Raw genomic sequence first — 72089 nt, forward strand, 5'->3', positions numbered from 1 at the left:
TCCATGTTAGCATGTCTACTGTTGTTGCCCTTGTTCAGATCATTGATGGGAATGTCTTTCTGTATGCTGTGAATATGTGACTCTGATTGGCTGATAAATAAACACTGATTGGCCAGTAGCCAGGCAGGAAGTATAGGCAGGATAAGCAGACAAGGAGAATTCTAGGAAGAGGAAGGTTGAGTCAGGAAACACCAGCCCACCGTCCAGGGAGCAGCATGTAATGGCACACAGGTAAAGCCACGGAACATGTGGCGACATATAGATTAACAGAAATTGGCTGAATTTAAGTGTAAGAGCTAGTCAGTAGTTAGCCTGAGATAATGGCTGAGCAGTTTTAATTAATATAAAGCCTGTGTGGTTACTTGGGTCTGAGTGGCTGCAGACCGAGTGGAACACAGAAAAACTTCTGGCTACAGACAGCCATGTCAGTTGGACTTCTTGGGTATACGTTTTAACATTTCTAGGAGACATGATCTCACCACCAATATCATGCTTCTCTGGCTCTAATAGCTTTCCAGCCCCTCTTTCACAATGACCCCTGAGGTGCTGGAATTGTGCTGTAGACATATTTGAGTGACTGGACTCCATACTCCACATTTTGATCTTTTGTGGCTCTCTATAATGGTTTCTGCCTCTTGGAAAGAGAAGTTTTCTTGATGAGGGCTTTTCTTAACAGGGAGAATTTGACCTTTTTTGTATTTTTTTTTTAAAGAATGAGGGCATTAATCAGGGCATTGGGAGAAAAATATAAATACTGTTTGATTATAAAGAATAACCAACATTTTTGACACTCTTCAGAACAAAATATCCTAGTAAAGCTTCAATAATAACATTAGACAGTGTTCTACATGGAGGAAGAAATTTTCTATGTTCAGCACAGTACTTGAGTCATAGAATATGACAGAGAACCCAGTCCTAGATGGGTGAGAAATAAGTACATGATGAATATCTGCCCTGATCATTTACATTTACATTTTAACTCTAGATAAGTTGATTCGTTTTTTTTTTTTTTTTTAGAAAGAGTAAGAGCAGCTTGATAAGTGCATGATACATATTAAAATTCCCATGTGTCCAGTCCTGTTTACTAATACAACAGAAAGTTTTTGTGGGTATTTGTAGAAATTTTAGTGGCATCATATTATAGATAAAGTTTGCTAAAGCAGAACAATGTGAATCTAATTCAATTTTTAACTTCAGGTTTCAGTAAACAACATTATACAGTAGTGCAGCAATATCATTCTCAGCACAGTGTGACTTCTTAAGGCTCTACAGACGACCAAATTTGGGAGGTTAAGCAGGTTTATTTTTATTTTAAGTTTTATATGAAATTACTTCACTCAATATACTTAATGTCAACATTGGTCCTCTTAACTGCCAGCTATTCTCCTTAGTGCCGATCTTATACATGTGGCTCCCAACATACTTAATCAGTTTATGTTATTTTTTATAATGATTGATTGCACAGAGACATTCTTTGAAATATGAAAATAAAAGATAATGGTGATGGATTTAAATGTGATGAACATACTTGAATTACTTTTGGATACAGCTATAGTTTCTCTAAAATTGAATGTTTAGAAAACAGAATATTCACTTATACCCATGAGCTAACATAAAAACTTTGAGTAGAAAAAAGAGACATTATACTCTATACTGTGTCACTCTCTCTACCTTTATAGGAAGAAATTTGCCAGAACAATTAGAACACAATATAACTTTTAAAATGTAAGTTATGTTACTACTTAAGACATAAGATGTGTTCTAGAATTTTTAACTTCACTTTTAGAATTGTTCATTATAAAATACATTAACATAATCAGCCAACAGGAAATAAAAAGAAACACATATTCTATTTCTTCATGGAAAAACTATGGGGAACTACCTTACAAAGCATGGAAATTTATTTAACTCTTTATTAAACTCTTTAAATTGAGATAAAAGAATAATTCTTTTATCTACATCTTCACAAAGACCCATTCTGTCTTTTTCAAGACATAATAAACTAGTATTATAGTGCTTTCATGAATAGATGTATTAATAATAATATGCCATTTATATTCTGAGTCCAGCAAACCTCACCTTGAGGGACCCTTTGTCTCATTTACTTGAATCATTATTAGTCTAACTAACAGGATTTCAGTTTCCCTGTATCAGTGTCCTATTTCATTCTAATTTGTAACATCATAACCTTTGCTTAACCTCTCTTTCAGGGAAGTCTTGCAGTTCTTCTTCTACACCGAGAAACTGCATAAATATTTAAATGTTAATTCAGAGTATGTAAGAATGATGTCAAAGTGTCCCTTAGAGCCAAATTTTCATGGATTTCCAATAGTAGCAATATGACATGACCTAAAAACCAAGAAGGTGTCAATTCCTCCTCTCAGACTAAAATGCTGTTTGTTCATGAAAGAACTTGAAAATATCTCAAAGGTCTAAAGTTGCTCTCCTTATAGCCCTTTCATTTTAAAGACAAATGGGAACTTGTCAAATAGCTCACAAAACTGTGCAAATAATTATGGAGATGCCAGTCAAGAGAGCTGCACTTCTTTACTTCTCAAACTGTGGCTTTGATAAGTCAAAAACTTTTCAACCTGCTTATCTGGTACATTAACGCCCACAAAATCCCTGAACTAATCATAGCATATGAAGCCATGTTGTCAAAATAAAAAAAAATTATAAAGGTATATATACTTGATATTAAATTAATTTTGGCAGTCATTCAAAGTAGTAATTTAAATGCTGAAGTGGAGATAAATGCTCCCATTATTAGGCAGATATTTTATTTTAAAAGACTAGTAGAATTCTTGACATGCCAAGAGATGAAATTTAAAAGCACCCTATAGGAGGATTTTAGATTTGACAAGATCACATATTCAATAATAAGATGACATTCTAAATGAAAGACTGTATAATAAAAATAATGTTGAGCTTATCAATTTTCATCTTTTGTGAGATAATTTATAAGTAATAGCCTTTGGGTTAGAAAAACATGAAAATAAATATTGTTCCCTCTTCAGTTTTATGGGGTTGCTCCTCTTAGATCTCCTTCAGAGTTCTAGATTCTATTTAACTAAAGATTTGCAAGTTTGAGTACTTGTGATTTCTGTAGTGTGCTATAGATGATTGATTGATAAATAAAGTACTGATTGGCCAGTAGCCAGGCAGGAAGTGTAGCTAGAGTTTTCCTGCCTTGCCCACAGTCAGGACAAATTTTTGTCACCCGCCAGTACCATAGCCGCTCAGACCCAACCAAGTAAACACAGAGACTTACTTTGGTTACAAACTGTATGGCTGTGGCAGGCTTCTTGCTAACTGTTCTTAGAGCTTAAATTAATCCATTTCCATAAATCTATACCTTGCCACATGGCTCGTAGCTTACCAGCATCTTCACATGCTGTTTGTCATGGCGGCGGCTGGCAGTGACTCCTTCCACCTTCCTGTTCTTTCTTTTCTCCTCTCTGTTAGTCCCGCCTATACTTCCTGCCTAGCCACTGGCCAACCAGTGTTTCATTTATTGACCAATCAGAGTAATTTGACATACAGACCATCCCACAGCAAGGAAGTATAGCTGGGACAAGGAGAGAGGAGAATTTTGGGAAGTAGAAGACTGAGGCAGAGAGATGCTGCCAGCCACCATGATGAGAAGCAGATGTTAAGATACCAGTAAGCCAGAAGCCACATGGCAACTTGTACATTAATAGAAATGGGTTGATTTAAGATACAAGAACAGTTAGCAAGAAACCTGCCATAGCCACACAGTTTATAAGAAATATAAGTCTCTGTGTGTTTACTTGGTTGTGTCTGAGTGGCAATGGGACTGGCGGGTGAGAGAGATTTGTCCTGACCGTGGGCCAGGCAGGACCAGGAAAACTCCAGCTACAGTAGTGTATGTCCACACTCTAATCCATGTTAGCTGATATTCAGTGAAGCACACTGTCACTCAAATAACTGAAAGGTAGAGTTTAGATACACAATAAAGTGATAAAAATAACATGACACAATACAGTATTGTTGGAGAATGATAGAGACAAAGGCCTGTATTTTTGATAAGAGTATTGATGAAGCTGCCTGATTTAAAAGGAAATTAGCCCTGAATGGTTCAGATGACTTTGAGTAAAGTGAAACTAAAAGTATAACAGTTAAAGAATTCAATCATGTGAAAAATGTTATTGTAGTTACAGAAATAAGTCCTAGATAAAGCAAGAAGATACAGCACATATATAAGAAACTCAAATGTTTTGCCATTAATGCTCTATTGTCTATGCACTTTCTACTAGACATGTTTCACAAATGAAGGAATTGAGGCTAAACATACTCAAAAATGTTTCACTACTGATTAGCATACTGGAATCAATTCTAATCCTTAGAGATTAAGTCTACTCTTAATCTTACCAAACCACTTACACCAGGTGAATTCCATAGATTCAAACAATTCCCATAGGCAGGTCATCATGGAATTACTGGCACTTTATTTTGCCAACCACAGTAAAACATAATCAAAATTCGACTTGCAGTAATTAACAGTTCATAAAATAAAGAAAGCTTTATTTTATGTTGTATAAATTTATTATGAATATTTTATCATTTCCCTAGCTTTCTTTGTTGTATTAGTTTGTCTTTCTCTTTACATGATAAAAATACCATGACCAAATTCAACTTAGGAAGAAAGGGGGTTATTTGGCTTAATCTCTCTGGCCATAGTCCATCACTGACAGAATTCGGGGCCGAAGCTCAAGCAGGAACTGACATAGAAACCATAGGAGAACAGGGCTCACTAGCTCACTCCTTCTGGCTTGTGCTGGGCCAGCTTTCTTATGCAACCCAGGACCGCCTGCCCAGAGATGATAACACCCACAGTGGGCAAGACCCTCCCACATCACTCAACAATCAAAACAATTCCCCATAGATAAAGTCACAGGCCAATCTGACCTGGGCAATCCCTTCATGGAGACTCTTCCCAAGACTCTGGGTTGTATCATGTTGATAATGAAAATTAACCAGGACAGTCAATTCAGATGGAGTGTCTGCCTGAAAGTGGAATGCAAACTAAACAGGAACTTAGGAATCCTATTTTCTACCACAGCTACCTCCCGGGGGATATTATGATGACTAAATCACTTTCAGGTAACTTTTTGAGAATACTTTGTAATATACTGTATGTATATTTAATAATACAAATGTATGATAAAAGATGTGCTCTTAAGACTTATTTAGCAGTATAATGTTCTTTGATCCTACCAACATACATATTTAAAATAAATATTTATTTTTCTCCATGAAAACCATATTCAATTCAGTCAACATATTACTTGATCAATAAAACTATATTCGTTTAATCATTATAAGTCATTTAATATATTCATCTTACAATTACTGATGAAGCCTTGTACAATTATATTTCAAATGAACTGGTAGAAATTTGGACAAAAAAAAATTAACCAGTCCCCAATGTCTGGTAGTAGGAAATGGGTACATGATAATTGTCTATAACTTGAAAGTAAAAAAGAGATAGATTTCTGTGCCTTCAAAATACATTTTCAGGTCTCTGATTTAGTATCTAATCCTCCAAGAAATTAAGGGGAACACAAAGCAGCTTGGAGTCAAGGCTTAATTTGTTTACTTTTGCCTATAAATAACTCCGTTATCTAGGGTATCGGGAAATGATGTGTTCTGCTTAATCAAATATTCTGGCTAATAGATTATTAGTCTACTTAATTCCACGTATAAATCACTGATTATGAAAAATTAAACTGCAATCAAATATACTTAGCACAGAAACCAGACTCAGGGTAAATCATCATCTCTTCCTTGGTGATTCAAAATGCAACTTCCACACCTCACATTTCCCCTTACAGAAAACCTAATGCCCTGCTATATGGTAGTTCTGTTTTTCTTTTTAATAAGAATCCTCAGATTTGCCAGGGATAATAGTGCATGCCTTTAATTACTAGCACTGAGGAGGCAGAGTCAGGCAGATCTCTGGGAGTTTGGAAGCCAGCCTGGTTGACATAGTGAGTTACAGGACAGGCAGGGCTACATAACAGAGAGACTCTGTCACACAAACAAAAACAAACAACAACAAGTTTCCAAATTCAATTTAGAAATGTTTAAGAATGACTAGGAATTTTTTTATACAATATACTTTCATTATGTTTTCCCCTCCCCAAATTCCTACCAGATCCTCCCCACCTCTCTACCCACTCATCTATCTATCTATCTATCTATCTATCTATCTATCTATCTATCTATCATCTATCTATCTATCTATCTATCTATCTCTATATCAATCTATGTATATATCTATCTCTACCATTTGATCCCTAAAAGAACAAAAGAACTCACAACCCCCAACACACACACACACACACACACACACACACATACACACACACACACACACAAATGAAAATCAAATCAAACAAGCAAAAGACCAAAAGACAAATCATACCAAAACACAGAAAAATAAAGCAAAACCCACAGAAACACCAATGAATTCTTTTTGTGTTTGCCAACTATTCCTGGGTATGGGGCAGGTCCTGGAGTACAATTTATAGACTCAGTGAGACACCACTGGAGAAAACTGACTTTCAGTTTGCCAACAAGTATCAACTTCAGGCTAAGATTAGAGACTCATGTCTGCTTCTCCCTCACAGTTCCAGGACCATAGCTGACTTAACTCTGTGCACATCTTGGGCATGGCAAGGTACCATAGTCTCTGTGAGTACACATGGGCATCAGTCATGCTCTGTCTGAAAGACACTGTTTTCTTGAAGTCATCCATCACTTCACTTCTGATGCTTACAACATTTCTGCCTCCTCTTCTTCATACATCTCTGAGTTTTGAGGGGAGGGGCTTGATGAGAACATCCTATTTAAGACCAAGTGCACCCAAGTGTTTCATTTTCTGCACATTGTCCTATTGTGTGTCTCTGGGTTCATTCCATTTACTTCAAGAAGAAGTTTCAATGATACGGGTTGAGCAGATCAAATCTGTGGGTTAAGCATTATGTCATTAGGAGTCATTTTATTTTTCTCTTTCTTTAGCAGAATAACAATAGTAGGTTTTGTCTGAGCCCATGACCTGTCTACTCTGAGATTAGTGGTAACATTAGCAGTGTCATTTGTGGGCTCCATATTGTGGAATTGATCTTAAACCCACTCCAAATGTAGTTGGGTACTACCATAGCATTTCTACCACTATGGTATCAGAATATCTTGCAGACAGGTCACTGTTGTAGGATACAGGATTTGTAAATGGATAATTTTGATAATTACCTTTCTCTGCTGGTATGTGAAACTACCTTACATTACCTTCAATAGGGCTTAAGTTCTAGTTAGTCATCAGCACATTTTCTCTATTTTGGTTGACAAAAATATTTTTAATTTCAGTAAAAAGGCCTTACCATCATGTTGTGGTACATAGCTAATAGCCTAGGCAATTGCCACCTGTGATAGTTGAAGTTTTTCATGGTAGACAAAGACTCAGTAAGAGGTAATACATTTCAGGTAATAGAAGTTTTACTTGGTGGCATAAAATGTCTAGTTCAGCAATGTCTACCCTAATATTTTGTGACTCAATTTAGATTTATTTCATATATATGTGAGCGTGTGTGTGTGTGTGTGTGTGTGCACATATATATACATGTAAATAAATTTTTATATATAAATGCTTTTACATGTATATGTATGATTTTACAATAGTAGGTTTCTGTGTTGTTTTTCCATGTTTCCATAATATATATGTATGTATATAATATATATGTATATGCTTTTACAGTTGTAGGTTTCCATGGTTTATCAAAAAGCCTTTAGTGTCTTAGTGTTAGATGTATATCCCTATATACTCTCCTGTATCCTTCTTCCCCATTCCCTCCTGACTTAATCCTCCTATTCTAGTTTCCCCTTGTGTCTCCATAATAATATAGTCTATATCCACTTCCTTGGGTGATTCTCCTCCTTCCTCGAACCTCACTAGGTACCATAGCTCTGAACTTATGCAGATTGTAACACACATATTCAAGCTTAAAAAAGCTAACATCCACATAAAAGAAAAAATATACAATGTTTGTCTTTGGGGGTCTGGGTTACTCCTCTCACTGTGATTTTTTTTTAGCTTCATTTATCTGTGAATTTCATAATTTAATTTTTCTAAACAACTAAAAAATATTCCATTGTGTAAATGTGTCATATTGTTGTTATCTATTCATTACTTGATTGATACCTAGGTGATTTCCAGTTTCTGACTATTATGGATAGAGTAGCAAAGAGCATGGATGAACAAGTTTCTCTGCAGTAGGGTATAGAGCACTTTGTGTATATAACCAAGAGTGGTGTAGCTGGATCTTGAGGTAGATTCATTCCAAGCTTCCTGAGCAACGACCATACTGATTTCCATAGTGTCTGCTACAAGTTTTCAGTCCAATCAGCAATAGATGAGTGTCTCCCTTACTCCTCATGCTCACTGGCATGAGCTGTCATTTGTTTTATTGATCTTGGCCATTCTGACTGGGATAGGAAGAAATCTCAAAGTAGTTTTAATTTGCTTTTTCCTGGTGACTAAGGATGTCAAACATTTCTTTTAAGTCCTTCTAAGCCATTTGTTTCACATTTTGAAACTCTCTGCTTTGTTTTGTACCCCATTTTTACTGGGTTATTTTTTCTTGATGTCTTTTTGTTGTTGCTGTTGGTTGGTTGGTTGGTTGGTTGGATTTGTTGTTGTTTTTGTTGTTCTTAATATGTTCTAGGTATTAACCCTCTATCAGATATATAATTGGTAAATATCTTTTCTATTCTGTAGGCTGCAGCTTTGTCCAAATGATAAAGTCCATTCCTGTGCCTCACTAATTCATCTCATATTGAGGTCCTTGATTCATTTGAAGTTGAGTTTTGTACCGGGTGATAGATATAGATCTGTTTCCATTTTACTATTTACTTTTTTCCTGAAGAGGTGTTAGATTCGGTCAAAGGCCTTTTCTGCAGCTACTGAGATGATCATGTGATTTTTGCCTTTCAATCTATTTAAGTGATCATTTGAGCTCATTGAGTAACATATTAAACCATCTCTACATCTTTAAAATGGAGCCAATTTGATAGTGGTGGATAATCATTTTGATGTATTCTTGGATTCAGTTTGCAAGTATTTTATTGAGAATTTTTGCATCAATGTTCACAAGGGTTATATATTAATGATAGTTTTTGTTAAGCCTTTGTGTGGTTTAGGGTAACAGGGTAATAGGTAATCAGGGTAACAGGAGTCTCATAAAAATAATTAGGAAATGTTGGCTCCGTTTCTATTTTGAGGGATAATTTGAAGAGTATTGGTGATAATTCTTCTTTCAAGGTCTGATAGAACACTGAGCTGAAATCATCTGGCCCTTGGCTGATTTTGTTTGAGATACTGTTAATACACTGGTTCTATTTCACTAGGGGTTATGGATCTATTTAAATTGATTATTTGATCTTGGTTAAGCTTTTGTAAATATATGTCAAGAAATTCATACATCTTTACTTAATAATCTCTCTTTTATGAATTTTCCCAGGTGTTTTACTAGGTGCTCATTATGGACTACAAAGAAGAAAAGTGTGGTGGTTGGGGTGAGAATGGCCTTATGGGCCCATGTATTTGAGTAAGTCCATGGTTGGTAAACTCTTTGGGAGGGATTAGGAGGTATAGTTTGTTAGGAGAAGTGTGTCACTATGGGCAGCCTTTGAGGTCTCAAAGGACTCATAAAATTCTCAGTGCATCCCTCTGTCTCTCTGTCCCATGCTCTTCCTGTCTCCATGCCTTTATTCTACTCTCATGGACTCACTCTCTCTCTCTCTGGAATAGGACGCAATCCCAGTGAAACACCTTCTTTTATACGTTGCCTTGGTCATGATGTTTTGTCACAGTAAGAGGAAAATAACTAAGACAAAAAGTAAGACAACTCTGTATGTGATGACACTGCTAATACCTTGTGACCTAACCAGATTGTAAATGGACTGTGAGAATTTTTTTTTTAATATTTAGGAATCCTCAAAAATACTTTATTTATTCCTATGTCTAGCTTTCCAAAATCATCCTAATTCTTTTCTACAAACTGCCAAGCATAATTTCAAGCCATGTTTTTTAAATGGCTACACTGCCGTAGAACAATTCCATAAGTCTCTACAGAAAGTCTTGATCTGAGTTCTAAGTCCAACACAATTACGCTTGTATTTTAAATGACAGTGTTTTGGCAGGACACCATCAACTTTTCATAGACCTACCACTGTAAAATAAAAATCCTGTCAAAGTCATTAGGAGTCACACTAAAGGAGCCTTAGAAGCTGTTGATTTGAAGTACCTTCTGGTAAATTTTCTAGGGTTTCATTGTTTCATATCATCAGAACATTGAAGTCAAATCACACAAGTTACCTGACATGAAACGTAACTTTCCCCTCAAAGCTGTGGTAACTCATACATTGCCTTCCATGTGTTGTCTCTAAAGTAATTACCTTGTGGTCATGGTGATATAATGGGCTAGCCTTGAAATCTCCTACAAGTTGATTTTATATGGTTTGTATCCCTGTTTTAAATATGTAAACATTTTGGTTTGCTCTCAGTAATCACTCTGCAATTTAGAATCTATAAATTGATACCAGTTTTTAAAATCTGTTTCAAGCCTATATTTAAAACTTTATCTCTTAGTTATTTATTTTTGAGATTACAATATAATTATATCCTTTCTATCTTCTCTTTCCTCCCTCCAAATTCTCCCATATACCCCTCCTTGGTGTCTTTCAGTTTCATGGCATTTATTTTCATTAATTGGTGTTTCATGCATATTCCCATGTTGAAAATATTTTTTGGAATGTAGCTTGTGTGTTCAAAGCAATACTGGACATTTTTGCAGTGTTTTAGGAAATGTGCAACCTCTATGCTTTAAAATGTCTCTAGCCGTTTTTTTGTTTTTGTTTTTTTTTTTTTTTTGTCTCAGAATTTTACATGTTTCTTCCATAAATATTTTCTATGTGATTAAATAAAATGAACATAGGATAGATTTCCCTCCACAGAGAATAAGCAATATAAGATGTTTTAGGAATTATTCTCCCCAAACCAGGAAATTTTTCTTCCATTCCTTTTTCTAATTTTTGTTGGAATGACCATAAGCAAGGTATTTAATCCTTAGGTTTCTGTCCTCATGTGTGCTGTGGTTGATATAACAAGAGTCAAATGTATTCAACATAAAAATACAACCAAAATATGAAGAGCTTTACAAATTTAAGAACTTTTTACTGCCTTGTTTGATTGTGGAAATGTGAAATTTTAGTGTTTTGTTTTATTCAATTTTTACATGTATTTTCACAGTAGATTTGAGAGTGGAAAGTTTCTATAAGAGATTCTAAAATACTTAAGGTTTATAATGATCATGCTTTCATTAAACATATGTAGTTCATTAAGTTATTCCACATGGTACCCAAATCATTAGTCTCTTAAATGTAGCAAGGAAGACTGTGAGCTAATGGTGACAGACAAATATTCTACAAGGACACTTACTTTTTACAGAGTAAGTGCTCAGCTCTCATCATTACTACAAAATCCATTTGTTTTTTTGTTTTTTTTGTTTTTTTTTTTGTCTTTTTGCCAAGAATTCTAATTTAATTTTGAAATTTTAGAGAGATTTTTACAACTTTTCTGTGTGTATTTATTTTATATATATTCTTTTTCTTTTCACAAAAATGCACAGTGCAAATTGACTGTCAAACATTCACATCTAGTTCATTTAGCACAGAGCCCTGAATCACTGTCTTGGCAATAATGAATTTGCTTTCCAGATTAAATCAAACTAATTACATCCTGGTTAGTTGACTGTGAAGTCATATGACAACCACTTTTAATTTGTTTATGCCATATTACTGATTGGTTAAAAGAAGATCTACCCATATGTTGCTCAGTAGAGAAGGTGGTTGCCATTATACACATTAACAATACTCATGATTCAAAAATCCTGTGCCTGATGGATATATCCCTTCCTGTGAGGAAGTCTGACCCAAAATGCTTATATTAGAGACAGCTCTTACTGCATCACACCAGGATGACCACCTGCAAACTCATAGTCATTTGTATGCTACAAACTTGTTACATTTTGTCAATACTACTTAGCATCCTTTAAAACAGAAGAGAAAGAGGGACAAAGTGAATTTATCATACCTAATACATGACATGAACATCTGCTCATAATAATCTAGGCAAAATTGCTTTAAGTCTATCAGGCACAAAAAGAATTTAAATGGCGCAAAACGAAGCATCCAGATTGATGATGGCTGCTGAAAGAATGTCACTGAGTTACTTCATTTTTTTTATCATCTGCTAGCCATGTCCACAATCCTGGTCTTGAATCTAGTAGTGGTACTGTCAAGATGACTTGTGATGTACTTGGCTGTACACCTTGGCCTGGATACTGCATGTAGAAATAAGAATTGTTGTGAGAATTCTTTCTCTATATTCTTCCTGCTTTAAGTCCCCTTCTCATTTTCATTTACCCCTTTCTAATATAATTTACAATCTTTTTTTAAATTCTATCAATGGTATTTCCACCATGTCCATCATTTTTAATAAAGGCTGCCCTATCAGAAATTGATAGATGCTTATAATATGAATGGACAGCTTTCGACAATCAATCCTGGTTATGAACATGCCCTTGTTTTATCTCTCCTTCTGTTCTTCCATGTCTTCTACTGAGAGCTATTTGAAAGCAGCTTTCCCCAAGAGGTTTCACATTCTGATAATTATACTTATCAGATGTTTGTGATCATTGATAGGTTACTTAACTGTTCTCAATCTTAGCGCAGTCATTGCCATAGTTAGGGTTTCTATTGATATAAAGAGACTCTGTGACCATGGCAACTCTTATAAAATAAAAACATTTAATTGGGATGGCTTACATTTTCATGGGATTAGTCCATTATTTCATGGTGGAACATGATGCTGGAGAAGGAGCTTAGAATTCTTACATCTTGACCCATAGGCAACAGGAAGTAGTCTGAGTGCCACACTGAGTGGAACTTGAGCAAAGAAGACCTAAAAACCCATCCCCACCGTGACACACTCCCTCCAGCAAGGCACACCTACTCCAACAAAGCCATACATCTAATAATGTCACTTCCCGTGAGCTTATGGCAGCCAATTACATTCAACCTACTACAGTCATCTAAAATGGAGGAAATGCCTACCTCATAAAAGAGCATTTAGGACAGAAAGTAATTTTGTACATATAATAAACTTAAAGTCTTTTATACCATCCTATCTTATATTTACTCTATGTTGTTGTTGAGTTTGAAGTAAATATACCCTTCCTTGAATTTTTCTCCAATTAAAAATTACTAAAGATTCTCTTTAACTTATCATTTTAAAATACTTATTATTATTATAAATGACAAAGGAAAATTTAAATCTTCACAATTTAGAGTGTATTCTAATTATTTGTTCACTTAACATGCATGCTTAAGCAACCTTATATACAAGGCCTGAATTAATGTTTGCAAGAAGATGTGGATTTGGTCACTATTGGGAAGAAACCTATGTCTTTCAGTTTCTAAGACCAGAGACAGCTTCCTTCTTATCCCCCATTTTTCTGCTCCACTTCTCTTTCTGAAAAGCAGAAAACTGTTCTGGTTAGTCATATCTAGGATACATTTTCAGCCCATTTAACAATGGGTGACAACATACAAATTTCCATGAAATGAACTTAGAAAACAAAGCCAAGGTTCTTCAAAGCCAAACTGTCTTGCTCTTACTCATTCTACATAAAAACTTGGGTTCCTAGGTAATTCTCGCTAATATTTACTCCACAGCGGAGTGATAATGAGATCAAAGGTCATGTGATAAGATATTTGATACATGAGCCCCAAGCAAACACTCTAATGAAGTTGAGCAAAGAGTTCAGCATTAGAACATCAGATTGGTGGCCAGCTACCCCAAGTCAGCACAAGTCAACTCATTTGTCATTGTTTTTAGTGTGCTTGTATGCATAGCATCTTCAAGAATTTTATAGAAAGTGATTGACAAGATTCCACTTGAGCTGTGTGTGAGGATGACCAAGGGATTCTGGCCATTGAACATTGGACCTAAGGCCTCCTTTAAATATTTTAACACTGAGTAACTACTCCCTCCCCATTTGGACAGTCTCTATTCACTGAGGCATTTATTCACTTGGGTATAATCAACAAGTACCATAGATAAGAATTTGACAGCTTCTAATTAAAAACAAAGAGTTATGAAAATGGAAATTTTTCTGTTTATTTTTTATTTAAAATATGTTTTTAGTAAAAATATATTCTGATTATGGTTTCTCTTCCTGCAACTACTCCCACACCTTCCCCAAATTCTCTCTCTCTCTCTCTCTCTCTCTCTCTCTCTCTCTCTCTCTCTCTCTCTCTCTCTCTCTCTTACTAGGATTCAAACAGGACATTCTTAACAATGAACAGGTTTTTTTTTTTTTTTTAGTTCTTCAGAACCCCACATGGAATGTGAAGCAGGATCAAACAGATGAGAATTAGAAAAACACTCGGAGTTAAAAAATACTCGCTGTATGGAAATATGAAGATACAAAGATACGTGGTATCAACACCAGTATTTTGTGATGAAATCAGGAAGGAAGTTAAAATTCCAGATTTTCATAAACCCATCCACATAATTTATCTACTCAGAAGTAAATTTAAAAAAAAGAGAAAGAACAAAAGTATACATGGAGCAGTGAGACTACCTTGTATTACCTCATCCCGGCTCTTCCTAGCTAGTCCTGGAGGCTCAGATGGGATTTGGTGATCACATCTGCAGCTTTTCGAGAAGAAAACATTAATGCTGCCTTCCTGACTTTGCAGGCAGGTGAGGAAGTTAGGACTCACACCTGATGGTGATACAAATAAAATAATAAAGTTCAATTTCTTTATTATTCTCCGTGTTGCAAGAAATGAATAATTCTCAATGGTTAATGTTTATTTATCCATTATGTACAAACTTTCAGTAAACAAACAACCTGACAGAGATAGCAAAAGACACAATGAAGTACAAGTCATGGACCAAGAAGTTAATAAACAAACAACTCAGTGAATCTTCACAAATATCTAAAATCCCAAGTGTGTGCAAATGTAAAGAGTGATAATTAATAAGGTAACTAATAAGGTAAGGAAGATATGAAAAAGCTGTGCTTCATGAGAAGAAGCTGTTGGCTGAGAAATTCTTAGACTAGTAGGCTGATTTTAGTATTGAGGATAAATGGGTAGAAGAACTCCCTCTGTTTAACAGCTGAGAAGAATTGTCAGGAATATGCTTTCTCCTGATTGAAGTTTAAAAACCAGCAAGTCACTTCAAATTTAGATGCTTCTGCATATGATGAGCACATGTGTCTTGGAGTCTTTAATAATTAAATGCAAATAAATGAATGAGATCAAACTCTTCACTAGCTACTTGGCTTTGAAGAGTTGTCATCACTTAGTTATGCTCTTTATAAATAGATCGGGCACAATGATTTCAATTTGGTGCATAATTATTCCATATTCATTGTACACAAGGTCTAAAGTAAAGATACCAATCATTTTGCATGGCTGTGGACTACAAAGAGGCAAAAATCTATCAGTGGATGTTTCAGGGAAGATTGATACTACTCCAAAGGACTGGCAAGTACACAGAGCACTTTTTAAACATAATCCACAAATATGATAGGGAAGCAGGCCTGTTCTTCATATAGTTTGAACACATCTGTCTGAGTTCTTTAACTTGAGTTGCAAACTTTATTAATCGGTATTTATGAAATCATATTCTCATAACTCCATGTCTTCTACAAACAAAAAAAAATAATGAGGTGAACCTTAGGAGAAATAATTACTTGTAGAAAAATAAAGATATTCCATATGCACCGATTCTAATATACGTGATTGTCTTTATCCAAACAAAGTTTAGTATTACTTTCAATGTATTCACCTTACAAGAGTTTTGTCTTTGCTCTGACCTGAAGGCCACATACTGTTATTGCCTTGTTAATCTTACTGCTTCCGAGTTGTTTTTTTTTCTAAATTACTGTTCAGATTCCTTAGCTTCATATGATGGCTCTCTTTCCCAAGTTTTTTTCTACTAGAATGTTCCAGAGACATGAATCCAAATAATATTAAAATAAACTCTACCGTGATAACTTAAATGGTGTCATATTTCAAAGTTTCAAATTCTCAAAAAAAAAAAAATTCTAGATAAAACTGTAAAATCAGTTAATAGATTCTCCAGTGGAAATAATTTAATCTTGGAGTATTCATAGGGGTGTTACCATTAAAGACAGTGAGTAGAGACCTACAACCAGGAGCATAAACGATCACACCGTGCCTGTATCTGCATATTAAAATGCCTCCTTTTCAAGTTTCTTTTACAGCACTGTTGATATAGACAATAGATTTAAGGATTATACCCAAGCTGTTTGTCACTAGTATGATAATAATTAAATATGTCACATATATAATAAGAAAGGAGGAAATGATCACTATTATTCCATGAGAAAATGGTGCAAAGAACCAAAATCAATGCTTATCATTTAAGTAATTGTTATTAAAGCTCTCCTCTGATAATGGAGAGATGGCTCAGCACTTAAGAGCTCTTCCAGCAGAGCAAGTTTTGGGATTCCAGCTACAACATCCAGTGGTTCAAAACTACCTATAACTCAAGCTCCAGGGAGTCCAACATCCCTTAGCCGCAGTGGTCACCCACACATGTACACATAGTGAAAAAAAAAAGCAGACCTTTATTTTTCTTTCTCTGAACTGTGTATGAAGAAACAGTCTAGGTCCTGGCCCTTGCTGTGACCTGGGAGACAGAAAAAAGCTTTCTCCCTTCACTCTTTACTTTCCTTCTTTGGACTGGAAATTAGTCTTTAAACAACAGATTTGTCACGACGAGAAACCTGTCCTGGCAGTAGGTAAAGGAAAAGTGTATAAATAATCCCCAGAGCAAAAGTGACCGTACAGACAAAGGAAAGAAGTCTTGGTTTGATTTCAGTCCAGGCCAGATGATTTCCTTGAAATTTTTATATTTTTGCAACTTACATTTTCATCTCTAGCTGAAAAGGAAACAGGGTGAGGTTCTTTCAGAATCGACTGATTGCCATGGGGCAGGTTGCTAGCTAAGTGGATGCCGGCAGATTTTGTCTTCTTAAAGAAAGAAGAAAAATAATTTAGTTTGGAACTGACTTCTGTGTATTCTAAGCAACCAAGCTCTTAGTAAAATAGTCAGTGAAATTCCCTCAAGGAAGAGGCAGGAAATATTCCTTTGTTCTCTCAAACCAGTATGCAATTAAACCTCAGTTGTTCCATGATGGTCATTACTGACTTTCAAATTGTTTGTTTGTTCCTAGATTAAGGAAGAAAGAAAACAGAAAGAAAGAAAGAAAGAGAGAGAGAGAGGGAGGGAGGGAGAGAGGGAGGGAGGGAGGGAGGGAGGAAGGAAGGAAGGAAGGAAGGAAGGAAGGAAGGAAGGAAGGAAGGAAGGAAGGAAGGAAGGAAGGAAGGATCATCCTTCAACATCTTTATATTTTTAGATGTTTATGATAATGAAAGAAGGGTATAGCGACTTGCAGCACAGGACTGAAGCTCTTTGCTAGGCTCCACTCCATTTTCAGGAAGTTTGATAGAGTGAAAATGCAAAAAATTGCAAATACTTGAGACAATATCATCCAAATTGTAAGGCTGAAAACCCCTGAGTAACTTGCAACTCTCTCTGCACTGGGCGAAACTGTTCAGCATTCCTTCCAACAACCAGAGCCCTTTACACTTGCACACCTTGATATTCATTACCTATAATACAAATCTGCATATCCTTTGCCCAATGTGAAACCCTCAAAGAAGGTAACATTCACACCTTGCAAAATAATACATACCCTTATCTAATGCCTTTATGAGATTTAATTCAAAGTTACCCACCACAAGATCTATGATGATGATGATGATGATGATGATGATGATGATGATGATGACAATAACTCTGAATAGTATGAGGCATGGTAAACTAGACATATATGACAATTTCATAAGGATCTATATCATTGGTGTGTCACCTCAGTTTGGACTTATGCAGAAATAATCATGTTGCTTTCAACTTTTTCTTTATATTTGATAGCAACAGATGAAATAATATGTTGCACATACATACAGCATTGTCAATCCTACAGATAAAGGGAAAAACAGTTAGTGAGAGGGAGGAAAACACAGTTCAGAGCTCCAAACACCTTTCTCATTAGTGCTTTTGAGCCTCAACTTGATCTTGAGAGCTAAATATATTTTATAACCTCAGGGAAGAAGCTATTGCAGATTGTGAATTACAATTATATCAATGCTTGCAAAGACTCTAATCAAATTGCAAAATGGAAGCTAAAACAAACACAAAAGAAATTCCAAAAGTCCAGCAGATCATAATCATTTTATGCATATGTATAAAAATTAACAAACATGTCACTTTAATAAAATAAAGCTATGATTGGCCAATAAAAACTAAACTATAAAAAAATCAAATTAGTCATAAATATGACTGACTTAACACAAACTGGACAAGCATCAAGAACAGATAAAATGTAAACATCACTTAGGTAATTCTCTGGCTTGATGTTATTTTTGTTGATCGTTCCTCGTTATGAAAGACAGCTACTCTTTGTCTATCTCTCCCTCCTCCTGGAAAGGAAAAAAAAAATCACACCCAGTTACACGGGGACAAAAAAAAAATCACTGTTTGGTTTACACTTATGTCGAGGAAAAGAATTATCAAGAGAGGGTTTTAAGAGACCCACAAGTAACATTCACTTAGGGAAGTGCACCTGAGATCTAGGCCACTAATAATTAAAGCAATTAAAGGAAGAACCTAAACCGCTGAGTAGCACACAAAGCAAGAGCACAGGCAGGCTTAAAGTTTCAAACTCCTTCCACACTAATTAAAGTCTGATGATTTTCATTGTTGTTGTTTTCTTAACTTTTTCTCTGCTTAATTGAAACAAGCTTTTTCCATTTGACCTTTGTCCTCAGATACATTTACATGTATCTCCACACACTTAAGCCAATCTTCTTCGTCCGTAAATCCGCCAAAGAAGAGTGGGCCCAAGGATGGACCGAAATGATCTGGTTACCATGGTAAACCTGGCAGACCAAACATTTCATTGGGATTTAATGTATACTTCCTGGCTATTAAAAATACAGCCCCTAAGCTTACAAGCAAGATAGACACCTCAAAACTCTATTCACAATGAATTTTAAAAGATGAGAATAAAATAAAAATAAAAGATTAGATGAGTGGTTATTAGTGTCAAAATACAAAGAGAATTTAATAAGGCAGAAAGCCTGTTGTTCTCATAAGTAAACAGGTGCCTCAGTCCAGGTACAGAACAAGGGACACCTTAGGAAGTCATCTGCACTCAAGGAGTAGCAGAATAAGAACAGAAAATGTTTAGGCAGCTTCCGGAATGCTAACAAAGTGATTTTGTTTCTATGTATACAAAGCTTCAAATTTCCACAGCACTTACCTTCTCTCAGCAGCTGTAGACAGGGTATTCACGTATCTGCAAGTCCCATCAAAATCACCCCAGAAACAGAGAGTAGCTTTCTCACCACTCCACAGCAGGGCAGGGCAGATCCAGCAAGCCTATTGGCCCCACTCAGATGTGGTAATCAGAAACTCTGCAGTCCTGTCCATCGACCTGCAGTTCAAGAACCCTCCCGATCCCATTGGTGCTACTGCACAAAGCTTTCGAGCCACCGAGCGCAGAGCAGCAAGACTCCATTCCCACCCAATACAAACCCAGAGTGTGAGAACGTGGTTACTTGAATCAGGGCTTGAGTTGGATGAGGCTTGGCTGTTATTAAGCTGGAAATTATCCTTACTGAGGATGACAAAGTTTGACATGAATGAAGATTGATATCCCATCATTTTATTTCCTTTTGATTGATTTTTGGCCTTGTCCTAGGTAACCTACTTCATCACTGATAAACTGACTACAATGTTAAATTATTTTGTTTGAGTTTGCCTTTGGAGTTTATGTGATAGGCTGCCCTTGAATTCAGTATCCTATGGCTTCAGCCTCCCAAGTGGTAGAATAGAGGCCCACACCACCATGCTCTGCTTTGAAATAGTTTAAAGGGAAATATTGTCTCTAGACCAACCAATCTTGTGGCATTTTCCTTTAAATAATTAATATTACATAAAAATGAATGTGTATGTTTTAAAACTTCTAAATAGGGCAACCTATATAGGCTTTTGACATTAAATCAAGAGCCAGTTTCAATGAGTACAGAACTTTTAATTTCTAAATTAAGCTTCCGTTAGAAAGAAATTATTTTGTTGAGTTTTAGATTTTTTTTACAGGTATCACCCTAATTAAAAATAAAAAAGAGAGCTACATCATAGACAACATTATGAAGAAATCTCATGATTCCTAGATTGCTCTCTCAGAGCATTTGCATAATCTTAGCATTCAAGAACTGTTGCACTGTTAGAATCTTCACTACATTTTAGGAAGTGATTGACAGTCTCTTTTCTTAACTACAAAGCAGGATGTAGATTGCAGATATTTTGCACTAGAGATGCGTGTGCTTTAGGACTGAGATGGAAGTGACTATTCTGGGACAGTGGTTTTCAGAGCTTCATCTTTGGATTAACTTCAGCATTAGCAAAGAACTTGTCAAAATTGAAACTTCTAGTGTATTAGACATTCAAGGAATTAACCCAACAATCTGTTCGAACAAGCCCTCAAGGTAATCGTGTGAAAATGTAAGTTTAAGACTCTCTATTCCCTTGAAAGGACTATACATGTTACTGTCTTTAAAGGTATAATGTAATTTTCTTACCAACTGGATTGTTTTTTTTTTTTTCAAGATGCAGAGCATAATTTATTAATTCAATGAGCTGACATTTGCAGACTAGCTACTTTGTGCTAAGGAGTGTGCTAGGTGCCGTGGTACATTGAAGAAAGCAGCCAGTGTCCCTACATGCCATGAGCTCAAAAACCGCAAGATCATTACAAGCAATAAAGTAAACAATGGCTAAATACAAGGGATGGTTGTGAAGCATCCACTAGCAAGGTATAGAGCAAAAAAGGCAGGTATCATAGAAAACTTACTTGCATAGAGTAATCCATCTCCCCAAGGAAGCCACAACTGGAAAGATAAAAAACCAGAGTGTTGGCAGTGCCATCACGGGGAAGATAGCTGTATATCAAGCCAGTGGGTAGCATTTCTTCATGGTTTTGCTCCAGTTCCTGACTCCAGGTAGTGACCTGGGAGCTGTAATCCAGGTAAGCCCTTTCCTCTCCAACTTGCTTTTGGTCAGGTTTAATCTTAGCAGCTGAGAAGCAAACTAGAACAAAGTGCTGCTTTGTTGTTTGCAAATAATGCTGGCTCCAGGAGCTTTCCAGAAAGGGTTCCATTGTTTTTCCTCTCTCTTTAAAATGTTATGAATATATTAATGTACATGATCATGGATCACATATGCATAGTATAACAATCACACATATACCAACAAATAAAATGATAATATATAGTATGACTCCTCATCTATTCAGTTCTGTCCTCTTACTGGAGCCAGATGGTAGAAATGTAATATATTTAACTAAATATCATTTCTACTTCAATACATGAGAAGTATCTCCAGGAGTATGGCCAGAAAAATAAAAAATTACTAATAAGGAAGTGAAACATAAATATCACTTCATACTTCCTTATTTTATATCATAGTGACAATTCATCTAAGTAAAAACTAATTTTTTTATTCTTTTTATTCTTTACTCCATGTCTACCATTATAATTAACACTCAAGATATAAAAACATACTCCTTGTTAGGCATGGTAGCATATGCTTCTAGTTCCAGAAACTTGAGAGCCGGAAGCCACTTGAGCATATGTGGGCTGCCTACTGAGACTCGCTACAAATAACAATATAAAAGTAGATAAAGCAACTTCTCATTAGGGCTAAGGATGTAGCCCAGCAATAAAGAGCTTTCCTAGCATCCATGAGCCCTAGGTTTGGTACCCAGCACTGAAATTTTAAAAAGGTATGTGTGGGTGTGGGGGGGTGGAGGGGTATACACATATCTATTAGATGTTTAACTTTCTAGCATATGGTCCAATTCTAATTCTGGCCACTCTAATAAATTCCCATGGGTTATTATATGCCATTCTAACAGGTCTCTTTTCTCCATATTCATGGTTTATGTTCCACTGAGCAACCAAAATACTATCTTAAGATAAAAAGAACAGAATATGTCATTGCTCTGTTAAAATATTCAGATATTTTATAACCCACTTGGAACACTAGTCAACTGTTTATATATTTCCCCAAAAAAGTCCTAAATGATCTAATGCCTTCCTAAATGCCTTTTGAACTCAGCACTCTCCCATTCTCCTTACCGTCCACCTCTGTCCACAGTCACCTAAGACATGTGGTTGTTTGAATTTCAATTGCAATTTACTAAATTGGCATTAAAAACCCACTTCTTTGAGTTACCCTAAAGTGGTGGTTTGAATAAGATTGACCATATAAGCTCATATATTTGAATGTTTAGTTCCCTGTTGGCAGATGACTTAGGATGGATTAGATGGGTGGACTTGTTAGAGGAAGTGTGTGTAGGCTGGCCTGGCGTGGGCGTGGGGTGGGGGGTGGGGGTATTCTGAGATCTCAAAAGCCCATGCCATGTCCAGCCTCATTCTCTTTTTACATACTGTGTGTTGATTAGCATTAAGCTCTCAGCTACCGCTCCAGTACCATTCTACCCTCAGTGATGACTGTGAACTCCTGAAACATAAGCAAGCCTCCAATGAAATGTTCTCTTATAAGCTGTTTCAGACACGGTGTCTCTTCACAGCAATAGAACAGTAACTAAGACCAAACTTGGTACCAAGTGAAGAACCAAAGCACCCCCATTTCAAGCAAGCCCCTCACCCCAGCCTGAAACAGGCCTGAGCTTCAAAATTCTCAGAGCTGCTGACCTAAGTCCCAGGACAAAGTCAGGATGTTTGAAGAGCCATCTGGTAGCAACTGATTAAGTACAAAATGCCCCAATGCTGGAGATGGTCAAAGTACGAAGTCAGGATGTTTGAAGGACTATCTGGTAACAATTAACCACAGAATACCCCTATGCCAGAAGTAGTCTATAAAGTTTGACAAACAACCGGTTAAAACTACAAAGTAAGATAACACAGAAATTCTTAAAAAGCCCCTAAAACTTGAGCCAATCAGAATTGTACCTGTACTAGCACCCCTAAATGATGTAACCTTTTGGTTTTTGTCTTTTAAAACTGAGCTTGCAGAGGGGCAGGTACCTCCTCCAGCCTCTACTGTGTTGGATGGCTTGATGAGGGCCCTGCTGCAGCTTAAACTGCTCCAATAAACCTTGCTTTTGCATTTCGGTGAGTTGGTGTGTCTGGTGGTCTCTTTGGGGGTCTCTCGCCCAGGGCCCAGCACTAAGGTCTGGGGTATTGCCGTGACCGACCTGATTATGCTGTTATTTGGAAGTATATGGACAAATTTTGAAATTCGTACTAGAAAAACAGCTGAATGCGGTCAAATGCCCCTAGGCCATCCTAGTAGGAGTCTGGAAGACAGTAGTTCTGAGAGCAATGTGTACTGTGGAGGCTCAAGGGAAGAATGATATCAGAGGTCATTCTTGTGGGGTTTTGGCAAAGAATGGGGCTGCTTTCTGTTCTTGTCCAAAATATTTGCCAGAGGCTAAACTGCAGATTTTTGGACTAATATGATTGGCAGAGGAAATTTTAAGACTGCCTGGTGTTGACTCTGTCACGGTGTACTAGTGACCACTATTATACAGATCTATGATGAAAAGAAACAAACGGGACTAAAAGATATACAGAATGCACAGTTGGAGCAGTGAAAAATAGCACCAGGAAATGTAATGTTGGAGCCAAGGCTTGTGCTCAAAGGATGAAAAGTTTAAAGAAAAGTCTGATGCCAAATGGATTAAAGGGAGTGGCATCCTCCGGAGAACCCACCCATTGCCTCTCACAACCTGAGAAAGGAAAACACCAGGACGACATTCTGGTTGTAAACGACAACCATAACAAAGGATAGCTTAGGCAAATGTAAATCAAGCAGAGGGCCAAGTTGCAGTCCAAGCAGCCCGCAGAACTTGGGAGCTTTGACCAAGTGGTTCTGGATTTAGGGTCAAGACAGAAAAAGAAAGGGAGTTGTTCCTCTTTGGTTAAGGAGAGCTGCCAAGTCCAGGAAGGTGGCAGGGATGTCTTTGCGTGAAGGTCCAATGAGGCCATTGTATGAAGCTGTGCAAGTGAAGTCTGGAATGTAGTAGAGGCCAAAGATGTTGGAGACAACAGAGCCATGGGATACCTGCCCAGGAGAGCTGCAGAGCTACAGGATGTGGAACCTGCCCAGAAGAGAGAAGTGTACTGCAGCCAGCAAAACTGGAAGGCAAGGGCCATTGAATAAGCCCTTTAACATCAGACATGAAGTTGTAGGAACTGCAGTTTACCCTGCTGGTTTTAGGTCTTGCTTTTGTTCAGTATTTTCTCACTGTGTCCTTTTTCCTCCCTTTTGGAATTGTAATGTATATTCTTGGCCTTTGTATGTTGGAAATATGCAATTTGCTTCCTGATTTTACAGGGTCTTACCATTAAGAGATTGCCTTGAGTCTCAGAAGAGACTTAGGACTTTTCCAACTGTCTTGAGACTGAATGACTGGGAACGTTTGGCGTTGGATTAAATGCATTTTGTTACGGACCTATGGGAGCCAGGAAGTGGAATATTGTGGTTTGACCACCAATGGCCCCCACAAGCTCATATATTTGAATGTTTGGTTCCCAGTTGGTGTACTGTTTAGGAAGGATTAGGAGGTGTGGCCTTGTTGGGGGAGGCCTTTCACAGTGCAGAGGTGGGAGGGACTTTGAGGTTTCCAATGCCTATGCCAAGCTCAGTCTCTCTTTCTCTATCTATCTATCTATCTATCTATCTATCTATCTATCTATCTATCTCTGTCTTTTACCTTCAGATTGGCATGTAAGCTTGCAGCTACTGTGCCTTGACTGCCTGCGACCATGTTCCCAACCATGATGATACTGAACTATACCTCTGAAACTATAAACAAGCCCCCAATGCTTTCTTTTATAAGTTGTCTTGATCATGGTGCTTTTTTCACAGCAGTAGAATAATAACTAAGACACCTTTCTGTATTCACATTGCTGCAAACTCAGGTGGTTTACTAGCCACAAGGTTGGAGAACTCCAAAATTTCTTTTGTGGTTGTTGTTGATTGTGAGTTACAGTGCAACTTGTTCTTTTAATGAATCAGGGTAACTTGCATTTCTATCACCTTAACTTTCCTTGATTTTTCTATGATAACTGCATTTAAATCCTCTCTTCTATTTTGAGAAACCCAACGCACTGCCTTTCACTGTATTCACCATAGTGTGCTATGGAACTCAAAATCTTATTCCTTCCATTTCAACACAGCAGGTACCCACTGACCCAACTCCCCCACCCATTCTCCACCTCAGCCTCCAGTTGCTGGTAATCATTATTCTGTTCTCAACTTTTTTGAGATCAGCTTTTTTAAGACTTTACATATGAGTGAGATCATGTGGCTTTTGTTTTTCTGTCCCTGATTTGCTTCACTTAGTATAATGTCCTCGAGCTCCATCTGTGTTGTCACAAGTCACAGGATTTCATTCCTTTTTATGGATGACTAGTCCCCTCACTGTGTAATTACACTGCATTTTCTTTATCCATTCATTCATCGAGGAACATTTAGGTTGATTCCATGTCTTAGTTATTGTAAATAGTGTTGCAATAAACACGGGAGTGCAGGTGTCTCTTTGACATGCTGACTTCATTTCTATAATCAAAGACAGTTCTAGTGAATAATGCCTTAGACAAACGAGCTTACCCCCTTCTGTTTCTTGAGTATGCCACGTTTATTCTCATCACCAAGTCTTTGTGCTTCTTCCTTCCTTCTAGATTTTACTCTCCAATCTGTGTGCAGTTCTTCTTTGCTAATATCTCAGTTGAGGCAAAAAGTAAGTCGTGGTTTTTACCAGGTTCCTGGCTGAGACTCCTATCGCAAACGACAGATTAACAAGATAAAAGAATCACAATTTATTTAACACAAATGTTCTGTCAAAAGGAGCCTTTGGAAATGAAGACTTGGGCAAACAGGAACTGTGTATTTTCTAGACAGCCTTGCAAAAGTATAATTAGAGGACAAACATTAAGATCTAATTGCATGAAAATTGAGAGCTCAGCAGGGGCCTCTATTCAGGCTTCTTGGCATCCTTACATGACATTCTTTCCCCATCGGGTATGAAGGAGGGTACCTCGTATATTAGGGTCTTGAGGGAGAAAAGGAGAGAAAGGTTATGAATCAGTCTTTCTTAAGTTTCATGACCTTCTGCAAGAAGAAGAAGAAGTGGAGAGTATTTCTTAAATTCCAACATATCATACTTTGAAATGCATGTCGTAAACCCTGCTTCATCTCTCAGATCACTCAATGTATAGCCACTACACAGACTCCCCTGTTCTACCATTCAATTAAAATTTCTTCACATGCATCTCCTATGTTATCTCCACCATAGAACTTGAGTGCTGTGATGCAGAGACCCCATCTGTCTTCTATTCACTGCTGTGTTATCTGTATCTCCATTCCTATCTAGCAAGTAATAGGCACACCATAAATACTTAAAGAAGGAAAGCATGCAGGGGACATATACCACTGCTCACAGTACATATAATTTCAAATATGTTGGGAAAACTACCTCATAGAAATAAAATGTAAGCACATAACATGTACCTAATAATGAGTTCAGTAAGTTTGTTTTGAATTAAATTTGAAGTACAAAGCTCGTTTTCCAGTTCTGCCTCTCTGCTGGACATATCACTTCACTTCCAAGGGCCTCCATCTTCCTTGTAAAAGAAGCAATTTAGACTGGAGTTAAAAGGTTACCTGTACTTCCTAATTCCAATATATTTATGAAAAGCCTAAACCCAAGAGAAATGGGTAATCATTTTAATATGCCTAAAAATACCTTTTCCTGTACCATTTCTTCTTACAGTATTATGTGAATATTTCTTCTCTGTTTTAAGTCATCATAATATCCCATAGTCTTAAACTGCTTAAATTCTCATAATATTTTAAAAAGCAATTTTAATCACATAATATTAGAGATTTTTTTCATATAAAGAAACAAACCTACTCATTAAATTGGTATTTAGAGATACATCAGTTTAAGAATATTGAATTAGCCACAAGATAATAATTGTTCAGCAATTGATCAGATCAAATTAGAAAAACCAAGACCCTTCCACTACCTTCAGTAGGCCTTAAGGTCATGCAGAAACAACCTAAGTGTCGAGTAGAAACAGCTTTCTCCTTAGGAGATTTCCCATTTGAAGTTTCTAAATGTATGAATATAGAAACCACATTTCTGACAGTTTATTGGTCAAACAGACCAGAGTTAAAGTGGGCTTTTATACATCAGGTCATTGGAAGTAATTTTATATAAGAGATAAATTTCCCAAGGAACTTACTTAGAAGATCACAAATGTCATGAAAGGGAAATAGGATCCATTCTGAAAGATTCCAATGAAGTTCATTCATGTAAAGATTTACGAAAGCATTTGTAAGCCAGGATTTCTGATTATTCACTTCCATATCATTCCTGAGGTCTAAGACATTACACAGAATCTTTAGATGGACAAGAAATATTTAAGTAATTAATTTTGTAGGGGAAATGATATAACACAAAATTGTCCTTTAGATGAATTATAAAACTGTAATTGAGTGTCCATTCATATTGTCAGGTCTTTATTTTTAACATGATTGTTAAGTCAGTCATGAGACCACTCAAGTTATGTACAGAAACACATACACATGTACCCACATACACATGCCCCCCCCACAACATATATAACATCTCACAGAACAATGTCCCAGTGATGAGCTAAGAATCACCTTCTTATGCAATCTGCTGAATAGGAGTAATCTTCATCACAGAAAGGCCCACACCACCAAGACAGTGTGTTGCTGGAGCATTGTACTCCTTGAGATTTACTGCCTATTAAAATGTAGGAGGCCATTACTTACCCCCAGAACAAATTTTGTGAGCAAGATGAGCCTAGGAAGCTTTTAGCCCATTTCCTGAATCATAAACAAAGAGCCCCGTACACAGCAACTCCGCGAGATGTAAAGGGGAGTATATTATATGATCCTTATTGGATTACTCAAAGCCTCTGCGAAGCTCCCTTCAGAAGTCATATAAATCAAAGCTAACTGCTTCCATAGAAAAGCAATCAAGTTTTTAAGAGAATATCTTTGTTCCCCGAGGTTGCACAGTAAGATTTAGATGCTTCTATTAGGACCTTTGCAAAGGAGCATACTTAAGTAATTACAAAAATTCCAACCTGGAAAAACACCTGGACAGGGTCTGAAGAGAATTAAGTTGATCTTTGGGTTTCAAGTTTAGATTTTTTTAGAAACACTTCTCCAGTTATTCTTTGAACACACACACACACACACACACACACACACACACACACACACACATCTTTTGTCAATAACAGCTGAATTAAATATGGAATGTTATACTAGCTTTGTATTATATTATTTCACTACTATTAAATCAATACTGCATAATTAGAATTTTAAATGTGTGTCTTTTATGTGCATTTAGAAAGAACTTTGGGTTGGAGGGACAATTTAATTCACCAAAAAAGTGTCATTGGGAACATTGAGGGAGATTTTAGAAATGAAAACTCCATTGTCTCTCTGATCATTGATATTAATAACAATGAGTTTCTTTGCCATTACTGAGATATATCTATAAAACTACCCAAATGATAGTGATACCCTGCCTAGGTAATTTGTTGCAAGGTGTTTGAGTCCTCAAGAGGTTGCTTCCCCAAAATCATTTTCCTTTCTCCATGTTTTATCGTAAAATGTTTAACAGTAGCCCTAGATTTGGAAACACAAGAAAAATCCTTCCTTCTTGAAGCTAGTTTTTTACCATGTGAGCATTAACAATCATACTCTAGAACTTCAAAAGAAATGCTATTTATTTGTTTATCCTGACAGCTTGGAAAAATTAAATGGTTTCTAACATTTCCTTTTTCAGGAAATGTATTTGCAGGATCAGATATGAATTTGCCTTTTCTAGGAAGTTTCTAAGAATAAGTGATTAATCTGTTTAAAAATATTAACAAGGATTTTTTTATGTTTACCTTGAACTCTACTGGATTATAGAAAATGCAAAATATAGCATCAAGGAGCTTAAATTTTAGCGGACAGAGATAACATAAAATATGGGAATAATACAAGATAATAAACGTGTTAAATTCTGTGGCAAGATTATAGGTGCTGTAAGAATTCAGTCACATAGAAAATCAATAAAGCTTATCGGGCTTGGAGAATTTTGTGGAGAAAATGCATCTTAACTTGGAGGGAGGGAATTTAGATTTGATGTGATAAATTGTTCATAGTAATTGTAGGTTTTGGGAGTGGGGGAGTGACTGATGAAACTAACACAGGAGGAAATTTATGGAGCATCAGTATGCAGGAAGTCTTCGATGATAGAAGAGGGTATGCTAACAAGAAGCCTGACATAATACCTCAGGGACAATATGATAAAGGCCTGAGCTGTGAGGTGGCTTCTGGAAATAGAAAATTGACATTTGGAAGAAAAATTGATAAGTCTTCATAACTAAGTGGAAAGAGTAAGGAGGGATTATTACTTAGAATACACATTACAGGAGTTAACAACCAGGCACCCATAAAATATACTTATGCTGTTTTTGTTGGTATAAACATGAAAGCAAGCCTAAGCATGATCCATGACATTTATTTTGGGGGTAGGGGAGTCCTAAGAAGGAAAGAATGAGAAAGTAAAAATTAGGAAATTAAAAAAAGAAAAGATGACCAGTAGAGGATATCATTAATGGGATGGTTAGCAATGTGGATAAAAAGGGCTCATGGCTATTAGGGACTAATGTTGTTGATTGTTTTTACTCTTTTGGGGAGCCTGCCAACCAGCTCCCAAATAAATCACACATGGAGGCTTATTCTTACTTATGAATGCCCATCCTTAGTTTGGCTTAGTTTCTTGCCAGCTTTATCCCGTCTACCTTTTGCCTTAGGTCTGTTCTCGTTCTCTTACTTCGGTAAATCTTATCCTTACTCCGTGGCTTGCTGTGTAGCTGGGTGGCTGGCCTAGAAACCTCCTCTTTCTCAGGCCCTAGATCTCTTTGCCCTCCATCTCTTTTCTCCTTCTATATATTCTCTCTGCCTGGCAGCCCCGCCTATCCTTTCTCCTGCCTTGCCATTGGCTGTTCAGATCTTTATTACACCAATCAGGTGTCTTAGACAGGAACAGTAACACAGCGTCACAGAGTTAAACAAAGGCAACACAAGCAAAAGTAACACACCTTAAAATAATATTCCCCAACGGACTATCTTAGTTACTTTTCTATTGCTATGATAAAACACCATGACCAAGGCAACTTATGAAGGAGTGTTTAATTGACTTAGGACTTCAGACAATTAGACTCTAAAATGGCAGAGCCAAGGCATGGCTACAGCAACAGCTGGGACTTACATCTTGATTTGCAAGTAGAAGTGGGGAGCAAGGGATTGGGGGAAGGAAGAGAGAGAAAAATCAGAATTGAATCTTCTAGCACTTCAAAGCCCACCCCACTGACATGCCCCCTCTAATAAGGCCACACCTCCTAATTATCCTCAAACTGATCCACCAACTGGGGATCAAGTACTTAAATGTGTGAGCCTATGGGGGCCCTTCTCATACAAATCACCACAGGAACCTTCAAAAACACCATGACTATCAGGTGCCCAAATTGTGTTGCTGGAAGCGATAGGATCTAGGCAACTCCTCTACTGGTATCTACAGCTTCAGTTGAGAGTTACTTTTGGTATTGTTATGTTCTCACAGTTCTCCATTGGTCACCATTGGTCTTCTGTCTTGAAGAAAGGCCCGAGGCAGCAAAGCAAACAGACTCAATGATGCTGTAGGCTTGATGGTGACAGTGAAATTTTGTAACTACAATGGCACTGAAACTTGTGGCGGTACAGGGTGCTACCAAGATCCTCTGCTAGCTCTCCTAAAATAACCATCCCACAGGGACAAAAGGCCAAAGAGCTGGATGTTGGTAAGTCATTACTCAGGTTCTGGACTCTGAGGAATTTAATGTTTTCCTGTACGATACTTCAGATATGTAGCTCCCTGTCTTGGTTTCATTTCCTGTTGCTATGATAAAGCACACTGATGAAAGCAACCTTAGGGAGAAAGCCTTTTTTGACTCCCAACATACAGCCCATTGTGAGGAAGTCATTAAGACAGGAACTTGAAACAGCTTAGTCACATTACATCCATAACCAGAACCAGAAGGGCTTGGAAGGATGGTACAAACTTTTAGTCCCCACACTTGGGAGTCAAGCAGAACTCTAAGTTCTAGGCCACCCTTGTCTGTGTTGTGAGTTCCAGGGCAGCACTGCTTAGTAATACTCTGCCTTAAAAAGAAAAAAAAAGGAAAAAGCATAGATAATTAATTCATGCATATTCATACATGCTAGTTATCAGTTCACTTTCCCAGGAAAGGTACTGCCCACAACGGATGGGTGTTCCCACATCATTTAAGATAATTAGGATAGATATTCTCATAGGCTCATTATCCAGGTGGTTCTAAGTTGTGTCAAGTTGACAATTAAAAGTAACATCCCTGTTTCCTTCATCTAAACTTCTTCAATCTCCTCTACTGGTAAGTGATGAGAATGATTTGACTTAGCTTTTAACATTGTTATGATGGTAGTAAGCTAATAATTATGAAGTCACTAATCCAATTAGAAATCCTGCCTCAACATTACATCTTAATAAAACTTTGATTTATTAAGAAAATTTGGAGAAAAAATGCAAGTTAGTAGTGATTGTCAATATAGAACACCCAAAGTTCAGATAAAGTATAGTGTGTTTCCCTTTCTGTTAATTTAAATATATATATGAAATATTTTACAAATAAGTATTTATATTTTCTGAATGATAATTATTGTATAATTATTTTCATATCACTCTGTAACCCAATATGTAACATTTCATAATTATACACTCACTGGAAGCATAAAGAAATGAATTTGATGATTAAAAGGTTTCTGAAGAGTGTTACATACTCAAAAATAAAGCTAAGTTCTCCACAATACAGGAGAAATACTGCTTTCCAAGCTACTTAAATATTCTATGTATCATTGATAGTAACTATTTTTAAAATATAAAATACTATATACCCTGTAAAATAACAAAAAAAAAGAAAAAGAAAGGAACATACCAACAATTTCTATATCGTGTGTGTGTGTGTGTGTGTGTGTGTGTGTGTGTGTGTGTGTGTGTGTGAAGAGTGGTTTATTCTTATTTTTTCAATAAAGTCTTAAGGTTTCCATAGCATCAGAAATTCCTTTAGTAGGAGATAAAGGGCCTGGAGAGATGACTCAGTCAGTAAAGGGCCTACTATGCAGGCATGAGAATCTGATGTCAGATTCTTTGCACCAATACAAACATTAGGCAATGTAGTACATCCTTGCAGTCCTAGAGCTGAGTAGGAATAGATGTGGAATCTCTTGACCTTGCTGGCCTGCCTGTCTTTCCAAATAGGTAATCTCCAAGTGCAATAAAAAAGTGTTCCAAAAAGTAAGGTGGAAATCACTAGGGAATACTCTAAATACCATCAACCGCAGGCCTACACATGTACACCCCCAGCCACTCACACATATGTACATACAGATGCATATAGCATACATACATAAAAAGAAATATAAACTGTTTTTCTAAGATAAGAGTCAAAATAAAAAAAATCTTTCATATTATGGAACTAATGACTGATAGCAGTAAAGTTTTGAGAGCAACAGTGGATCAGAGATACGACCAAGAAAATGTTAAGTGTCTCAAGAAATCCGTGTCTTTCTCAAGCCACAAGAATTACCTTCTCAGAGCACAGATTAGTAGACATTTACTGAAAACCAAGATTGGAGATACCAAAAACTATTAAAGGATATAAGCCAGCCTTTCTCTTTGCCAATAAACTATCAATAAACTCAGCTGAGGTCAGTGGAAACCATACAAGTGAATATTGCAGGGCTGAATCACAGAGTTCCACGGAGGCATGGAGACAATGAAGTCTGCCTATATGTCCCACCCAGACTCCTTACCAAGGAATCTTGGAGAGGGAGCTGTTCACATTTTGAAAGGAAATCGTCTATATTTCAGGTGCAGTATTCATTATTTCATTAAGCAGCTCATATTGTCTTAACAGTTCTAAATAACAGGTATTTACTATTAACTTGAAAAACTTCATTCACTGTTTTAAATTCATCTCTACACACCGAGAACAATCTCAGTCCTTCATTCATTTGAAAAACAATCATCTTCTGTCCCTAAGGCTCTCTACAATCTGCACATTTCATCCTGTCCTATCATATGACATTTCCTCTTATTCTTACAGTGTTCAATACCCTACTAATTAGAAGAATTGGTTTTAACTAGTATCAAGAACTGACCACTCACCCAAAATATTATCAATCAACACTTACTTCAGTAGAAACTACTTTCATGTCCATGACATATTTATTTGTGTTTTTTTACTTATACTATAATTTTTCTTAATGTGTCTCATATTAGTGTTAGGATCACACTGCTTTCTTCTTTGTTTGCAGTCTTAAATGCCATCCAAATTTCATAATTTATTGCAAATTATGTCTGGCAAGCTTTACAATGTGTATGAACTTTAAACATGTATGGAAGGTGAAAGAATAAGCCAGACATGAGGGCCATATACTGTGATTTAACTTATATCAAACATCCTAACTTAAAAAAAGAATTAGTTAAGGCAGTGATCATCACACATTTGAAAGATACTAAAATTGTTGATTTTTATACTCTAAAATGGACAGAATCATCTTTTTAAATAACGTTTTCTTGTAATTTTTATTAAGTTAATGAGAATGTGACAGGAAAGAACAAGGACTCAGACAAATAATTGACCAACATATACCAATAAAACGCAATGGTCCAGGCCAGTGACACATGTCAACACCCCAGGATTCAGAAGGCAGAGTCAAAGGGATTGAGAATTTGAGGAAGCTTTGAGCTACAGAGTGAGACCCTGTCTCACAATTTTAAAAAATAACCATAATAATATATGGCCAAATAAAGGAATGAAGCACTCAAGAAAAGTAAAATGGAGAAAAAATTTTAAACCTTTATGCTAAAATATTTTACAAGGGCACAACCACATGTTGTATGATTTTATCTATATGAATTATCTAGAGTAGGAAAATCTAGAGAAGGAAAGTAGATGGTTGCCAAGAGATTTGAGAAGGACACAGCTAGGACTGACTACTGACAAACAGGTGTTTGGAGTAGGAGAGGTAATGATAAGAGTGTGTAATTAGTAAAAATATGTATGCAAAAGATGAGTGTTCAGAAAGAAGTCTATATTTTAAAATGACAACAATGGTGAATTTATCTCAACAAATGAAGTTAAAACCTTTGCATCTGCCATTGACATTCATTGCCAATAGTAGTGTCAGATAAAGAATGCGCACTTCCAGATTATGGTCACATGGCTTTGGGTCTTGCATATTAAGACAATCTTGACTAGCTTTTCACTGGAATTGTTGTCTATATTGCCAGCTACTTCCAGTTGTGCATCCTACCTGTTTGCTTGCCTAACTTTTCTTGATATCTGAACAAAGACCTGCACTCCCTAGATAAGTCACCAGTAAATAGTGGATCAGTAATGATTCCAGCCAAATTCAGTTTGCCAAACCTATGACATGATTGGACGTACTTACAGTAGAATGGGTGAGGGTGACGAAATGAGCATAGTTGACCCCCAGACACTCAGACCACCAAAGTCTCACTCCAGTGTGTGTTGTGCAATGATCCTTCTGTATGCTAGGACTAGGTATTACTCAGAGAAACTTTGGGCGAATGTCCAGTCAGCCTGATGTCCCTGTCATTAGGTAATATTTCATCCTTCTTGAGTCTTTGATGAAGTTGAAAATAGTCATAGTTATAATTTCTCTTAGTTATTATGAAAGGGTAAATTATATATAAAACTTTGGACTCACCAAGATAGGCTGGATAATTGACTGTTTTCTCTAACATTGTCAATACAAATAGACTGTGTGCTGTAACTGTAATTCTTGTTTGATAACTGTTTTGTTGTATGTAATTTTACTATGTTAAAGACAAAACCTTCCTTTTTATTATACAAAAAGGGGGAGATGCTATACGCTGTGAATATGTATTACTCTCATTGGTTAATAATAAAGCTGATTGACCTATAGCAAGGCAGGATAAGGTTAGGTGGTACAATCAAAATGAGAACTTGGATGAAGAGGGGTAGAGTTGAATAAGCAGCCCAAGAAGCGTGATGACAGAGGACCAGTAAAGCCACAGCCATGTGGCAATTAATAGATTAATAGAAATGGGTTAATTTAAATGTAGGAGCTAGTTAGCAATAAGCTTGAGGTATCAGCTGAGAATTTTGAAATTAATCTAAGTTTTGTGTGTTTATTTCGTACCACTGGGCAGTTGAGACAGAAAACTCTGCCTCCATTTACAAGTATGTTTAATGACTTCTCTACAGCTTCATAGATGGAGTCTCTCCATGCCACTCTGTGTGTACTCTAGCATCTCCTAAGGCCCTGCGCAACTGGGGTGGAATTGCACATATCTGGGATATAGGTGCAGTAGAAAGTGGCTGTTACCTCAAATGGGAGTCTAATGACCCTGTCTACCCTTCCTTCTATTAGGATGAACAGACCTGATCATGAGAGAATCTTGTATCCAATCACAGTTGCTATGATTAAGATGGTAATACTATTATGCTTGGAGGACAGTGTTCTTCAGCAAACTTATGCTTCTTCTGGGAAATATGGAATAAAGCCACATCACAAAACAGCCTTCTTTACAAAGCTAGGAAACCATATCTCCTTTTTCTTTCTATGCCTTTCAAAACCTCATCTCCCAAGCTGAACTATAAATTTCTGTGGGCTGCTAAATAAATCCTGAACCAATTATGTTTCTCATGAAAGTAGATGAACAAGCTTGCTGAAAGGGCAACAGGAACAACAGTAATGTCAATTATAACCGAGTAAGTCTCAAGCCAGGACTGAGATCTGAACATTCACAGAAAGGTTGGATAATTCACATATGCGTTCTGGAAGTGCTGATTGAGTGTCAGTTATGTAAGGCTGTGGTAAGGTACGGCAGAATATGGGAAAGTTACCCTGCTCAGAATCTACTTTTATAGGATCATATATGGAAAAGGTCAGTATCACAAAGCCAAATGTTTTTATAAATGAAAACAGGGTCAGAAAAAGGAAATAGAGCCACCCACGTTCATCAGATTCCAAGGTTTGTTGCATTAATATATCTACCCCTGGAGCTCTCCATGGTAAGCTGCATAATTCCAGAATGAAGGAAATATGATGAAATGATCTTGACAATTTGATCAAAACTCAGAGTATGGATCACCCTATACTTATTTCATATTGTTTGTCTATAGCCACACTCTAGAAGACAACAACATTTGTATTTGGGGCCATTTTACAAGTGATATTTTGAAAGAGTTGTTACTATCCAAGTTATTCTAAAGAATATTTCTCAGTTTAAAATTCTATACAGATAGGAAAATTAATAAAACTAAAATTGAGAATTAAATATGTTCCTAATAGTGTTTCAAAATATATGTCATATCAGAAAGATTTTTAACCTTTAATCACTTATCATTTTTTTAAAGCTTTAGCCTTTTTATTTTAGCTGGTAATTTTTCTTTGTTTTATGCTACATTTTTTTCTTTTATTGAAAATAGATTTCTTTCATACAATATGTTCTGATATGGCTTCCTTTCACCCTACTCCTCCCAGTTCCTTCCCACATCCTCTCCCATATGGACCCACACCCTTTTGGTTTTTCCTTAGAAAATAAAGGGACAACTAAAGAATAATAATAAAATAAAATACAATCAAAGAACAAACAAATTGGAATAAGACAAAACAAACAATAGAGCCAAAGAAAAAGCACAAGAAATACATAGAGAAACAGAAACACACGTTCATACACCCTGGGATCCTGGAAGCCATAACATGTACACAAAGAGCCTATATGGTTAGAAAACAATGAGCACTATGATACAAAGACCCTCCATAGATGCCACTGAGTTCATTTTTTATTGGACATCTACTGCTGAGCATGGGTTCTGCCCTTAAGAATGGTTGGTTTCCCTAGCAATACTCGCTTGGAGAAAACTGTTTTCATTTATGAGTTGTTAATCAATTGGAGATAGCTTCTGGGTTAGGGATGGGGGCATATGCCCACTTCTCTTTTCAGCTCCAGGACAAAACGGTGAAAGCTCTGTGCACGCTGCCTCAGTCTCTGTGGGTTCCTATGTGCATCACCCATGCTATGTTTAGAGTCTTGTTTCCTTGGTATCTACATACCCTCCGGCTCTTATACTCTTCTTCTTAATCAGTCATTTTTCATGCTGTAGAAAATTGTAAGATTTGTTTTTACCTTGTAGGCAAGAAAAATGTAATAAGAGCATTAATTAACAATTGCAGGGAACACCTGATGTGATTAGTTTTAATCTTTCTAAATCATTTCTTTGCAGATGGAATCAGAGTAACTGTCATCTCTAATAGTAGTAGTATTTGGCTTCTTTAAAAAAATTATTATCATTTGCCCTAAATACTTTTTAAATGAGTGGCTCATCTCCCAAAGAGTTGTTGAATCTCAGTAAATTTAAACATATATCTTATGCTATTTATTGATTTTGACTAATAACCCCAACAATTTAACTCTGAAAAACTGGTTGTATTTTTGGAACCTAATTTGATGTGCAATGTAGCATATTGTTTGGATGTTACAACACTCACTAGATACACTGAAAAAGTGCTAGTTTCATAGTTGAAGTCAGTTCTAGAAACAGAAAGTGTATTCAGAGTGTCTGTGTCTTAGTTAGAGTTTCTATCACTGCAATAAAACACCATGACCAAAAGGCAAGTTGGAGGGGAAAGTTTATTGTGCTCACACTTTCACATTGCTCCTCATCACCAAAGAAAGACAGAACAGGAACTTTAACAGGGCAGGAATCTGGAGGCAGGAGCTGATGCAGAGGCCATGAAGGGATGATGCTTGTTCCCCATGACTTGTTCACACTATTTTCTTTTATAGAACCCAGGACCACCAGCCCAGGGATGGAAACACCCACAATGATCTGGGCCCTCCCTCAACTATTACTAATTAAGAAAATGCTGTACTGCCTACCTATAGCCTGATCTTATGGAAGGATTTTCTCAATTGATATTCGCTCCACTCAGATGACTCTAGCTTATGTCAACTTGACACAAGACTATCCTATCGGTCGTCTTTACCAGGCCAAACTATTCCATGTAGCTTATCATAAGAATGTTTTCTTTGTCTTGGAGTGAGTGTACTATCAGGAACATTTCACCAGATGTTAAACATGTGATACACTTGGATGCTTAACCACATCAAACAATAAAGAGCTTTAAAAAAAATGAAAGTTAACAGGAAACAGTCATTATCAACACAGAAATTTCTCTTGAGTAAAGAAGAGTGGAAATAATTTGATTCAATAGATCATTTATTTTTTAAGACAAATAATAAGTAGAGAAAATGAGTATGTGAAGTTAGATGTGCTAGTTTCTCACTATAAAAATACTTACTAGCATATATATCAGGACAGAAAAGTCAAGAACAAGCCTGAAACCCCTCGGTTTTCTCACTGAAATTCTACATCTGGCATTTGATGCAGACATAATTCAAAGCCTGAGCTACATTTGTATAAGCTCATTAATATTGTGACATTCTAAGTTGTCTCATATACATCAGGGCTCTCTATGAAACTGTCGCAGAAATCTTGGTTCCAGGTGAGTGGCAGTCATTTATGGGCCGTCATCTTTCTGTCATTTATAGCTTTTTACATACTCCACTTCTATGACAATCCATTTTACATTTCACATAGGAGTAAAATAATGTAGGACTTGTTTCTGTGAACCTCTTATATTTTATTTGATGCACTGTCCTCTAGGATCATCCCTGTTGATTCTAATGTCAGTGTTTCTTTCTTTTTTATAATTTAATAATAGAATGGTTATTACTAGATTGGAAAAAGGAGTTGAGAGTTGGGAGGATGTTGGCCAAAGGACACAAAATCACAAATGGAAAAAAAAATGAAAAGTGTTAGGAAGAAGGATGTTAAATATTCTTACCATAAAAATGGTAGCAATATGATGTAATGTGTATTTTAAGTAGTTAAAACTATTCATTTCAAAATATGTATGTATATCATATTGTAAAACAGAAATAGATATAGTTGTGTATATTAATTTAAAATAGATAAATATATAGAAAAATTTTAAAAGTAAACAACTTATCTAGAAAAATAAATTCTGATTTTATTAATTTGTTAAATAATCAACAATTATTTGAAAGGAAAATCGCCATTGGATCATATTGATTATGAAATATATAGGTATATGGTAAAAATCTAAATGAAATCACATAATTCTAAAATTGAGAAAGCCAGGTAATACATTATCATGAGCAATTAGTACAGCCATTTATAATTCCTTTTAATTCATAGGTCAAGCCACCTGAACAGGCTACAGTTAAAGTGCTAATCATCAGAAGATGCTTAGTAGAAAATCCATTAGGATTAGAAAACTTACTCAATGAAAACAAATTGATTTGAGAAAATAATTTAGGGATATGATACAAGGTGTAAAATTTAAATTTTATTTTAAGATCAAAGAACCTAGTGTTGAGGAACATAGAAGATAATACTTGATTCAACTACTGAAATTATTAACAATCATTGTAATTACCTACATGGAGCCTAGGTAAGACTAAGCCTATCAAGAAATAAGTCAGAGAAGGGGGAAAAATCAATGAGTCCCTACCCTTTACTTATGAGTTATTGGTTATTGATAGATTCAGTGGGGAAACTACTGTCTTTCAATTGTGTACCCATTGGTGGGCCTATCAGATTTCAAACCTGGGTCACAGAAACAGCTCTAGTTCATCTCAGTGGGTCTCAAAATAAAATGAATAGACAATATAGGTACATAGGACTTGTAGGAAGGGAATGAGGGTGTTTACTATATATGTGTACCTGTACAAAACTGTTTAAAAATCAATACAACTAATTTTAAACATTTTAAAACTAATATAGATGAATATGATCAAAACATGTTGCATGCAACTCTCAAAAAACAACAAGAAAAAATTTAAATAATAAGGTGAAGACATAAAAGAATAGTCGATAAAAGCTGTAAGAACTAAAAGAAAGGGTGACATTTATAAACTGAACGTCTTAAGACTGTGTGATGCCTAGAGATAAAAGTAGGAGTGTAGAGCAGGGGGGAAATCAGCAGGAGCATCCAGAGTTGCACTTCACATTGATTAGGATACAGATAATGACCAATCAGCCAAGTCAGAAGTCTAGTGGACACAGCCACAAGGTCAGAGAAATGCAGAAAATGTAGATGTGAGTGTATGTATAATTTATAGTAAATGTTGTTGTGAAAAGAGCTTCTCTGAAAGAAGACAGGGAAAATTACATGCAGCTAAGTGTTCTATCAAAGAAACACAAAATTCCAGGAAGGGCAAGGGAAGTGGCTACTTCAAGATAGTAAAGATGGATGCTATTCATTGTAGAAGTTGGAAAATAATGAGGAATGAAAAATAATATTCTCGGGTATCAGACATATATTTATGCTATAACTTACCAAGTCAGTCAATGATAAGCTAAGATCAAATGAGAGGTGAACAAGGCCTCTGAATTGATATTTATCTGACAGAGGTACGACAGGATCTAAGGAATACTACCCCAATCTGCGATAATTTGGTTTCTGAGTCAGATAATTATGATACTTTAGGATTTCTTAATGAGCAAATCAGGCAAGGCAAGAGGGATTGAATATACAAAGAGGAAAACACAACATCAAATGGGAGATAATTTCAAATTTATAACTGAACCATGGTAGATATGATAAGCAATGGTTGCATACTTCTTCTTTAGAAGGGGAAAACTTAGGATCTAACAAAAGGATTCAAGTTTTGTACAAAGTTCTAATTGACCACGAAAACAGCGTAAAAGAGCTATGTTGTGCCATATTTTTCATAGACTCAAAACATATGTAACAAAACACAAGGAATGATAGACACATAGAGAAGTATAATGGGCTTGATAAACAATATGAACTAGTCCTACATAACATATATTTGAAGGTTTTGGGTTTTTTAACCAGAAAGAAAATACAAACAAAAACTATGAAGTACTAATACCTAAGATTGTCCAAACGTTGAAAAAAAAAACTGAACCAAAAAATTCAGTGAGCCATAAAAATAATGAACCCCCAAAGAGTTATATTTAGCTCAATAATAACTTATTTTGTAAAAACTCGTATGTAAAGACCAACAGAAAGATTATTTCCTAATGCTGACAAAGTCCTTTACAAGTCTAACAGGTTCTGTTCAACAAATTTTTTCAAAAAAAAAATGTAATCTAGCAACAATAAGGCAATAAAAGAAGTAACCAACATTATCAAAATTGCAAGGCAACGACAAAGCAAAACATCTTCCAAATGTGTGCTTAGCAGGCCAGTGTGCATCCTGCAAAAGTTTGCTGACATGCACTCTCTTTGAAACCCTTGTAAAGGTGGAAGATGGGAACCTAATGCCACAAAGCTGTCACCTGACCTCTATAGCACAGCCATGCACACATCCACACGTGTATCATGCACACACACAATAATGATAACAAGATTTTAAGAGCTCAGTTTCAAAAATAAATGAAAACAAATCAAAGATAGTAGGATAAAAATCCAGCCATATTAAAACTCCAGTAGATACATATTAAAATTCCAGAGAAATTGATGAAACCCAGATATTCAAAAGAAAATAAAATTAAATATTGTCATGACAACTTTTTTCTTTTTTGTTCTAAATGGAATCAAACCCAAGTTCTCTTGAATGCTATGCAAGCATTCTCCACATCACCAGATATCACAGTACTCTTTAAAATTATGCAAATATATACTGTATTTAAGTAACTAATTTAAAATATTATAGACTCAGAAACGCTGAAAACTGACATAAGAAATATTTATTCTCTATAATTTTTAAGTAATAGGCAGGTAGAGTTCAGATGTAAAATAAAAATATAATATCAAAAAAGATTTTATAACAGTAAGAGGGTGTAGTCCCACATTAAGAAAACTGGCCTCGCTGGGTGGTGGTGGCACACTCCTTTAATCCCAGCACTTGGGAGGCAGAGCCAGATGGATATCAAAGCCAGCCTAATCTACAGAGCAAGATCCAGGACAGGCACCAAAACTACACAGAGAAACCCTGTCTCAAAAAAACAAAACAAACAAACAAAAAAAGAAGAAGAAAGAAAGAAAGAAAACTGGTCTCATAACAATAATATTAGACATTGGCAATCCAAGGAACAATATTTTCTTATTTCTCTGTTACTAATTAATATAACAATTAGTCAAAATAATAAAGAATACATTGCTTGAAAATATTACCAATTGACTGGATATTGAAAATCAAAAACACCTATTGAGACAGAATATATCATCTTTTCAAATTTAAAGAAAATATTAATTATCAAAAACCATAAGCTGTACCATAAAAAAATCAATATTTTGTTGACAGTAAAAATCATACAATATTAGGTAATAGAAACAGATGGATCAGAAGTTAAAGCATTCATCACCATCACATAAGCATAAGGATTCTGAATCTGTATCTCCAATAATCCATGTAGAGTCATAGTAATGCATCTCCTCTCACTTCCCCTCCACACCTGGGCACCAATACACACACACACACACACACACACTTAAAAGATTTAAAATCCTAGAATGTGTTGTCTTATCCAATGAGTTAAAATGTAAATTAAGAAAAGTATATCCAGATGCTCCCCAGTAATTGGAAATTAAGAACAGCCCACAAAAGTAGCCATGAATCAAATAGATTGTTAAATAATTTTAAATGCCTCAAAATAAATAACAATTTAAAATTAAAGAAAAAGGGAACCTTGACTGCCTATAGAACAAGAAAAATAAATGGAAAAAATACAGATTTTTTTTTTGAAATTTTAAAGAAAAGTTAAGAATGGTAAATAGGTGTCTTCCTTAAGAAGCTATGAAAAGAACAAATTCAACTCAAAGTATAATATGAAAAGTAAATAATCATAAGAGCTGAAATGTCAACTTAAAATGACACAAAAAGAAGCTACCAGATCTTCACCATCATGCCATGAGTGGCGTGCAGTCCATCAAGCTGGTCACAGTAACCAAAGTGCTACGCAGGCCCAGTTGTCAGGGACACCACATGCAGATGCCTGTGGTATTTATGGACAACACTGGCCATACTGTTATTTGTATCACGAACAGCTTGGAGAGGAAAGATAATGTACTCACCCTGTTGTAGCCAGAGAGACTCCAGACTGTGCTGAGCTGGCTGCTGGTTCCTGGATGTGTATCCACCACTTAGCCAAGGGGATTCCCTGCCATTGTTAGAAAATGTGTTTGTATGGTATGTTTTTAAAAGGATGCAAAAAGAAAACAGATCATCAATTATAAACTGCTAGAGGAGGTACTACAACAGCTGTTACAAAGATTGAACAGTTTTATTTATGTAACAAAGATGAAAGTTGCAGAAAATGGACAAGATATTTGAAAAAGATATGAGTTATCAAAACAAATCATCAAACTGACATAAGAGGAAATAGAAAATCTACATATATCAATAATATGTGTTGCAGAGAAGGTTTTATTTGTTTGTTAATTTCTTTCTGTGGGTCCAGGTGTCAAACTCATGGCTTCTCACATATTAAGCAAACCTTATAACCAATGAGCTACCCCAGCCCTGTAAATGCTTCTGCAAGCAGAGAATTCCTATAGTAAATTTATCAAGGCAAAAGGATTAAAAGTTAAATTCAATTTAATCCTCAGAAAAGAAATATAAATATTATGCAGTAACTATCTCAAGATATAAAAATGGAAAATTTTCCTCTTATTTGTTTGCTGGTCTGTTTAAAGAGTGGCATCATGGCGTAGTTGTGGTTGACTTGGAACTTACTAAGAAGAGCAGACTGATCCTGAGTCATGGGTCTGACACTTCTGACACTTATTCTTAGGTGTTGGGATTACAGACATATGTCACCATGCCATTTATTCTTTTTACAGTCATTTCAGTCATATTCATAATGCCAAAATAAAAGTACATTATGTTAAAATGAACATATGAACTTACATGTAAGTATTAAAAATATATAAGCAGAAAATAAACCAAAAGCATAGAAAAAGGATAAAAATTACACAAGAAAGTTAAGACTGATAAAGAAATGGAAAAGTAGCTCAAAATAAAATAATACCAATTAGTAAAATTTACGACATTGAAAGAATTTTAAAGAGCATACTTATCACAACTGTTCTAGGAAAATAATTTAATAACTGTCAGAATACATTCAAAAGAATGGCACAGGGTGAAAAATAACTTGCAGAACTGTGAAAGAGGCTCCAGGAAAAAATTAAAGGGCCTTTTATCTCAAATGGATTTTGTTCATACTGGATTGTTCTCCTGTGTTAAGTATTTACAATTAATTTATCAGACATGTTTATTCTTGTTGGATGTCAGAACATAGTTATAGAACCCAGTCTGGCGAAAGAATATGCTGAGTGTTGTCTTCAGTGTGCCCTGAATCTGGATGTGGCCTTCTGCCTTTCTTCTATTTTTTCCCAAATATAATCTATAGTACATGCCAGGCAATTGTTTTTTTAAATTGGTCTGTCCTGAGAAAGTTCTGGCAATATTTAGTGTATGCTTACTGGTGTTTATTTACATTTTTTTTTCTGATCATGTTTTTCTGACTTCAACCCCATGGGTCATTACTTTCTTTGTTACATTTAAATATAAAAGCACACTGAAGCTGAGGTAAAACTGTCTATAGCATTAGACTGTAGTCTGCCCCATTCTTTCAGGTCCTCAAATCCCAAGTCTCTCAGACAGATCTGCAAAGGTAGGCAAAAATATCCAAATAACATCACCAATTTGACACCAATTAATGATTTGGAACTCTCAAAAAGCTAGGAAGGGAAACTTGCTTGTTGTTGTTGTTGTTGTTGTTGTTTTGGTTGTTTGATGTTTGTTTATGCAATACTGGAGACCAAACCTAGTGTCATGATGATAATTTCTTTTTGGAGGGGAATTACATTGTATCATTTTTTTTCCTTTTGTTGCTTCACTCCAAACCATTTCTTAACTCTTTCAAATTCATGACCTCTTTATTGATTAGTTGTTGTTACACACACACACACACACACACACACACACACACACACACACACACACACACCTCTAAATACATAAATACAATCTTCTCAGTCTGTATCATGTTATTTGTATGTATATGTTGTGTTTTCAAGGCTGTTTGGTATTAGAAGACCAACTCTTGTGTTCTTCCCTTGGAGAAACTTTTTCTCATATTCTCAGCATTCCTTAGCTGTCTGTAGTTCTTTATGTGGGTCTGAGGCCTGGTAGGCTTTCCCGAATCCACTTTATAATGTCTAAAGGGTTTGTTTGTCATTGTTCAGCTCATTTTTAGGCATTCATGTTGGTCTTACTTTACGGGTATAGATTCAGTCCTTACTAAGACAAAAATCTCACTCTAAAGGCCTCTGATCCCCCAGCTCTGACAATCTTTCCTCCTTCTCTTCTGCAGTGTTTCCTTGGGTGTGGAAGTATATGGGGACCAGGCTCCACAAGCCTGCCTTTTGATTAGTTAGGGTTTTATATAATTGCTTTCATTTGTTGCAAAAAGAAATTTTCTTGATGAGGGTTGAGGACTACATTTATCTGTGAGTATTAGACCAAATTTTTATAATGTGGTTAGGAATTGTGTTGTTTTAATAATGTGGTGGTTGTTGGTTCCCCTCCAAGATCTACAAGTTTACTAGTGCCAAGCAGTCGACTAGGTTTCCAGTACCAGGCATGATTTTTCTACTCTTGAGAGGATCTTAATTCCACTTAGAGAGCTATTGGTTACCCCAAAGCTATGCATACCATTACTGTATTGTACCCTAGGGTTATCCTGCCATGATGGTTCTTGTTGCTCATAGGTATGACTTATCCTTGACATGTACTCCAAATCAATTTAATGAGAAGATTATTTTTTTTAAAAATGGTGCTGAAAAAAAAGTGAACTGACACCATCCAGGACTATGACTATTAACTAAATAGAAACTGGGATGCAAATATAAGATAAAACCCTGATGCCACTAGATACAGAAAAAAATATCATCCTAACCTTGGACAGCCAATGTTTTCTTATATAATACCATAAAAGAATCAATTAATGAAATGAAGTTTATCACAAGCTTAAGAATTCTGTTCATCAAAACATATCATTACCTAATGAATGATGAGCAATGAAGAGCCATGTTTATATAACTTACATTTTTTAAAGTCCCTGCCCTGCTGTATATAATTTCAGCAATAAACTAATAAGGACAAAGAGTCAATTTGAAAATGAATAAAACATGAAGCAGAAATTTTACAAAAGGAGATACAAAAATGAATAGCAATGAATGAATCAATAAATCCCAGACATCATTAGACATCAGGGAAGTTCTAGTGAAATGTAATAAAAGTGTCCCTACATTTTCACTAGAATAGGCTCCTGAGTACTGAAATCCCTTAAGTTGGCAAAGAAGGAAGAGGAAATAGAACCCTTGTTTCTTGTTGTTGAACATGAAACTTGTAGAACACCATTGGAAAACTACATGGAAGTTTCAAACACGCAGCTGCCTCTTACCCTGCAGTTTCAATCCCTGCTGTTCACCAGAAAGCAATAAAGCTGATATTCACGATGAAGACAGATGTAAAAACATCCTGGCATCTCTATTCATAAAATCCCAAAGCTGTAGTTAATAAGTACCAGCAAACTAATTGTGTTCTAATCAAACAACAAACTACTCAGCAACGATATTTGCATCTACATAGGCACAAGAGTGGGGACCACATGAGTCCATATGTGTGAAGTTCTAGAACTGCAAACTCAAGCATGGACACTTTGATGATTAATCATCATTGTCAACTAGATTGAATTTAAATTCAGCTAGGAAACACAAGTCTGAGTATGACTAGCAGGATACGTCCAGTAAAGAGGGAAGATACATCCTAGATTCAAACAGCAATGACACCATCTCATAGTCTCAAGTCCAAAACTAAACAAAAAGGAAGAAGCAGTCTGGGCAACAGGATTCATCTCTTCCTGTTTACCCTCTGTGGATACGATGTGGGCAGTTACTTACCACGACTAGACCCATGCTTACCACCCTACCTTTCCCATCATGGTAGACCCTACCTGCAAAGTGTCGGCCAAAATAAACCCTTCCTTCTCTAACTTACGTTTCTCAGGTGTTTTGTCACAGAGCAACAACAAATATGAACAATAAATACAGCAACCCAACAGGGATTGCATCTGTGGGCTGAGGAGGGGGACTGAGAAGGGGACATAAATGTTTTTATCTAATAAAGTATCCCATAGCTGGTAATGATGTGACTGTCATAGATGACTTCATTCACCAAAACTCACCATAACATACATTTAATAACTTGATATTTCGCCATTCATTAAAAAAATCCAAATAAGTTATTGTTAATATTAGAAATGTGCCTACCATTTTCTAAGCATATATTAAGCAAGCAACCAAAAAGTAATGTATTTTATTCAACATATAACTCTTTCCTTCAATGTCACTCAGTGATTGCCCTCAGAAACTGATCACTACTAAGAAAAATATTAAATTTTATCAGTTCCTATGCATGCGTAATGAAAAAAACCCTATCCCAAGCTATCAGATAAAACACGTTTGACATTATTTTCAATCCAATATGGTTTAATTTTCACATTAAGTTCTGACATTACGCTAGCACTGCTGAGTGGTTTTGCTGGTTGCAATATGACTTTTGAACCATCTAAACTCACTCGATGATCAAGCAACAAAGGCTACCTAGATCACTGACTACATCTACTTATTAACACCTTTTGTTTTCCAAATAGTTCCTCATATTCACTTATGAGAGTTTAGTCAATTGTCATTTCAATTCCAGCTGTCACTGGACACAAAGGTATGACTTAGCTTACCTTTGGAAATCCTCTGTGATTGTCTATTCAGAAACAGCTCATTTTGACCTTCTATCTTACGGGTTTTCACCCTAAAGTCAAAGACACTTTCATTCATTCAATGCTACCTCCTTTGTATTCTATATTCCAAGGTGTCTGAGGCTGATGATGAGACCTTTTTTAATATAGAACTAAGATTTCTCTGTCTGGGTAACAGGAACAAATTAGGGCATTCATCTAAAAGAAGCAAAGTACTTGAATAGTGCAATCTCTGATGAAGAATGAGCAAAAATGGTCCTTGAGTCCTCAAAATTAGAGCATTAGTTCTTGTCCCAAAGAAGAAAAAAAATCAGAACATTAGGCAGAACTAAACTGAACAGAAAAACCGATAGTGCAGAATGAACTGGAAGGTGCTCAAATCAGGAGAGAGAAGGTGAATGCTGAGAACATAACAAGTTTCAAAGGTAGGACGCTTAACACCCGGGGATCCAAATCACATGACACACTATATTCAGAAGGCCCAATCTAGGCTTCACAGTTTCTCAAGATAGAAAAACAGCATTCCCAATTCAGGCTGCAGATGCCCTGGAGAAGCTGCTGCTTCGACGTTAAAATGGGGCCAGGATCTTAAGAAAACTGTAGTGAAAAAACTAAATATGCTGTGTGGATAATTCAAGTTTTTAAAGTTTAATCACAAATTAGCCATGAATTTATGCATCTTTATATTCAGGCAAAGGTAGACTTGGGGCTTATGGTTTAAAAAGAAAGTAAAATCAGCAGATTTGTGACTTTCCTCTGATTAGTAGATATATGTTTATTGCTTCAAATATCTAAATATTTAAAGCAAGTTGTTTGGTGCCTAGATATCCTTGCACAGGTTTTTATTCACCTTTGCCTGTGTGCACAGATCTTAATGGAAACTTGTATTGCATTGAGAACACTTTTAGTTTGTTGAAAATACCACAACAATACTCTGTGTAGAAGCCCAAAAATATAAGTCATTTAGAGAGCAGGGTTAGCAATGAAATTCAGAAACCTGAATCTTAAATATTTTCTCTATAACCAAATGATAAAAACTATGGTGCCGGGAGTTGTCAGTGGGGGGAGGGAGGAAACTTTGGTGCCAACATTTTTAATTTAAAGCTCAAATTCCTTGCTTTCTAAAATACCACTGAAATGGAGGTTTTGAGCTTCAGATATATTGTTTAAATACACCAGCATTAAATACATTCATCTCTGAGTGAAATTAAACCTGTCATTGCAGAAAGTGTGGCAAAGGTAAACATTGGACTAACGAATGTAGATCAACAAGGGACAGTCAAGGTAATTGCTTCAAACGGAGATATACTTTAGATAGACAGGCTATCTTCAAACACTTCAGAGATCTACAGACTGTCACTGGTATTTTAGAGAATTAACACAAACCTATTGAGAATCATAAACACTTTGACTAAATTTTAACATAAAGAATTCATACTCCAAAAAGAATGGAAATGCATATTGAATGAAGAAAGCAAGAAAAGACACCTTGGAACCATGTGATAGTTATCAATACTTTTAATAACTGTATTTTATTAAGACAAATGTGACATCATAAGAATTTCTTGCCCTGATAAGAGGAAGGCCATCAAGATGATTCTGCAGCTAAAAGTGCTTGTTCCCCATCCTCTGATCTCACAATGCGAGTAAAGAACTGACTCCCTACAGCTCAATTTTCTCAACTGAGATTTTCTTCTCTCAGGTGACGATAGCTTGTGTCAAGTTGATATAAAACTAGCCAACAGTGTGCTTCTCAAATGCAAGTGTTATGAGATGCACATAGTGGGGAAATGAAATGAGAAATACCCACCCTACACTTACCAGGACTAACAGAGACATTTCCTGTGTACCAGGCATCATGTCCTTGGGTATTTACAAAATCACAGCCCCAAATTCAGCAGTGCCATTGGGGACCTTAAAATGTGCTTTCCAGTTCAGCAGGCAGCCTCTGGCAGGAGTTGGGAAGAAGGTTGCTGCACCCTTGCAGCAGGGATAAGAGCAAATACATAGCAAAAGTCACACATAGCATATTCCCTTTGATCCCGCAATTCCATCTTGAGAAATTTACCCCAAGGAAAGAATTACAGCTGTGTCTAAAAACAATGCCCATGAAAGTTTTGCTTAAAATAAGAAAAATATGGAAAGACTCTAAAATACACTCAATATGGAAGTGGTTAAATGGAATGTCATGCCTCCCTTAAAACTGATGTCCAAAAAAAAAGGGGGGTGGGGGGGAAGACTAGAAGGGGGAAAAAACAAGAAGAATCACAAGGCAAAATAGTTGGAATAGTATAAGCAGCTAGTTACAGAAAGATATTATTAGATATTCTAATACAAATTCATAGGACACAGATAAATGACTAATAAAGGAAACTTGAGGTTGATGAGACTGCTCAGCAATTAAAAGCATTAATGGTTCTGGCAGAACACCTAGGGTAAGTTCCAAGCATCAACAAAGTGACTTAGAACCATCTATAACTCCAGTTCCATGAGATCCATTTTCCCCTGACCTCCACAGGCTCCTGTATATACTCAGGTGCACACACACAAACACACACACACACACATAAACACACACACACACACACACACACACAAAAAAAAAAATACATATTTTTAAAAGAAACATGATTAATTGTTTGGATATTTATGAGCAAAAAATCTTCTTCTTTATGATCAATATAATTTGTATATCCTACATTAATACTCTGTGTTAAAAATATTTTTTGCTAATTGAAATATTAAATATACCACAGAAGCAAAAACTTTCTGTCTCTGTAGGTTCCTAGCTATACAGTTGGAAAATATTAAACATGACTCAAATAGTCAAATAAAAGTGCTAAAACTCAGAAAATGGATGTAAATGTAATTTTAGATCCTTAAATAATGGAGCTAATCTCCTTTAATGAAATGACTTAATATATTCCTAGAAAATGTGACAGAAAAGAAAAAAGAAAATTAAATTTTGAGTTAGAAAATATATGCATAAGTGTCAAAGGGGGTGCATAGCATTGCTCTGTCTAAACTCTTTCTTGGGAAGCCAAAGATCAAGGATTCCCACATGGGAACTGACTCAAGAGTGTGCTAAATCACAGCTTTGAGATTAGTGCAGTCAATCCCCTATCCCTGTTTTGTTGGTACTTTCAGTTTATAATCCAAGAAGATCCTTTTTTTAAAGTCATAAAAAAATAGGATGAGACAGGCCATAGATGCTATAAAATGCAGTTTACATTAATACTTGAATGTGAATTTAACTTGTCTCTAACATACTAACAAAACTAAAGACAACAGTAAAAAGAAAATAATTTGTCATCTCCCTCTAATACCCAGTTTCGTGATCTGTGCTTCTTGGTTGCCTCATAATGTCTAAAGGCCGACATTCAATATTCAGTGTATCCTTATTTGTAAGGGAAAGAAATGCAAATACAGTTAACTCAAAAACTGGACCTGCCCCAGGGTGTGGCACACAGAAGACCTGGTTGTTGGTGTGGAGAAGGCAGAGTTGTAGATAGGACATGAAGCCAAACATAAATTTGACCAGGAAAACAATGGCTTCAGCAACTAGGAAGAAATCTTAAACAGAGAGACAAGCTGTTTGGGAAGAGCAGATGGCTCCCTCCTCTGAAGTTGGATCTGTCTTACCAGTTTATCAAGTATGGATACCTGAGTAGGTCATTCAGTGAGATCCTGGAGTAAAGGATCCGGGATCGAAGAGGGATCAGAACATTCTCCTTCCAACATTGAGTCTAGGAACTTATCCAGCTGGGTCATTTACTTAGCCTCTTGGCCTTTGTTTTCCTGTTTGTTTGTTTGTTTGTTTGTTTGTTTTTGTTTTGTTTTTTCTTAGCAAGGTGCTGTACTGTCTTAATGAGATTCTGAAAGAACCAAGCTCCTAAAGTTGTCTTCCAACCTTCCTACGCATGCCATGGTATGTGAGCATGTGCATGCATGCACACACACACACCACACACACACGTATACATGCACACATGCACACATACAATAATAATATTTTAATATTTAAAAAGTGGCCATGAATCAAATATATCAGCAAGAAATCTAGTAACAGCACAAGGGTAGCTGTGGCATATCAACTCAAACTATCTGCATTGTATGGAAACCTCAATACTAAAGAAAATAAATGTACAGCTAAAGCTGTAGATTTTTTAATCCCATCAATCTCTGTCAGTCTGCAGCACAGAAACTTTTTCTGTGAGGCAACTACTGCAACCAGTCTTGTAGGACTCATTGCACGAAGTTACCCCCACAAATGCTGAGCTTTAGAAAAGTAATGAATAAATACACACCAAATATTAACCATTGAAAGAGAAACCTACAGTAAGATGAAAAAAACATGTTCATGTCATATACACTGAAAAACAGAAAATAATTATCAAAAGAATATTTGAAAAAAATAAAACTTTATTTTCAGAATACCCATAAATTTTTAACCTACTGTGGTTTATAAATTTGTCATTATAGCATTATTTAGATCATTAAAATTAATGTTTGATAAAGATACTGTTTGGTATAACCGGAGGTGGAGCTTTTCTGTCCCAACTGCCCAGTCCCACATACCTGGCAGCTGCTTCCCAAATTAACACACAGAGACTTATATTACCTATAAATGCATGGCCGATGACTCAGGCTTATTACTAACTAGCTCTTACATTTAAATTAACCCATTTCTATTAATCTATGTATTGCCATCTGGCTATGGGTTCACCAGTCCTCTGGCATCTTGCTTCTTGGGCAATTGGTTCATGTCTCTCCTGACTCCACCTCTCTTCATCTGAGTCCTCAGTTTGATTGTACTGCCTAACTTTATCATGCCTTGCCATAATCCAAAACAGTTTTATTATCAACCAATGAGAGCAATACATATTCACAGTGTACAGAAGGATCATTCAACAACAGTTTGGAAATATGAAATTTTCTTATATATATGAGAAAGTGAAGGAACAACATTGGACAAATGATTTTTGTATGAAAATTAGGATTTGAAGGAAAAGGCAGTAGAAGAATGGAATTTTTTTCTTTCCTGTGTATAAATTAATTGACAACCATTTTTCTTTGCTTGGAAGTTAAACTTTTCTGGGCACATGTATTTCAACATCTTATAAGCAAGGCATTGATTGGTTTTTGTTCCAGCCTAACAAAAGGGAGAAAATACTTTTGTCACTCAGTACTAGATTCATGAGATCCTTACAATATCAAAAGATGAACAAGAAAAAAATATATACCAATATGTCAAGTATAAGGTTTTTATGGCATGGGAGGTATGAGATATTAAGAGCCAAAGATATGAGGAAAGTTACACATTTGTACACAAGGTTTGTTGAGCTGTTTTTGGTCACAGACAGGAAATTTCTTAGCCCTGTTGATTCCACTGGTTCCCTGCATTCTCAGATAAAGGAATATTTGTTTTCTTTAGTCTAGGGAGGATGCTTGTTACATGAGGGTATATGATCCAATATTTGTTCTCTGGCCATCCTAGGGGTGGTGTAAGGAGGAAAGAAGTATTTTCTCAAATAACATAGTGCCATATTTGTCCTAAACCTCATTGCTATCTTTTACAAGATGTTTGTACAACAAATATGGTATAATGGGAGAGTTTCTCCCCTACAAAGGGCAGATTTGTTTAGTTCTGGAAGGTATATCACCTCCCCACACAGCAGAGGACTTTCAAACCATCTGTGATAAAACCTCAGGATGCCCTTCCTGAAATGTAGCCAGCTCAATATGTGGGACCATCTCGCCCTCTGCAACTGAGATGTTAGCCACCGCTGTCATTAGAGTTGACCTCTGAATTCATGAAATCATGATGAACAACTTAATGGCTTGCAAACCTGGCACACCGGTTCTTTCCAGCTCTGTTGTATACTTACGGTTCTTTTATTAATATTTTGTACACTTAAGCCAAAAAAGTTAGTGTGTAAAGTTAAAAGGTGAGGATCATTTCTCTCAGTTCACAAAAGACTTCATATAAATACAAATATAAAGTGAAGGCAAATTGCAAACAGAGTGACTCGATTCCATAACGTTCTAAACTGGTGTGCACTATCAAATACAAGTCAGAAAGAAAAGAAACCCCAGGGGAAGTTTCTGGAAATAGTTCATATTGTTTTTTTTAATAGAATTTACTATTTAAAGAATACTTTTAAGTACAACTTCATGTTTTCTCATGACAAAGTATGGGTTTTTGTTTTTATAAAGATTTCTTTTTATTGAAAATAAATTATTTTCATACAATATATTCTAATCATGGGTTACCCTCCTCCAAGTCCTCCCAAATCATCCCCACCTCTCACAAACCCAACTCCATGCTTTTTTTCTCTTTTTACAAAACAAACATGCAAAAATAAAAAGAATTTTAACAAAAAAAAGCACAAGAAACTCATATGTATAACTTTAAATGGATGATGAAACAATTAGTTTTGAAATACAAGTTAATACTGATTACTGTGTGGAAAATGGTCAAACTAATTTATACTTCAAATTTAAGGGTGTTGGTTAAAAAATTAAAAGAAATAAGGGAATCAATTTTTTAAGAAGGCCAAGAAGTAAAATGTTGATAGAATTATATTTTGTTTTCTCACATGTTTTCCTAATCTATTATAAAAATACCTATTTATTTTATTATAAAAATTACTTCCTTCTTCCAAAAATGAATTCTGAAAATGCTAGTACTCTGGGGAATAAATATATCCTCAAAAGGCTAATTACACGTACAATCTGACTTAAGTGTGAGAAGATTCAAAAACATTTTCTATAAACAATGAAGGAGTGATCCAATTGAGGAACATCTTCATAATGAAACCCCAAGCAGACATTAGATACCATATTGTAAAGAAACATCATTACACGGGAAATTGTTAATGACCTTGTAAGTAAAAGAAAATTAAGTATTATGTAGAACATGATGTTAATATTTTAATGTACAATAGACATATGCTAGAAGAAATGTGTTAAACAGTGATTTTTCTTTTCATAGAGGGAGAGTAGTTTTATATTTCTTCTCTTTGATTTTTATGTTTTCCAGACATTCTACAATGAATGTACATTGGTGCATATCACAATAATAAAACTGTAAAGAAATCCCAGGCTTGCAGCAAACAGAACCAGGGCTAAGGAAACAGATACAGGGAGGTAAACTAGAGATCATACAGGAAAAAATGAGCAAGATATTTTATAGGATTCCATTATTTTGGGGACCAACAGAATGGGAAAAAAAAATGAAGAAATTGGTTTGGCTAAAAATTATCATTTTTTAAATTGAGAGACTCAAGGAAAGGAGCAGATTTCATAAATAATATTTAAGCTCCTGTTTCTTTGGGATTTGTAGGAACATCTTCATAGAGGTGTCCAATGTGGGAAAACTGATACAACAATCATACACCAAGTCTGAGCGTGCTGTTGCTGAGAAGCCAGTACACAGAGAGAAATAAAATAATCACCAAATTAATGACAATGCTGCAAGATGAATAGCTTAAAAAATAAGACAACTTAGGAACCTAGAAAACCGCAAATGTTAGCAGGTAGCCCAAATTTCATGTAGCAAATATGGCGGTAAACCGGCTCAGAAAGTGAACTCATTTTCAGCGTGCAATGCACCCCATCAGCTTTAGTATATCTTCTTTGCCATGAAGAGCTCAGAGCGCCAGCCAATCTTAATGGTCATAGTCCACTTCATGGTAGTCGGTATATATGTGAAGATAGATAGCAAGCTATCAGAAAGGGAGGAAACACTAGGAGCAGATCCTGTCTGCAAGGAAAAAGAAGGGAATGCTCAAGCAGCTAGGCTGTCAGGCTCAAATCCAAGTGAGAAGAAAAGAGAGTCAAGTCCCCTTGGAGTTCCAGAAATAATTTGAGATGGTTGACAAAGTAATCGTAACTGATTTATAGTCATTTTTTATTCTTATTTCGTGTCATCTTATGTTATAGTTCATCCATGAAGAAATAATGAGAATTTTCTTAAAATAAGGTTAATGATTGTGGTTAAAAGTTTTTTTTTTTTTTTTTTTTTTTCTGCTGAGCAACTTTGAAGAGTTAGGGCCATTTGGGGGGTCATCATTTTGTCCCTTTCCTCGTGGTAACACCTGGAAGGTCTCCTTCACAGTTGAGCTTTGGTTGTGATGGCTGAACCTATTTGAATTTTCAGTCTCGGTTCAGTGGGATCTCTCAACGGGATCCATGGTAAGAGAAAGACATGAGGAAGCTATGGTGGGGGGCTTTCTTTTTGGCGGCTTCATTTTTTTTTTCTTTTTTGTCTTATGAGAGTACAGTTAAAAGCATTTCATGTCATGAATCCAGAGTAATTATGCAGATATTTTGCACCAGGGAAAGACAGACAGTCCAAGGACTGAAGAGTCAGGAAGAAAGAGTTTTCCAGCTGGTCTGGGGGCTGGCATCAAGACATAGGAGCTGCAGCTCACTTGATGTCTCCAGACTCAAGCCTGAGGAGGGCCTAGGAAGGGCTTAGTGCCCTGTGTTCCGCAAGCATTTCCTGCTTGAGCGGGAAGGCACACTGTCACATGAGGTGAGGGGAACTTTCCAAAGCTCTTGCAACCCATTTGTCCTCACATTTCTCTGTGCCTCTTTGTCATTGAGGTTAGAGAGCCTGCTGACTGAAAGCAGGAAAGTGGGACCCCACAGACGCACAAAAGTCCATTGTGAGGAGTACCGTTTCAAGCTATGGGTGCACATAATACAGTCATAGAAAGAGAGCTGCAGCCTAATCATAATGGAAACGGTTACCTCACGCCTAAGACCCTGAGACGGTGTGTGAAAAGCTAAGCTACCTAGGATTCATTCTTATCCCACACATTCTTAATAGAAGAGACCGACAGAAGCTATTCTTCAAAAAGTAAATTGTCCAGCTTAAAGAATTCATCTGAAAAATAGCATTTGTTTATATTAAAATCAATGGGGGGAAAAATCCATGTTCCAAGTGACTGCTTATGCCTGCTCCTTGTCAAACTCCAGAGCAAGCAGAAGCAGCGCAGTGCTCTCAGGTCCTTGAAGTTGAGGGCAGTTGTACAAACAAAACAACAGCAACAACAAAACCAAACAAGAAACGGCAAGGGGGGAGGGGCGGGTGCAGGGGTAGAGAGACTCAGGAAGTGTGCGTTATTTTTACAGGACAACACGTTTACTCAGCTATTAAATAAATACTGGTTTTCAGTTCCTGACTAAAACCTGATGCAGTAATTGTCTCACAATACAAATGTTTCAAGACTTTGGCTTTGTATGAATTCAACTATACCTCTGGATTTCACAATTTTGTGAGGTTTCATGAGGAGCGGATATACTTTTCATTGCAGCTCTATCCCTACAATGTTCTCAGATATATGCAGTAACAATTGTCTGTGGGGCACACCTGCTCTTCCAGGATGCTGCAGGATGATCTTCCACCTTGAACTACTCTTTTTGCCCGCTGTCCATCTGCCTGTCTGCATTTCCATTCTTATTTTAAAGTACATTTTACTTACTAGAGAAGGACTTCAGCTTTTACTTGCCTATTTATTAATGTGTGTACTTAGTTTTCCTTCTGATTCTCCCCCTTCTCTTTCAGTGGAGGGAGACTTCCTTACAGGCCATTTTCTGATATGTCCTTCTTCTGAATTGTTCTCTCTCTCTCTCTCTTTTCGAAAAGTAACCCTTTCATTGTACTGATAAATAAAATTCCAAAGAGCTTTCTTCAAGGGTTTTAGACATTTCAAAAAAATCTGTCCTATTGTAACAGGAAACCTTGGAGACTCATTGAAATAGCAAAGGCACAAGTTTCTTTTTATTATGAAAGATGTTTATGTGAGGAACAAAACCGACAAGAGAAAGTAACTGCTTCAGAATACTTGATGGGCACTTTAATCTTCTATTAATATGCAAATTTTGTTCTTTAGAACCCCAGTAAGAGATTTTTTCTCTCTCTCAGTCAGGCTATTTGAAAGTAGTCCTATTCTCCCAAAGGTCCTTCTTGCATGAGTCTAAGTGAAACAGTGTTTTTTATGCTAATTCCCAAGATGCTCCTGTATGCATCATTTTCTTTTGAAATTATATGGAGTTTATTGAACCACATTTGTAAAACATTCCACAGTTGATTTCATCCTAAAGATCTTCTTTAATAGAATTGATTCCCCTGTTGGTCTGTGTCATAGGAGAATGTTAAAGAAAACCAGTTTTAACAACAATGGCAGAAATAAGAAAGGACTTTATTGGCAGAAGAGTGGAGTTTACGGGCAGGAAAAGGGCAATGTTTGTTGAATAACTAATCTCATCAAGAATTTGAGGCTGTAAAAATGACTTTGTTGGTATCATAACTATAAAGGACCATTTAACAATCATAAATCTCAAAAATCATCATGAAGGCACAAAACCATAGGTAAGTTTATTTGTTTCTTTTTAGAGGCATTGAATCACCTTCCATTTCAAATCAATACCTCCCTTTTTCAAAAGATTGTAATTAAAACAGTAATAAATGAAAATCTTTCAACTGGTATAGCAATTAAGATGAATCACAAAACAATTTCCATATAGTCATTCCTCTCCACATATCAACTCTTTGGGGTACTTATTTTATCTTTTAAAAGAATAGAATATTTGACATAATTCCTTATCTTTTTCTGATGGACCAAATAGTCTAGAACATCTTGTAAATATAGTGACAGACTATGATCTAATTATTTTCCCAGAGAATAGGTACTTATTTATTTATTTACCTCATAATACTTATAAAAGTAACTTGGACATTTTTTACTTCCTCTGGACTAATAATTTGTCTTTAAATTTGTACATTTATGAAAATTGATACTCATTCCCGTGAAAATGTGTCTTCCTTTCTTAGGAAATATTAGCTTTCTTTTTTCTAGAACAAAAAAAAATTATGATTCACGCACAAAATTATGCCTCTTCATACCACTTTATTATTTCCTTGCTTTTAACACAAAATGCTCTTCCTTCCACTTCTTGTTCACCTGTGCACATGACATGCATTGTAAATTGTATGCCTTAATGGTCACAATGAAAACAGAGTGATAGGGAAAATGAAGAGAAAAAAAGAACAAGCTTCCTCCTGACCCCTGTGCCTTCCAAATTATTCCCCTTTGTCTCAAGAATCATTGTTATCAATTCTACCTACAGAAATTCTCCATGATCCAAGTCTAACATGTGTTTCTGTTATAGATCTTCCTTAATTCTCTTTTCCGCAGGTGAAATGAATCATCTATCTGTAAAAACAGACAATAAAATAGTCAGTCACTCTGTTTCTTACAAATGATTTCCCAGTCATTAGCATACAAATTGTAATCTTGTTTACATGCCTATTTCTGCTACTAAAAGTCCATTTATCTGTTTTTTGTTTTATCTCTTTAATCCTAAAAACATAGAAAAGATCCAGTAATTCATTTACATATCTATCTCTCTTATTATACATGATTGACTGCCAATATTTGAAAAAAATTAAAGTGAGTGTCAGGCTAAAATTTCCAGGATAACGGTGTCTCCTGTTTCCCATGAAGCTTCCTGAATAGGTTACTCATAAAATCTAAAGGGTCTACTGACTCTGTTTTAACAAAAAGAACACATTTCTACTTTATAAATTTTAGGCAGAATTCCAGAAAGATTATGCATTCTACAGTGCTATTGTTGTTATGTTGATTAGTGAGAAAAAAAGTTCCCTGGAGCACTGGAGTCTTCCACACCTCCTTCAAAAACTGCTGGTTTCAAGCTGGAAAACTAGCCTGACAATAAAAAATCCCATTCCTTAGCAATAACAACTGCGGAGTATTGATAACCAATACTTTAAATCTCAGTGCAAATTTAACCAACAGCGACAACTGCTTGGGACCCAGATACAGGAAAAGCATGCTATTTTATCAAGAAACAGAAATGAACACTAGTCACACACAAAAATTCATGGAGTGGGTTTGAGGATTGGTTTAGAAAGAATGGAGCTGACTGAGTTATCACTCTGTGGTTCAGCCAGTGCATTAGGCGTAATAGCCGTGCAGACCCTGGGTAGTTATAGATACTAGCTCAGCAGAATCCAGCTGTGCCCACAGAAATATTTATATTTAGCATAAATTTTTTTTGGAAAGACATACAAAGAAATCCCACAATATATATGTGGGAGGATTTTTTCCCACATATGTGTAAAAAAAAGTACGAACAAATAGATAAGCCATGAGTCTTAGAAACTAGTAGCTAATAAACCTACTAGTTATTTCCTTAATCAGAATCTTATTATTATAGCTTTGTTCCCTGAGATAAATCAGAATAGAGATTCCATTATATTGCACACACCAGTTTTACTGTGAAAGCCCTTGTTGTACAGATGTGACACAATGGGGAATAAAGGACGTGTCTAAGTATTTACCAACAATTAATATTGGCTGTTGTCATCCTATCTGAAGTGGGAGCTGTTGGCCTCTGTCAACCCCCAGTCTTCAAAGTGAAGAAATTGTCATATTTAAATATTTCAACCATGACTTGATGTATTCCTTAAGGATATGCTTTGATTATACTGAGAGACTGATGGCCTAAAAGCAAATTATATTTTTCAAGGATCCTTTCCCAATAAAATAACTCATTTTTTTTTCTTATGTGCCAACAACATCACAGAACATAGAAACTGGAGAAAATGAGGAAAGCTGCTTGCCTTGAAGGGATATACATTAAAGTAGACGTTCTCAACCTTCCTGCCACTGCAACCCTTTAATGCAGTGCCTTGTGTTGTGGTGACCCCCAACTGTAAATTATTTTCATTGCTACTTCATAACTGTAATTTTGCTCCTTTGATGAATCATAATGCAAATATCTGTGTTTTCCCAATGGTCTTAGTTGACCCCCCTCCCAAGGGGTTGCGACCCACAGGTTGGGAGCTGCTGGATTAAAGCGTAAAGTGCCAATGGACAGAGTTTGAAATTCCTTCTGCCGTCTTCAGTACTGCATATACTGTCTGTTTCGTGTGATCCTTTCTACTGAACCTCAAGCTTAAAAGAATGATGATGAAACCCATTTTCCAGGTAAAGGGGGTCATTCCAGAGATGGACTTATAAGACATGAAGCAAAATGCAAACAGATACAGTCTTAAGAGGCTCTATCAGAAGTGAGAGCTGATGATGTGAGTAGCAGTCCAGTCATCCTTGTTCCACATCTAGCATCTTCCTATGAGTGAGTACATACCATATTTGTCTTTCTGAGTCTGGGTTACCTCACTCAGGATGATTTTTTCTAGATCCATCCATTTGCCTGCAAACCGTATGATGCCATTGTTTTTCTCTGCTGAGTAGTATTCCATTGTGTATATGTGCCACAATTTATTTATCCATTCTTCAGTTGAAGGGCATCTAGGTTGTTTCCAGGTTTTGGCTATTACAAACAATGCTGATATGAACATAGCTGAGCAAGTGCTCTTGTGGTATGATTGAGCATTTCTTGGGTATATGCCCAGGAGTGGTATAGCTGGATCTTGGGGGAGATTGATTCCCAATTTTCTAAGAAAGCGCCATATTGATTTCCAAAGTGGTTGTACAAGCTTGCATTCCCACCAGCAGTGGAGGAGAGTTCCCCTAGTTCCACATCCTCTCCAGCATAAAGTGTCTTCAGTGTTTTTGATCTTAGCCACTCTGACAGGTGTAAGGTGGTATCTCAGAGTTGTTTTGATTTGCATTTCCCTGATGATTAGGGGTGTTGAGCAATTCCTTAAATGTCTTTCAGCCATTTGGGTTTCCTCTGTTGAGAATTCTCTGTTTAGTTCTAAAGCCCATTTCTCAATTGGACTGTTGGTCGTTTTGATGTCTAATTTCTTGAGTTACTTATATATTCTGGAAAACGGGACCCCAAAAAAGACATGGAGAAATGGATGAGATCTACATGAACAGCCTGGTCATGAGTGGGAACAATGAAGGGCAATGGTCGAGGGAAAGAGAGTGGGAGATCCTAGCTGGATCAAGAAAAGAGAGGGAGAACAAGGAATAGGAGACCATGGTAAATGAAGACCATATGAGAAGGGGAGGAAGCAGAGAGCTAGGGAGGCCCAAGGAGATCCACAAAGATACCCCCGCAAAAGACTGCTGGCAATGGTCGAGAGATGGCAGGAACTGACCTACTCTGGTGATGGGATGGCCAGACACCCTGATAGTTGTGCCATAAACCCCATCCAAGGACTGAGGAATCTGGATGCAGACATCCACGGCTGGGCCCCTGGTGGAGCACTGGGAGTCTAATTAGTGAGAAAGAAGAGGGTTTATATGAGCGAGAATTGTTGAAGCCAAGGTTGGATAAAGCACAGGGACAAATAACCAAATGAATGGAAGCACAGGATCTATGAACCAAAGGCTGAGGAGCCCCCAACTGGATCAGGCCCCCTGAATGGGTGAGACAGTCATTTGGCTTGATCTGTTTGGGAGGCAGCTGTGCGTTGGTGCCGGGTCCTGGGCTCGTTGCATGAGTTGGCTGTTTGAATACTGGGACTTATGCAGGGACGCTTGGCTCAGTCTGGGAGGGGGGGACTGGACCTGCCTGGACTGAGTCTACCAGGTCGATCCCGGTCCTCAGGGGAGACCTTGATCTGGAGGAGGTGGGAATAGGGGTGGGCTGGGGGGAGGAGGAGGGGGGGCGAGAAGGGGAGAACAGGGGAATCTGTGGCTATTATGTTGAACTGAATGGTGTTGTAAAATAAAATAAAAAAATACAAAAAAAATACAAAAAAAAAAAAAGAAGTGAGAGCTGATCAAAAAACGCACAAGCATTCTACTGTGTAATATAATGTAATTTAAATGAGACTGGAGAATGTAAAACCAAGCAAGAGTTTAAAGGTACTAAGTCAATTCTGGTGCATGTGCCTATAGAATAGTTTTCAGGCGATGAGAAATTCTTCAGTCTGCATGTTCTCACCAGCCAAACGGAGAGTTCAACTGCTGCAAGTGCTTTCCAAACTTTACCAGGACAATTTCTGGAGTCAACATTTCCCAGGCCTTTGGAGGCAATTAAAAGGAATCCAGAGGTTATTCTCTGGAATGCTAAAGAAGTTGCTAACTTTTCTGTCTCATCTCCCATAAGCTAAGCCATTTCCCAAGGAGTTTTCTCATCCTTACCACTTCAGCTCAACCCCAGACCTATGTTTTCAGTGTCACCCCAAATACAGCCCACTTTTTCCTGTTCCAAAACTTCTATAAATGTTGGTTCATAAAAGAAGAGCAAGACAATTTTGAGATTGCATCCACATATTTGGAACCCCTTTTTCTTTTACCCAGTCCTTTATCTGCACACAGGCAGCTGCTGCCTGGCAAGAGATCTAACTACTGGTTAAGAGTCTGAACACCAGAACCGTCATTAGTTCACCAAAGTCAGTTAAGATTACACCGAACTTGGAATCAGGAAAATAAGTTATCTTTATTTTCCTTCCTTTTAATTACATGTATATAGTATGCATGTACGTCTGTGCAGAGCATCCATTAATTATGTGTATAGTATGCATGTAAGTCTGTGCATGGCATCCATGTCTGGTACTCTGGGGGCTAAAAGAGACTATTGGATCTCCTGGGATTAAATAGTTGTGAACCAATGTGAATATGCTGAGAATCAAGCCTGGGTCCTTTGGAAGAGCAGTGGTCTTAACCACTGAACCATCTCTCCAGCCCCCAAACATTTCGTTTTAACCCCACTACAAAGGATAATCTCTTGAATATACAAAATTTGTCTTAAATGCACTTGTCTCACTTGTAACAAATCCATATCCAACATAATCAAAACTAATCTATTGATTTTAACATTTTTATGTCCATGCCAAGCCTTCCCTGAAGATGTGATATTCACACAGAGTCCAAACAAAAATTGTATCACCCTTGGTTCTCTCTTCACCTTCAGTGTTCACTTTCAATATGCAAGGAACTCATATCCCAAATCCATTTTTAAATCTTTAGAGTCGCGTCCTATGGTTTACACTATGATGACAATAAAGCTGGGTACTGTCTGCCTTTACCACCCTCCAATATGTAGATTTTGTCTACTCTTGTTCATGATTCAGAATGCAAATTTTCTCATTTTCCTGAGCTTTTGAAGACTCTTCTGTTAAACCTTCCTCGGCCTAGAAGGAAATGAAAATACTTACTCTTATCAGTGTAACTCAAAGCGAGGCTGATGAGCTGCTGATGACTTGGGACATAATAAAGGACAAAGTTAAGAGTAAGTATTTGGAAATGTTGAGAGTAATTGGCCAGTACTGCACCCTCCAGTCTTGTCTGTGACCAGTGAACTGGTGTTACTGTAAAGGGATAGGTCGGCTCCAGTGTTGCTGAATTTACAGTGAGTTGTGTTGGGACTCCTTAGGTGCCTGAGATGGGACAATAGAGCCTATGTTGGTCCACTGTGCAACAGAGTTTTTTTCAAAGAGAAAAGAAGAGTCCTGCCCTATAAAGAGCTTGGGAATCGCCACCATTTTGGCTAAGTTACCAGTTCCTTTCCCACCCCTACATGAGAAACTTTCCTCATCATTTTTTACAGTGGACAGGGCTGCTTCCTGGTTGCCATGTCCTTTATCTTTATGCACATATCTCTCTGCCCTTATAGTTCCTATGCCTGTTACAAGTTTCCATTGCCCATTGGATGCTTATTATAGGCATACTCTGCTATAAAATTTTTAAAAATCAGTTTTATATATTCTTTTAAAGAAATATATATGCTTGCTCTGCACCAAGTGATCTTTTTTCCCCCAATTTCCTTTTGTGTTTTAAAGAGCTATTTGCTTCCTTTCAGTTGCTTTGAACGTTTTTCCCCTCTGTTTTTTTTCCCCTTCTCTCTTTTGGTATTCCTTTTTCCTTACCAGAAGTCTTCCGAAGATGTTTCTCACGTGAACAGGCTTCTCATGTGAAGTAGCTTCTCTCTCGGCGGTCTTTGTCCCAACCTGCTCACATTCCATTCTTTTAGCACTCTGAAATATAGAGACCAAGGCAGGTTTCTTCCCATCTTTTCTTAAGTTCAGCTCATTTCAGGTAAAAAAAAATCAAGAGTTCTCCAAAGTGTGCCTTTGTTGCTCTGCTAATGTGAAAAAAGGGAGTACTGAAAGTCACGAAGAAAAGGGCCAAAAGATTGTGAGAAAACAAGGTAAAAGGGAGAGGGCTGAAAAGGAAATAAGCAAAGAAAAAAAAACAGTTCTATATTTATCTATATTTTCTACCACTTAAAACTATACGAAGGCAAATATATTCCTTATGTTAGCCATTAATTTAAGAATTTAATAACACATTTATGGAACTCAAACAAAATAAGGTGTTTACCCCTGATACTGATATCATTTTGGGTGTGTTACAGAACCATGTGTAATCAATACAGAAAAGAGAATTCAGCCTTGGGGGGACGTCCATGCAAAAGTGAATTCCTTATCAATTATGTAGCTTTAAACAAAATATTTATAAGTAAATTTATGATGGTGGGATAAACATGAAATAAACTCATCTAAAGTAATAGTTTTATCAATTGAATCTGCCATATCAAGATTATTATAAGCAATAAATATAAAATTTTATGTGTATATGAAAATAATTTAAATATTCTTGGAGATTATAGTAGACAGTAAGAAGGCAAATACATCTGTAGTAACAGAAAACTTGACAATATATTAATATTATTACAGGGAAACAGACATATGACTATAAGCATCCAACCTACTCATTACTAAGGATAGTTGGTTTTCCTTAAGGAAAGCTTATAATAACTTGGACAATGCCATAATTTAAAAACACTAATTTCACCAGCATCTTATCAGTGACAAGGGTCAGGAAACTGCTTATCCTTATCAAGTTAAGAAACAAACTGCTATATCCAGTGAAAGGGGATGAGGATCAGTGAAATAGCTGGTAGTTTTTCTCAGGTCTTCTTCCTCAAGGCCAATCTGTCACGTCATGAAGGTGGTGTACCACAGTCCAGGGGGAAAAAAAGTCATGTTTTTATAGTTTCCTTTCTGTTATTGTAATAAGACACTCCAACCAAAATCAACTTAGGGGAAGGAAGGATTTGTTTGGTCTGTACTTCCTAGTCATGGCACATGATTGATGGATGTCAGGGCAAGAACTCAAGCATAAACTTGAAGCAGAAGCCATGATGGAACTTTGCATGTTGGCTTGCAAGCTGGCTCATGCTGAGCTAGCTTTTTTATATAGCTCAGGACAGACTTCTCAGGGAATTGTGCCACCCACAGTGGGCTATGCCCTCTTATGCCAAATAACAATCAAGATTATCTTCTACAGACAGGCCCTCAAGCCAGTCTGTTCTAGGCAATTCATCAACGGAGACTATCTTCCTGGGTGGCTCTCGGTTATATCAAGTTGACAGTTAAACCTGACTAGGATACTCTACCTCCTGATAATCTGACACACAATCACACAACACTTTAAATCACAATTCCTTGTTAACATAATAATATAAATATTAATATAATATAAAACACAGAATAACTGTTAAAAACCAAACAGTCTTTTAAAAAATACAATGTTTAAAACATCCAACATTTCTTTAAACATTCTAAGTCTCTTAACTGTGGGCTCCTGTAAAATACAAAACAAATTACGTACTTATTATTCCAAATAAGAAGAACAAGGGCATTACAAAAATGTACACTGAGCAAATGACATTATCAACAGAAATCCTAAAACAAAGGGGGGAAATCTTTCAAAGTCCCACCTCTAGAAAAAGAACTACAGGCAACTAATGACTACTGTGAGAGGGAGATTAGCCTCTCCCAGAGATAAGCCCCCTAATTGGTTATCCAATGGAATGTAGTCAGTTCTAAAGCCATATACACACAAAAAACAAAAATGGAAATGGATTCACCAGTGTGTGTGTGTGTGTGTGTGTGTGTGTGTGTGTGTGTGTGTGTGTGTGTAGCAAAAATAAACAGAGGTCATAATTATTTTTACTTAGATCAGAGCTTTATCAATCCTGCTTATGAAGATCTTTGAGCGCTGAGTCATGCAAATTGTGGACACGGTGCGTCTATTTTCTTAGACCTCTTTTTATCAGTGTTGTATACTTTGTTTGCTTTTTAGAGTATGTCTTTTTTTAATATGTATAATATTTTAATTAAAAAAATCCTTTCCTTTTACATACCAACCTGTTCCCCTTGCTTCCTCTTCTCCCTCCCCCCCCCACTCCATCTCACCCCCATCCCCTTCTCATAGAGGGCAAGGTCTCCCTTAGGTAGTCAACACAGGCTGGCATACCAAGTTGGGGCTGGATCTAGCCCCTCCCTGCTGCACAAAGAGAGAGTAGAGAAATACGGGAGTGGGGCTTGGAAGGAAAGTACATGGTAGGGATTAAAGAGTAGACACAGAAGATGGGAAACAGTATGATTATAATTTAATTTAAAAATATATTAAATTAAAAAGAGAAAACAAAACCATGAACCAATGTAAATCCAGTACTATAGCTCAGTGTTTTGACCTCTGTCATTCACTCATTTAAAGTCTCCTGACTCTAAAAGGCAAAGGCATTTCAGCTTCTTCAATTCTCTGTTCCACTGAACATACTAATAGGCCTGTCTTGTAGGCTGAGTCTGGCTCTATTCCACATTCAATGGTGCCCTTAGTAGCATGGTCCTGGCATCTCCAATTTCCCATGGACACCTAGGATTACCAATGATCTCTCCGCTAGGTCTCCAACTTTTCCACATAATGCTAACTCTCAGTTGCTCTCCATGAATCCTTCAGCTTTCAGAACAGTAATATCTGAGAAACTCTTGCTTATTATTTTCCAAGTTCTGTTGTGATCTTAAAATGAAGTCAATCTCTCTTGAATCATCTATCTATGCTAAATCTGAATCAGCACTTTTCTATTATCCCAGCATTATACAGATTTCACTCAATGGTGCTGATCTCTTAGTGCTTATCCTTCAACTCTGTCTGTTCAATACACATAGTTTATTTGTCAAAATAGCACACAAAGGACCCCTAACCCATGTTTCAATAGAACCTTTTCTTCCCTCTGAAACCTCATGAGCCACACTGCCACAGTTCTCATTGGGCTCCATATCACTGTCTTCTGAGCCTCTGCAAGAATGGCCCTTTAATAAGCTCTGAGCACCCAAAGTTCCAAATGTTTCCACATTCTAACAAAATAATCCAAAGGCATAAGAATCCTCATGGTAAGGTTCATCTCAGCAACAACCTACTTCCTCAATTCCAATGGCCGTTCCATTTTCCTTTCTGTTGCTGTGATAAAATACTCTGACCCAAATCAGCTTAAAGTAGGAAAGGTTTACAGTCCATCACTGAAGGACATCAGAGCGAAAACCAAAGCAGAAACTTGAAGCAGAAACCATGGAGGAATACTACTCACTGGCTTATTCGCTGGCTTGTTTCACTGCTTTCTCATACAGCCCAGGACCACCTGCCGAGGGAATGGTGCTACCCATAGTGATCAGGCCACCCTACATCTAGATAATCTTATCTTGTCGATCCATTGGTTGAGACTCCTTTCTCAGATGATCCTAGACGGTGTCAAGATGGTGGTTAGAACTAACTAGAACGGTAGAAGGAGAGCCCATCCGTCCTTTACCCTACGAACACTCAGGTTACCTCCTCTGTTTGACCTTCAAGCCCTACAATCTACTCCATTAAAGCTTTCCAGCAGCCCCCTCTACGCTCCATACTTACAAACTTATCTCTCCAATCACGATTTTCTGTGCAAAATATAAATCAGTTTGGCTTAAGTTAACCAGAAGTTTCCCAGTGCTCTTGCGCCATTCCCCTCCCCCCAACCCCGGCCATTAAAATAACGCAGCATGTATTGTTAGGTCCCTGGTCCTTGCTCAACCTTATTATCTTCATTCTGGCCTAGATACATGTATGCCAGTCTGGGTACATGTGGAGGACATCACAAAGTAGGAGGAAAAGAGTGAAGACCAGATAAGGAAGTGAACTGAGTACCTGAGAATGAGTAGTAGCTGAAGAGAGACAACTGATACCCTGTTCATATTCCAAATAATAAATTGGCAAAGAACTGAGACCAAGTCTGTATCGATTTCTTTCTGTATGCATATATACAGATATATTAACATCTTAATATATATATATATATAATTCATAGACTCTTATAAGCTACAAACAGATGAGGTATACATAACAGTCTAAGGTGAAGGAAATTAACACAAGTATTACCTTAGACAATTATAACCAATGCACCTTTGGAAATTGCACCTCCCCTCCAGTTTTTGAAATCATATTACATGTAATTCTTCATTTTTTTCCCATTTCTCCCAGTAGTGTAACACAAATATTTTCAATATGGTACATGTTTATAAGAAACAAACAAACAAAAAAAAAAACCGATTATTTTCATTGACGAAACAGTATTTCCAGACCAGTCACATCAGCTGCAATTATGAAGAGTAATTAATCAATCATTTATTCTGGTGTGTTCTATACTTCCTTAGACACTGTACCAGCCCCTGCTGCCAAAATCAAGGAGTTTAACAATGAAAGGGAATCCTGAAATTTCAGATATACATATCTCTCTTGGTTAGAAATAATATTCTGTGTGTTTGCCATGCTTTGCAACCACCACCTCTGGCTTTGGAACTTCCAGTAAACTGAATTCATTGTGATCACTCCCGTTTCTTTCTCTCTAGTCTGTTGCTGGTATATATACAGCCTTTAGAAGATTCGCTTTGAATTTACGTTTTTGGCTTTTGTGACAGATTCTTAATATGTAGCCCTGGTTGTCCCGTAACTCACCATGGAAACTAGGCTAGCCTCAAACATGCCGCAATTCCCCTGCTTTTGGTTGTTGTTGCTGCTCTTTATTTCTTTTCCTTTTTGTGGTGCTGGGATAGGCTGTATGTGTTAGCCTCTCATTCTACCACTGAGCTGCTACTTACCGTTAGTATTGTGGCTTTGGGAGTTTTATGTTGAAACTCTGTGTGTGTGTGTGTGTGTGTGTGTGTGTGTGTGTGTGTGTGTGTGTGTGTGTGTAAAACACATGATTTAATTCCCCCCCTAACTTGTACTTTACCTTTTCGTTTACCTTAAATTTTCAGTATTATTTTAAGAATTTTCTTTTAAAATTTCTAGAGAGATTATTTTAGTTCTCTTTAGAGTACCTATTGCCTTCAATAGCTATCAAATAGCAACTTCTTGTTTGGCAGCAGGGTTTCCATGACTACAATAATGCCTCATGTTTATAAAGCACCCTTTTCCAAGTATCAGAATTCTTGTTACATAATTTACCTTTCCCACTGAAGTAAGCGACTTCTTGATTTTTCCAGTCTAGCATTTATTACCAAACCAAATTTATTTATACAACATCCTAACTATTATGCACCTTATATAAAAGGTATGTTTACTTATAAATTAATATGTTACTCATTTTATATGACTGTGGTAGTTACTGGTCATAAATATATCAAATAGTTAAATGTATATTCCTAAATGTCAATATTGTAGTTGATTCTTCATTTTTGTTATATTTTAATATAGCCTTTTATATAAATTATATGAAATGTAAAATTATTCAGTCTAATAGTTAACAATTATCTTCTTATAGTTTCAACCTCAATTCTATACATTCACAATGTGTCTAATACATAGAAAAATTTTGTTTGGTTATTTTCATTTACTTTTTGTTTGTTTTTTAACTCATGGTCTCACTCTGTAGCACAGCGTGGTGTCACATTTGTGATCTTCCTGCCACCCAGGAGCTGAGATTGCAGGCATGTACCTCTGTGTCCAGGCAACAGAAACAATTAATAGACGCATTAGCACATGGAACTTAATGGTTGTTCATTTGAAGTTATGCTTTTCTGACCTTCCATCACATGTAACATTTGCTCCAAACATTCTCTGCAGCCTTGATATTTCTGTTAGGATGAAGCCAGACTCCTCTCCAGGATTCCAGCTTTTCTTGTATTTATAGTCCACAAGGAAGTATTTTGTGGTGCCATAAACACAGTCAACAAGTCAAAAGTTCCCAACTCAGAGCCATGGCAGGGACTATCACAAGCCATTTTGTCCAAACAGATCATCACATTGGCTACACAGGCTTGAACTATTATCTGTTCTGTCAGCATTGACAGCTCACAGGAGGCCTGATGTCAAAAGCAAGATAGGGTGAAAAGAGAGCCATAGATGATCTATCTGCATGAGTGTAACACACAACAACATGAAGCAGTCTATCAAAGGATCTAGTGTCTTTTTTAGGTAGCAGCCTAGATATTGTCTAAAACCTTAGCCTAGCCTCCTGTGCAGTGAAACTTAGGTACAGAAAATAGATACTTTACTTTATGTTTCCTTTTGTGACTGAACCCATTAATATGTCAAGAAAAGATATGACATCTTTTAATAACTCATATCTTAAAGTTTATGGGACAAATTTTCTATACCTCAATATTGATGTGGATCCAGAAAACAAATAGATGTTACTAAACCATAAGATCTAGCTTTCCATGGAGCCCACATTCAAATGTTCTATATCTCACTGTGAGCACAGACCAAGGAGATATGCTCTCATGCACATATCAACAAACAAGTTGAAAACAGAGTTATGTGAATCTTTTCCCCAATTTTATACCAAATTTTGAAACACAATATTAAAAATATTTTCTATAAGTATTACTTAGGACTCTTTTATATGCTGTTTCTTTTTCTAAAGTAAATGTGTTACTAGCTGAACTTAGATACTGTGGCTGTTGAATTCTTTATCATGAATACAATGAACAAAGGTCATAGAAAAAACAGAATACTTTTTCTTTATGTAATTTTTTTCATATAATATGATCATCTTTTCCCCTCCTCTGATTTGTCTCAAATCTTACCCATCTCCCTTCCTACCCAACT

This window comes from Peromyscus leucopus, chromosome 13 (assembly GCF_004664715.2).
Source record: "Peromyscus leucopus breed LL Stock chromosome 13, UCI_PerLeu_2.1, whole genome shotgun sequence".
In the NCBI taxonomy this organism is placed as follows: domain Eukaryota; kingdom Metazoa; phylum Chordata; class Mammalia; order Rodentia; family Cricetidae; genus Peromyscus; species Peromyscus leucopus.